General features: G+C 42.1%; 1 protein-coding gene and 1 long non-coding RNA gene across 3 annotated transcripts; one reads left to right on the top strand and one right to left on the bottom strand.

Moving 5' to 3' along the window:
* The first annotated feature begins 7,535 nt into the window (after positions 1–7,535).
* LOC107122357 lies at positions 7,536–13,748 on the top strand. Its single transcript, XR_001482910.1, has 3 exons — positions 7,536–7,602; positions 10,974–11,084; positions 13,558–13,748. It is a non-coding gene; the product is annotated as an uncharacterized LOC107122357 (long non-coding RNA).
* A 6,717-nt stretch (positions 13,749–20,465) lies between these two features.
* ZC2HC1A (zinc finger, C2HC-type containing 1A) lies at positions 20,466–52,933 on the bottom strand. 2 transcript variants are annotated; one of them, XM_015425433.1, is made up of 10 exons: positions 52,881–52,933; positions 37,609–37,685; positions 36,989–37,105; positions 36,565–36,600; positions 34,471–34,612; positions 31,839–31,987; positions 29,755–29,830; positions 28,874–28,982; positions 22,639–22,749; positions 20,466–21,104 (listed from the first exon to the last, which is right to left on the bottom strand). In XM_015425433.1, the coding sequence occupies exons 1-10, from the start codon at positions 52,894–52,896 to the stop codon at positions 20,930–20,932; spliced, it is 1,008 nt and encodes a 335-aa protein (XP_015280919.1). In that variant the 5' UTR covers positions 52,897–52,933; the 3' UTR covers positions 20,466–20,929. The 2 variants fall into 2 exon arrangements, with proteins under 2 accessions (XP_015280919.1, XP_015280920.1); XM_015425434.1 differs by lacking the exon at positions 36,565–36,600 and having other exon boundaries at positions 20,468–21,104.
* Positions 52,934–71,661: the final 18,728 nt, after the last annotated feature.

Here is a 71,661-nt window from a genome sequence, read left to right as displayed (position 1 = left end):
TACGAGGCGGCCAGGGGGTTCTTTCCCGAGGACCCGGTATACGCACGGAACTACGGCCGGGGGGACAAATGGATCCCAGCCCGAGTCATTCGGGTAAAGGGCCCTCGTTTGTACGAGGTCTCCAGCGAGGATGGCCAAATCTTCCACCGGCACATTGATCAGCTGCGCCGCCGCACGCTACAACTGGACCCCGAGGATCCGGACGAGGACCAGGAGCCGGCAATACCGGCCTCACTTCCGGAACCAGACCCACAGCCACCATTCCGGCAGGAACCCGAGGCCCCTCGCCATGAGGAACCAGCCCTTCCTTCCACAGCAGACCCCTCGCAGGGCCCAGTCCACTCGACTCCAAGGGCCCCCGAGACCGAACCAATCGCCACCCCGGAACCTCGCCGCTCGATTCGCCCCAGGAAGCTACCAGCGCATCTGAAGGACTTCGTCTGTGGGTGCATTGCGAACCAAGGGGGGAGGGGTGTAATGTATTCAGCCTGACATGCCCGGACTTGCCCGGGCTGGCCAGGCACAATTCCTATGTTAGCTTCAGTCGAAAGACAAAGGATCCGGAGGATCCTAGCCGGCCCAATCAAAAGGGCTAGCTTCCCAGCCGGGAGACCAATGGTCGCCTGGTTACTGTAAATAGCCTATCGGGAGTAGGGGGTGTGTTTAGGTATGCTTGGTGGCGGGTTTTCTGAACATATATAAACCGGCCTGCGAGCCGGTCAGTTGTCTTTGTCCTGAACTAAATAAAGGTATGCTTAGCTGAAATCACTCTCCGTCTGCATATTTTCTATAGTTCAAACCTCCTTCATAAACAGCCTGTTTGTGAGTGTATTTAATTTCTTTTATATCTATGAGTCAGTAACACAAATCCGTATTCCATTGTATCCCATTAGAAAACTTATGCTAATTTAGGCCCTAAACAAACATTATATTCTACATGTGTACATTTATGGTATGCTTGTACCTTTAACTGTTACTGCCATTGAATACAGTATCTGAGAAGCAGAACTCGCCCATTACTACCAAGTATGTTCTATTTTCTTTTCTGCTTCCAGGCAGCCAGTGCAAGGGTTGGGGGGGGTACAATATCATGGGTGACAAAGGGTAGCTCTAGGAACTGGCAGAAACTCTATGGTAAAACCATAGGCTGACCCAGCTGAGCTTTGAGGAGGAGCAGGAAATAGAGCTGCTAGAGGGGTGAGTGTTTTTTATTTACTTTCAGCTGAGGTGATTTAGCTGAGAGGGTACTGTGGGGGGGATTGTGTTTGGGAGAGTGTGGGTGAGTTGTGAGTTGTTGCAGAGTCCTGGCTGCTTGAGATAGGGTGTGAAAGGGTCATTGTTTGACTGTAATTGAGTGCCTGGGTGAATTTGAATAGCTGCTGCCACACTCACTGCTGGGGGAAGCTTCTATTTAGGCAGCACTTTGCCAGAGGCATGAGCCTGTGGCTCTTAGCCTAGGGACTCTTAGGGACTCTGTTAGAAGCCCAGGAAGAGCCAGAAAGCCAGGGCCCTAGTCTCCTTGGGTTCCCAGTAAGGTAAGTAGACTTCTACAAGGAGAACCACATAAATATTTATGTTATTTTTATTTATTATTACATTTATATCCCGCCCTCCCTGCAAGCAGGCTCAGGGTGGCAAACAATGTTTGGCATAGTACGCCAAAATCATAAACAGTTAAAAAAAATTGAACATAAAAAACAGTTAAAACAATTAAATAATTAAACAATTTAAAATTTAAAGTGCTCACAGTATTAAATCACAATGGCGTGCCATGTAAAGGTGCACCTAAGGATCTCAATCTCTGGACTCCACAAGATGGTAAATACGATGTCAGTTGGCTGGCCTTACACCACAGATGTTAATTGTGGGCACTGATGGTAGTGGTGGCGGCTCCTAATTAAAAGCATGGTGGAAGAACTCCATCTTACAGGCCCTGCGGAACTGCACAAGATCCCGCAGGGTCCTGATCTCCTCTGGGAGCTCATTCCACCAGTGAGGAGCCGCCACTGAAAAGGCCCTAACCCTGGTCGCAGCAATCCTGACATCCCTGGGGCTGGAAAAAGAAAAAAGATACTATGTTCTAAGATGGCCAGTTCCAGTTTTAGCAAGATAGTGCCACAGGGAAAATGTATAAGAAGAAAGAAGATTACAGTATGGGAAGAGGAATTGACTGTGTTACACCTACTGAGGGAAATTTAATTGTTAATTTGCTTTAATTGGAGAAGGGGAAAAAATTGTAAAATGAGATGCCACTGTTCTTTGAAATTTGTATTAAGTTAATTAGCGATTCTCCTGGACTGCTCTTTATATAGTCAGACTTGGTGGTTGGCTAACACAATCGATGATGATGAGGATTGACCACTCTCAATGTGAAAGAAAAGCAACTTTTTATTGTTAAGCTAACATCTTTATAAGCAGTATGTAACCTCCAATCCTTGGGCTTTTAGTGGGTTTTCTTTTCTTTCTCCTATAGTTTGTACATTCCCTTCCCAATTTCGTTGTAGTTTTCTAGAAATGCAAATAAAAAAATCCCTTACGGGGGGCCAAAAAAAAAAGTGGCAGTGCAGTTTTTAAACTGAATATTTGGGGAAAGCCAACAGGAGATGAAAAGTCTCTGGTTCAGGATGGCTCATCTCAAAGAGATGAAGGGGTAGCTGTTTCTTTTCTACAAGGAAATAGATTAGAATTGTCCACTGAGACTGTGGCTATCGATATGGACTGCCTGGCAAGGTCTGGAGGCAGCAAGAGGAAGGTTGTGGGCTTAACATGCATGGGAAACTATAGGTGTTTATGCACAAATGCTAGAAGTGTCCAAGATAAAATTGGGGAATTGGAATGCTTGGTGTTGGGGGGATGTCAAGACCCAGTCCTTCTGTCTCAGTGCTACCACCCACTCTCAGGGCTACCACACAGACACCAGGGTATATCTCTTTAAGCCAGGGTCATTCTAAACAGCATAGTAGAAGCAATAAAAAAATAGAGGTTCGTGGTTTTTAAACTCTAATTGGTAGCGTAGGTGTGGTACATGGGTTAGTGACTCAGTCCGAATTATAAAAACAGGTTAAGTTTATTACAAAAGCAATAAAACAATAAAATACATTGGTAAGGGGAAAAGGGAGTGTACAAGGACAAAACAAAGAAACAAAACCTAACTCACTATCTATGTTACTAGACCTGAGCTGATAGCTCTAAGCAGCAGTAGTTCAAGGAGCAGAGCTGGTGCCAAGGAATTAGCCGTTCCTCCCCAACGGCCCTCAAGTCAAGGTCGCTGTCCATCTTACCCGATGCTCTGCCTGGAAGGGTGTATGGAATCCTCCTGCAAAACTCCTGGCTTCCCACTCCTGAATTGTTCTGAGCAGATGCAGCATTCTTGCCTTGAAAGCTTTCTTTCTGGTTTCTGGCAACCAACTTGTGGCAACAAGCCACGAGTAGCCTAACCTTTGCTGTGCCTGGCTCCCAGCTAAATAGTCATTCAGCTGTCAAACTAATTGATAAACCAACCAGTGGTCTACACATGGTGATCTACATCAGAAGTTGTCAAAGATCTCTTAGTCAAGCTAAGGTTTTGACAGCTAACAGCTGCATGAAGTTACAGCAGCTGGTAATTAGTAGCAGGTGGTCTGTATCTGGCTAACCTGCCATCCTAACAACATCCTGATAATACTTAAACTATCTAACTTACTGATTCATGCAATTATTTACATCTCTTAAAGGCCTATCTGTGTCGTAATAGGTGATTTAACTACCCACACATTGATTGGGTCAATATGTGTTCAAGTCGGGAAAAAGAGATTGAGTTTCTAGACACTCTTAATGATTGTGCTATGGAACAGATGGTCACAGAACCTACCAGGGGAGAGGCAATCCTGGATTTGTTCCTAAGTAATGGCCAAGACCTGGTGAGAGATGTAAAAGTGATTGCACCACTTGGGAATAGTGACCATAATGTTATTCAGTTTAACATGTGTATAAATAGGGAGTTGCCCAAAAAGACTGACACAACCACTTTTAACTTTAAAAGGGGTAAGTTCTCTGATATGAGGGGACATGTGAGGAAGAAACTGAAAGGAAAAGTAGAAATGGTCGAAACCATTGGAGAAGCTTGGAGACTGTTTAAAACTGCAAACCTAGAAGCTCAGAAAAATATATACCGCAGGTTAGGAAAGGCACAAATAGGTATAGAAAAAAGCCTGCATGGTTAACAAACAAAGTAATGGAAGCTGTAAAAGGTAAGAAGAATTCCTTTAAGTGGTGGAAAGCTAGTCTCAGTGATGTTGATAAAAGGGAACACAGGATGTGGCAAATAAAATGTAAGTCTGTGATCAGGCAGGCAAAAAAGGAATATGAGGAGCATATAGCAAAAAACGTAAAGACCAACAATAAAACTTTCTTCAAATACATTAGAAGCAGGAAACCAGCCAGGGAGGCAGTGGGGCCCTTGGATGATGAAGGGGTTAAAGGAGTACAGAAGGATGATAGGGAAATGGCTGAGAAGCTGAATACATTTTTTGCCTCTGTCTTCACTGTGGAAGATGAGAAGTGCTTGCCCACTCCAGAACCGGGTGTTGAAAGACTTAAGTCAGATTGAGGTGATGAGAGAGGAGGTCCTACGACTGATAGACAACTTAAAAACTGATAAATCACCAGGCCCGGATGGCATACATCCGAGAGTTCTGAAAGAACTCAAATGTGAACTTGTGGATCTCCTTACAAAAATATGTAACCTTTCATTAAAATCTGCCATTCCTGAGGTTGGTTAGGCTGAAATATGTGACTGGTCCAAAATCATGCAGTCAGCTTCCACTACAAGATGGGGATCTGAACCTAGGTCTTGCAGACCCTACTTTGAAGCTCTAACTGCTGCACCTCACTGGCTTTCATAGGGTGGCTGATGAATGGTAGCAAGCAGCTGAGGCTAGGTGAGTCATGCAGATCAGGGGAGACCTGGCAACCCTAGACTACTGCCAGGCCTAGAGTTGCCAACCTCCAAATGGGACCTGGAGACCCCCCAGAATTACAACTGGACTCTAGACAGCAGAGGTTTGTCTCCCTGCAGAAAATGGCTGCTTTGGAGGGTGGACTGGCATTATGCCCAACTGAGGCCTCTCCCTTCCCAAGCCCAGTCCTCCTTAGAGTCCACCAGAAAATCTCTAGAAATCCCCCAGCCTGGCACTGGCAACTCTTGTGAGGCCTGGCCCCAAGGCTCCCTCCCTCCCTGCCTGAAAGGCCAAAATAGGCCTGGAAAGGGCCCTTCCCCCACCCTTTTACTGACAGAGCCAGTTAGGAAACACCCCCCCCGAACATTCTAATCTCTCACTGTTGATGCCTGAAGCAGATCCCTGCAGAGGCCATTTCAAAAGGTTTTTAGGGGAATTCAGCAATCCCTGAAGGGATTTTTTTAGTTTTTTGATTTTTCTACAAACCCAGGAACTCTACTGACTATGTAGGAAAAGCTGTTGGGGGGAGAGTGAGCCCCCTGTTGGTGGAAATAAGTATCCACACAGAAAAAAACCTCTGGCTAATAGAATAAGGATATGGAGCAGAAGTCCATCAGTGGCTATTAGCCACAAGATATAGCTAGGAACTCTTAGGCTGGGGCAAGTGATGCACTGTCTTCTTGGTGCTTGTGGGGCAACAGTGGGAGGGCTTCTAGTGTCCTGGCCCCACTGCTGGACCTTCTGATGGCACCCTGCCACAATGTGACAGAGTGTTGGACGGGATGGGCCATTGGCCTGATCCAACATTGGCTTCTTTTGTTTTCTCTTATGTTCTTGTCCAGTGATTCCTTCCAGTGAGTACATCTGGTAGGCACAGGAGGCTGCATTTAAACAAAAAATTCTTCCACTGCAACTCCAAGAGGGACCTTGGGCAGCAGGGCAGTCCTACTGCTTCCCTCCCAAGGGCAGCTCATAGCATGGTGGAGGGGATGTGGGGAGGACTGGGCTGAAGGACAGGTGTAAAGATTTCTAAATATTGACAACCCTTAATTATCAAATATGTAAGAAATATATATATAATAAAATATATTAATGAGATTAATTTTGCAGTTCCGATTAGCTATTCCAGTGCTAAATCAGCTTCATTGGCTCCTGATGTACTTTTCCAGGTCTCATCCAAAGCATTTACAATAATCTAACTCGATTAAAGCCTTTCCCAACATAAAGACTTGGGGCCAAAGTTAACATGACGGTGTCCTCATGGCTATGAGGACACTATCACCATTTTAAAGTGAGATTAAAATGGCTAAGGGCCTGGTCTTGATCAGGGCTGCAGTGCAGCATTCTTGCTCCCCTCCTCCTGTGCCTTTTCAAGCGGCCCACAGCCTTTTTGGCACCTGACCGGGGGGGGGGGCAGGACAAAGGTACCAAGCTGTTGGACCAATCAGCATCAGGCCTGATCCACATTTTAAAATCAATCCTCATGGCAGCTCTTTTGCTGGTATCAGAAGTTTGGTGGGTGGCCATGTATGACAAGGTGTTCATGTCTGGAGGCCATGTGGTATGCCCGGCCACATTACTTTTAAGGTTTTCAGAAAGCTTTTCAGAAAGTTATGCCTATCTTCTTCCTACAGGTGTTTGTGTTAAATTAACTCCTCTCTCCAGCTTTATTTCTACAGGCAAAACTCTAGAGTAAATACAATTTACAGGACTAGAGTACAGACTAAGAAAACAATGAAAAATGGAAAGATTGCGAGCCTCCTTGAGCATCTGATATCCACTCCATGCTGGGAGATTCAACTGGGTGTATATGTGAAAAAGATGCTGTCCTTTGCATTGTGTCACACTTTCTCCATAGTCTCTCTGACTCACAGAAGGGACAATGGCTTTTCAGGTCTTCTTCTGTGTATAAAAGGCGTTAACAAGTCTGAGCCTGAGGTTCTGGAAGCAAGAGCTGCCAGAACCTGCTCAGCCAATAGAGAGGCGCTAGCTGTGTTACTGTGTTTTCACTCCTGGCTGTAAAACTATACCTATCCAGCAGGATAATGGGCGATTTCTCACTAGAGCTGCCTTGCAGCACAGCGCCGTTTGCCCCAACACAAACATGTCAATTTCACACCCGAGGCTGCGGGGCTGCATTTGACTCGGGGCTTCGCCCGATTTTCTCCGCAGTTTCAGGATCCTCAAAAACCAGTATCACGAAACTGCGGAGGAAATCGGGCGAAGCCCCAAGTCAAAATGCAGCCCCGGAGCTTCGGGTGTGAAATTGACATGTTTGTGTCGGGGCAAACGGCGCTGTGCTGCGAGGCAGCTCTAGTGAGAAATCGCCCAATGTTTTTTCCAGCTTGGATGTTGCCAACAATGCTGGTCAGTCTTCATAAATGTCATGTCCCATGTGCCATCAGTCATGATGTGAACATACTAGGCCCTGAGCCAGCCTTTCTGGGAGGGCGGGGTAAAAATCTAATAAATAAATAAATAATAATAATAATTGAATGCTCATAAATTAATGTGTGTATTACATGTGAAAGAGAAATGCACAAACATTTGAGTTAAACTGTCTTGTTCAGTACGCTATCATTTATTATAGGTAAATGCATCTGAACGCCTTGATGGTGAATGTAGGCAGAGTAACAGTGAAGAATTAATCTGCAATGCTACCCAGGTAGTGTGCTTATTCTGTTTTGTATATATTGTTTCTGTGGAGAGAACAGTACCTGGCTGGATGTCATGTTAGTGGGATATGGTCTTCCTTCACTTTCCCTTTGTTGTGTTCTTCCAGCATCTCCAAAGTGTGTGTGTGAATGGGCCAGTTCTCAGCCCAGAACAGCCGGGTATTTGGCCTAAGATATTGGTTTAGAAATGGGATGAGGGAAGAATTGGGGTGGGGAATGTTGCTTGTATATGAAGCTGAGCTGAGTTAGTGTGTGAAGCTGAGTCAGCCCCATATGTCTCAATATTTGCATGATCTATACATGGATTACCAGTGGTAGCTTGTGAGCCAGATGTCAGTCAGAGCAACTTTATCTGGATGCGCAGCTGACCATGCTAAATTTTCATAAAGGTGTGATGAAAATTTTCCCAGTTTAGTAGTAAAGAAGTTGAGTGAGATGGATCTATCTAGCATGTTAACATCTCTGAATTTCTTATGAAAATGCCCTGGAGACTTATGCTCTCTAGCCTTGTTACAGTAATTTCACTAACTGTCTGTAAGTGCCTGACTTCCTGAAAAGTTCAGGTTTTGTAATGAAATATGGTCCGGCTTCCACAGCATTGTCTTGAAAATGGGGTAGCCCCTAAACATATAGAAAGGCATGTTCTGATATTGTGGATAGACATGTGATGTGAACAAACTGAATCTTTTTGTTTGTTTACTTATTCTTCAATCTGTATGTATGGAATTGACACTTTTTTTATACACTGACACAACCCAGCTGTTAAAAGTGTTCTGTATGGTTACAATATTGAGACCAGTGCCAGCTACCGCAAGATTAGCAGATAGTTCCAGTTCTCTGATAACAATCAGGGCTGAAGAACAGACTCCTGTCCCAGCCCTCACCAACCCTCAGGGTTGGCTGGGGGAGACGGCCTCCCTTTCCTGGTGTCGATCAGTGCCAGCAGCATTTACGGATTATCCATGTTATCAGTTCAAAGTGTGTTGTAGCTTGCAGGATGTTCTGATTTAAAAGCAAGTATATGATAGTGTCTACTCTTAACAATGGAAGGAGAAAACGTCCGCAAAGGGATGGAATAGCTGTGCTTCTGCCTTCCCTTTTTATAAAAGGGTTGTATGACATATAGTACAGGGCAGTAGTGGGGAGCCCTTGGCTTGTACAGTAGGGACTCACAAAAATGCCAAACATGTGAAGATCATTGTCATGTTTACCTGTACAAGTTCAGTGGATGTCAACATCTGGTTGGTAAATCTGACAAGGTGTTTCTCTGTATTTACCTTCCAGATATTTGGTTTCATAGATCCAGTATCAGTGTAGTGGTTAGAATGCTGGACTAGGACCTTGACCTGTGTTCAAATCACCTATCAACCATAGAGTGATTTCAGCAGTCACTCCCTCTCAGCCAAGCCTACCACTCAGTGAGATTATGAGGAAAAATGAAGGGAGGGGAGAACCACGCATGCTGCTAAAAATTCTTTTAGAGAAGGGAGGGATAAGAATATTGACAGATAATTTCCATGCAAGGCCCTTCTGTGCAAACTGAGTGGTGATGTTAGGACAGTGCCATGGAGGTAACTTATGTTCCTTGCTATTGGACTTGTGAACATTGCTCAACAGGAACATGTCAATTATAAACAGCATTTCAGACTATGACCAAGATGAATGTTCACTAGGACATTTCTGGGGCAAAAGACGGCTTTGGGGGCAAAATGCTCACCAAATATTTCCAAATTTTGTAAATGCAGCATGACTGTTTAAATGTAAGGTCTGCAAAGAAACTGCTAGAACCCCACTGCCCACTAAGTTAATAGCACTGCTGTTGCCAAGATAGTTGTGAGAGAAGCTGCTGTTGATCCCCTTTTGAGGACTCTGGGAAGACTGCCAAATGGGTATACAATTCTCAGTGTGTAAAGTTTTTTGGGGGGCTGAAATGTGTACCTCAAATTCAGCTCAGCTCTGTTCCAGAGAATGTGTGTGCATATTACATCTATTCAGTAATAACAAATTGTAGTTTGTGTAAAGAGAAGATGTGATACTAGAAGTTCTTTGAGAGTATATTTCTTAGTCCCATCCCATTTATACTCAGTTAATTTTTAGGTTATAAACTGTGTCAGGCTTCTCACAGTTATCGAGAAATTGTTAGTCATATAATATTTTAACATATTATACTCAAGTAGCCATATTATACTCAAGAGCCTCCCTACTGCATTGCCATGACTACCTAAGACTGCATATGAACATGCGCATAGGTGAGGAGGTCTACCTGCTGTATTATTTAATTTTTTTATAGTAGTAAAGTTATTGAAGGCATAGGCTGTGAAATGGAAAAGATTCAGCAATATTTCAGGTTTTCACATTAGGAAGTAAAGTACAGTGGACTGGGGATCATGAGTCATGACTTCAGATTAGTAATGCCTGTCTCCTTTCTTGCAAATACTGAATTTTCAAAAGTGGATGGAGAAATGATGACTGAATGCCCTTTGTTGCCTTTATGGTGACCGCTCTGAAGGATCATTCTGGAAGACTGTCATTGTAACTATATATCTTATTCCTAAGTGTGCCCCCTATCTGTGAATACTTATATTTGTGGATTGGGGCTACACTTGCGCTAACCAGATGTTTCTGCAAACTTGAAGATACCTTAGGTTTGCAGAAAAACCTGATATTAAAAAAACCAAAACATTGGGGGCTTAAATTCTCCCCCAAATAAAAGAGTGTTGTCTGCACGAGCAGACAATGCACTTACTTTCACAGTCCTGGTGGTGGCAGCTGCTGAGGCAGTAGCAGAAACGGGGAGCTGCCACTGGGCCTGTCCTGTCCCACCTGGAGCTGTGGCAGGAGAACCACCAAAAGTGAAGGGGGGAAGCCTTGGCAGGCTCACTCAGAGCAGCTCCAGGTGAGCTACTGAGAGCAGAGGAGAGGGGAGTCTCAGCTGGCTCATGTGGAACAGCTCTGGGAGAGCTGCAGAGGAGGAAAGGGGAAGGAAGATTCAGTGGCTGCCTGGAGAAGCTTTGGGACATATATGTCTTGGTGACTCACTCAGAGCTTCAGTGTACAGCCAGATGAAGTGTCCCACTCCTTCCCTTGCAGCGGGGGAAGGGGGGGGTCTCAGCTAGCTAGCCTGGAGCAGCTCTGAACAAGCCGCAGAGAGCAGCGGGAGAGGGTGAGGGAAGGCAGCAGGGCTGGCGCAGCGACAAGAAACCCAGGGGCTGCAGTGGGCCCAGTGGCGACTACAGGGGAGCCCAAGGACCACACTGGGGCCAGTAAGAAATTGTGTGTGTGAGATGGGATGCCCCCCTGCAAGTCTCGCATCCCCCACTTGTAAATTCTAACTTTGTTCCAACTCATTGTTTCTTCACAGAAAATATATAAAATGGCATGCAAGCTCAATAGACTATCCAACTGTACCATGAATGCTGATTTAAAGAACAACTTGACCAGTGTTTATAACCACACATTCAACTTGCTAAAGGTATTCTCAGGGTTTTTTAAAATGGGGTGTCCCTCGTAATATGCCATATATGTCTGGTCTATGCAGTAACAAATATGTAAAGTGATGATCATTGAAGGACAAGTCATGAGGTTACTGATGTTTAGCCATAGCAGTACTGTTTTAATGGGAAAAGAGTTATTAATTTTATAGCATATTTTAGATATTTGTGATTTTTGTCGTATTTTTGGAAGATCCATGGAAAATAATTTATACTGAGACTTTTTCTGGATGCTGAAGTTACTCCTGTTTTTCTTGGGAGTTGATCCACAAGCAAGAAATTGTTTTGGGTAGTGTTCTTCCACGCATTGCCATCCCTTTGAATTTTTTACAGTTGTAGAGTCAGTTTAGTTTCTTCCACACGTGGCTTAAAGAATGCAGATTTTCAAGGGAGGGTGCTGTTGTCATGAATGCCATTATCATGGTGTCACAGCATTCTCCCTTTTAGGCCCTAAAATATTGATATACCACTGTAGTGTTATGGTGATCGTTTAAGTAGGTTCTCTTAATTCCCAGCTTGCTTTAAAAAAAATGTCCATGTCCTTACCTTGCGGAGATATGCTTTTTGTCTTATATCTCCATGAGGGAGGGGACTAGACCGCTACCCTCCATGTAAATCTTTTTAAAGATTATATAGCAGAGAATTATAGTTATATTCCTTTCTATATTTCAATAGTTACATCATCTGTAATAAGCTTACATTTTAAAATATTATTTCTTTTCACTCAAATTTAGTATTATAGTTACTGTTCCTGACGCATAAAATACCATGATCTTTTGAAATCCATTTTCAGTGTGCAGATGTTACATTGAGCATTTGAAATTTGTTTACTGTCAACACTCAGATCTCAGCAATGGCAGTTATATGTCTAATTGAAAACTTGGCCCAAAGTGTGAATCAAAAACCCAGGCATTTTATTAATAAAAAAGGAACAGCCAAGGGGAGGGTGAGGAATGAACCAGGAGACGGAAGTGTAGTAGGTTGTGCTGTGGTAAGGAGGAAGAAAGGAGCTGCAGTGGCTCAAGTGGTTAAGACGCTGAACTGTTCAGCAGTTCGAGACCGGAGTGCCGCATGACGGAGTGAGCTCCCATCCCTGGTTCCAGCTCCTGCCAACCTAGCAGTTCGAAAGCAAGAAATTGCAAGTAGATAAATAGGTACCACTTCGGTGAGAAGGTAACAGTGTTCTGTGCACCTTGGCATTTAGTCATGCCGGCCACATGACCACAGAAATGTCTTCGGACAGCGCTGGCTCTTCAGCTTTGAAACGGAGATGAGCACCGCAACCCCAGAGTCGGATTTGACTGGCTTTCGAGCAAGGGAAACCTTTACCTTTACCTGAGGAAGAAAGCAATGAGGGGAGGAGGAGGAGGTTGTGGCAAGTAGATGGGACTTTGGCCCCCCTGCAAAATTCCTCATGCTTCAGTCTAAGTTTATGAATGTGCAAAAATGCTGAGAAACTCATGAAATGCAATATCCAGCACTTACTGGTATTTATGCCGATGGAGCAAGAAACAAATATCTAGATTTGAACATTCACAAATTCAGCTGGGATTGTCAGAATTCCCACATTTATGTGAACTGTCACCAGAATTTGGACAGTCAGTTAACATACCTGGGAAGAAGTTCTCAGTAAAAGTAATGAATAGTTACAATTTTACCCCTTTGTTTTTTCTTGAATTGTTCTTTCTTGACATACCAAAAACATTTTTTAAAAACTCTTTATACTGCTTGCGTAAAGAAATAAAGGAAAATGTATAGGCAGTATTCTATCCACGATGTCTTCATTCTGGTGCCCTGGGCACAATACAAAGGGAAGACAAAACAAAAGTAGCAATAACAAACTGCTTCATTGTTTTTCCATTCTATACCTGAAGGGGTAAGATTCATGAATTATTTCGTGCAGTTTTTTAAAGTAGCCATGGCTGTATTATGATTCTGATGAAACAGGTATACATTTTTCTGGTCTTATTTTCTTAACACTAATTACAAATAACCCCTCCACCACCACTCTGCATATTTCTATGTCCATCTAGTACAATGTCTTTGTTCAGACTATGGCTTAAACTATAGTTAGTGCAATTGTCTAAACATGAGATAACCCCACTAACTGTGCTTAGTTGACGACATCAAGCCAGGAACTGAAACCTTGGTATGATATCCTGACTCTTTCTCTAGTGCTGCCCTTACCTGAGTACAAGTCATGATACCAGACAACTCTCTGCAGCTGAGCACAAAAGGAAATAAAGCCAGCATTTTGCAAGACAAGCCATGATATGAATGACAGTTTTTGAAATTAGGATTTGACTGTCGGACTAAACATTGTTAATAGATCACAATTTCATGTAATCTCTGAATCTTTCAAGTGTCTAAGTATGGCCCTGACACTGCTCACTGAAGCACTAATACTATGCACAATTCACTGTTTAAAAACCAACTGTCTTATGTTTAATATAGGACTGCGTCAAGGAAGAAAAAAGACATCAGAGGACAGACACTTGCCAAAAATCAAATTCTACAGCCTTATGTCGCATAAAGAAAACCATCTGCAAGTTTAAGTTATGCTGGATGCAGTATATAAACTCTTAAGTGAAACTTGATGAACTATAAAAATGGTTTTGTGGACTATTTCCCCAATAACTTTGCACTGCCTGTACATCTCTCTGCTTACTCAAATATTCTTCACCAAAATCCTCATAAGACACTGTTGTACAGTGTTCCTGGGGGAAAATCAGTTGGAAATATGTAAGAAATCCTCAGTGTCTTGAGGGAATGCTCAACACTTGCAGATGCAAATGAATGCAATTGAAAACTGTTATCTTTTTGTTTCCTTAAGAGTTTTATTTGGCCTTTGATACATTTATATATACGGTATTACATACCTAAAATTCAAAGAACAGCGAAGCACTTTAAAACTACCAAGAAAGCAACTTGCCAAGTAGCTTCAGGTATCTGAACAAGTGAGCAGTGACCCACGAAAGCTTGTGCCATGCCACAAATTTTGTTAGTCTTTAAGGTGCTACTGGACTCTTGCTGTTTTCTACTGCTAATGTCAACTGCCCATCTTGCTCTATTGCCAGGTCTGTGTGTCTTTATCAATATATACGTCATGGCTGTAAAGAGTTCTACTAATGATGGACATAATTGATTTTATAGCTGATGCAGAAGACAGGTTAGCAGAGGGGAAATGTTTATTTATAAAAGACAGGATGATGATTATCTAGTTTAGGGAATGTGAACATGGAGGCAGCTGAGGTAGCTTGTGGCAAGATGCAGTAAGGACTTTGAAGACAGGCATCTGTTTTTGTGTGTGCAAGTCAAGAAAGTTCTACCAGGAATGATCAAGGGTTGCTCAAATTAGGGGCTGACTTCTCTGATGCAATTCATTTAATACAGTAACTTAACATTTTAAGGCATTTTTATAAAATAATATATTGGTATTTTACTGCTATGAAGTTTGTATTTAAGTGAACAAATGCTTTTATAATTGTCTGTAACTCAATTTTTTACACAATCCTTATTCCTTTAGTGTAAATACACTCATAATTATACATCCTACATAATGTTTTTGGAAGCATTTTAGTTCTTCTGTATTTTAATATTTGCAACTGAAGGAAAAGAATACCAATTCTATGAAGATGTTATACCATCTTATCGCCAGAGATTAAGGAAAGCTGTTGTCCATTTACCATGTTAAGAAAATTCTACTATTAACATTTATAGTTCTAATTATTATATTAGTGTAATTAGGATTCAGTACTAGTTTGCTGGCACTTACCTAGTCCAAGCACTACTCAGGAATTCAATAAATGCAACAACCAATTATAATCGTTCTGGACCATAAACTGCAGGGACCAATTACATACCACTAAGTCAAAAAAATGGAGCTGTATACCATAATTGCTTTATTTTAACAAAACCTAGATAACACAGTAAGCATTTACAGATCGCTTTTGCAGGAAATGACCAAACATTTACAAAAGTAAACACCATTGGAACAAGCTCACACAACTAGTAGAAGTTAGACTCTTACTAATTAAAAGGAAAATGCAAGGATCTGATACATTAAAGAGAGAGGTCAGGCAGATGCAATAAAGAAGTTGTATTCTTAAACAGGCATAATATATTAAAACATCTGTGGAAATATAAAACAAAAAATAAGTGGGGTCTTTGGTGATTAGTAAGACTTTATATGCATCTTCTAATAACTAACATCCAAGCAAAGCAGAGTCCACCCAAAATCTTGATGGATCCAGTAAGATCTGTAGGGTACTCAGAATTTCCCGGTATGAACTACAAAGTATGAGTCCATTCTATACAATGCCAAACATGCAGCAGTCTACCAAAGATAAATAGCTGTATTTCCACCACTAATTTTGAATGGAAGACGGCCACACACATTAGCCTGACACAAAGCAAAAATCTGGGATCAAAAGGATGAAAGGAAACCCACCACATGCCACACTATCATTAGGCACTGTGAGCTGCAGTTTTCATAACATGAAGATTAATCTCTGACTAGAACTAACATGAAGCAGCCCTGAATGAAATCTTATTTATGTTGAGCTCATGCACTCTGAACATCTTTGTTTAAATGAGATTCAATAACTTGGCAATCACAGTGTTCATATATTCAAGAGGGGAAATTAGATAATAGCTTGTAATGAAGGTGGATATCAAAACACCAACATTTGTTTGTAAACAAATTCTTACTGGCCAATCAAAAATACTCATATAAAATTTACAGTTGAGATTTGGGGGGGGGGAATGTGGAGTGAAAGAAAAATTCTGAGAAGCTTAATTTCTTTTGAATATCATGAGAAATACCAGTGCACTTTGCAGCCTTCTCACCAGGGCGCACACCGCTGGAAGAATGTCTGCATGTCCTGCAGGTGGCTTCAGAAACAATGCCAACTCATGGACCGCGAGGACCATGGGGATGACAAAAGCCAAGCCCGCCGTGTCAGATGAGAGCAATTCTGTGAAGGTCTTTAAGGGCTTAAGAACCTCCACAGCCTGAGAGATGGTCAACCACTCCTCGCACTTGAGCCGGCTCTCTTCCTGAATGACCCCACTCTCAGAGATCAGGGCAGTCAGGGCTCTCTCCTGCTCCACCAAGCGTTTAAGCATGACGCAGGTGGAGTTCCAGCGAGTGGAGACGTCACCTAGCAGGCCGTGCTCCGGCAGGCCTGCCAGTGCCTGCTTCTCGCGCAGTAGATAGAGGTCCTTCGTACTGCGTGAGAAGTGACTCGTGATGAACCGGCATTTCTCGAGGATATGCCGGAACTCATGAGTCGCAGTGTCCAGATTGGGATCCTTTGCAGAACCCAACCCCAGAGCATCCTTAACCACGAGGTTGGTAAGGTGTGCTGCACAGGAAATGCGCTTCAGGCCCAGTTGCTCTGCCGCTGCCCTAAAGTTTGAGCCACCATCGGTCACCAGGAAGCCCTTGGTGACACCCCTGCCTACCCACTCATCGAACCGACTATTGATGGCGACCCAAATGTTGTCTGCCATGTGCGACCCATTGAGTCTCCCGATGTGAAGCAGAGCCTTGCCTGTCACTAGGTTGCCCTCCCCCACCCAAAACCTCGCTCGGTTGCCACCAGTGCGCAGTAACTGAGATGTACGAGTTATGCACCTTACAGGAGGTCCATATGTCGGACGTGAAGTGCACATATCTCCCAGAAGCGTGGGAAAAGTGTGCCTTCATGTGGTCCTTGGCAGCCCTGAACAATGAGGGCATCATAGTCCTGCTCATCGTGGTGCGAACAGGGGTACACGTGTACCAGGGAAAGGCATGCTGGAGCACCCTGCGGAAACCGATGTCTTCAACTATTTTTATTTATTTATTTATAAATTCAATTTATAGCCCACCCTCCTCACAGCGCAGGCTCAGGGCAGCTTACAATCTGGCATCAGCCAACATATAGAACACATTTAAAACCATAAAAAACTATGGAGTAGGGGCACCAGTCTATGGCAATCATCTCAGCAAGAAGGCGAGTGACCTTTCTGCTGGCCTGTTGCTTCCCACCCCTAGGCACTCTAGTGCCGACGTCGCCAAACATCTCCGTCAGAGATGTTTGGCGTCCCTGCCCCGTCCCTACCTCAGAACACGCAAGGGGAGCACTGGAGGTGGTCGGACGACTCACCTCCTGGCTGGCTGGTGGTGGCCGCCTGGGCACCCCAGCAGCAGCCTGTCTCTCCTCCTGAAGAAGTACTGCCTGGTGGTGCTTTTTCAGATGGTTCGAAGCCCAGAGGTCGAGACATGGGCGATGTCCTTCCCTCGACTTACCTGGGCCCTGCGCAAAACGGGGATTCTCTGAGACGACCTGGAAGTGGTTTCAGACTCCAGAGGTGAAGGAACATACACACTGACCAGTGGCCATCGGCTTCCCCAGAGCCTTCTCCTGTGAGGGGCTCAGGCGAGACACATCGGGTCCTGAGGGGGTAGGAAGAGGAAAACTGAGGAGGGGGAAGGAGTTGAGATGGCAGGTGCTTGGGGCGCACCACCTCCATCTCTTCCTCCAGGCCCAGCCTCCTCTCCTCCCCCCACAGGAGGCCTGCTGAGGCCTTGAGGCACCAGAGGAGTGGGCAGGTCACCCAGCTCCTCCTCCAGTTCCTCTAGAGCCCTCTTAGTCCTTGGAGTGAGCCCTGAGAACAGAGTGTTCCCAAAGCTCAACCCCATGGACTGCCCTTGCTGCCCCTCCTCCTGCCGCTGAGTCCCAATGGCTGGAGGAGGAACTGCCTGAGCAGCAGACCCCTGCCCAGTGCCAGCACCTACAGGCACCTCTGAGCTACAGGCAGATAATAATGCATTGCAGTGATTGGCTGTCTAGTTCCCTCTCCCCCCCCTCCTGAAAACAGGAGCAAAAGGTGGGAAAGAGGGGGAAACGGCGGGAAAACGGGGGTTCCCTGCCGCCCTTTAAAGTTTAAAGCCGCCGAATGCCGTTTTTCGGCAATGCTGAAAAAGCCAAACCTCCCCCCAAATTTTTTCAAGTTTTTTTCCCGGATATCCGAAAAGGCTTGAAATGGCCATTTTGGGATCCCGAAAGCCAAAAAAACCGCAAAAATATTTTTTGCGGTTCGGGATTCCGAAATGCACACCCCTACCCAGGAATCTACATCCAAAGTTTCTCTTCATGTGTATGACTGAGATCCCAAGAGCACCACGTTTAGGCAGGAAGTGCTTCTGTGTGTAAAGGGAAGTGACTGCTACCAGCTGCAGCTCTTCCCAGTGAGATCAAGTGCTACAAAAATATCAACATGCTAACCTGCACAATCAACATGCTAACCTGCACAAATGGCCATTCATTATCATTGAGAACCTATCACCAGAAAGCAGTTGCCTGCCTGTGCAAGTGTGTAGCCATTTGGATTCCAGCCTACCTCATAATAAATTACACAGCTGTGAGCTTCCATTACAAAATGCAACAGAAGCGTAGGAGGGGGGTGGATTCTGTATCACAGAAACTGCATCCATAACAGAACCTGATTATTGCTGTTCAAAGACAGTGAACACGATGATTAAAGGATGCAAAGATTTTCATCTTAAGACCTCAGATTCTAAATTAATTTATACAACAATCTTTCTTAATAAGCCTTTGCACAGCACAATACGAGCACTATGAATGTGCCACTGATAAAACCCTACATGAAATATCATTCCCACCCTCTTTCTCAAAATCAGAAATATAAGAATGTATCATTATGAACAGTATGCAAAGAACTGCGTCATTACAATTAAATCTGGGAGAATGTCATAGTTTATAAAATACTGGATGTTTTCTTCAGAGAGACTAGTGAAACTAACGGTACAGCATTCTGGGTGCAATGTCTCAGCAGGACAGAAATAAAAATTTCCAATATTTTTTATCTACAGGTTTCAAGGGCTTCCAGTACAGCATGTAGTATCTCGGTAGCAGCCCTTCATTTCGACAGAAAGTATTTTGAATTCTACCTTGTTTGACAACTGCTATAAAACAGTGAAATTTAGAGTATTTCTAGACTACATTTTCTATATTGCAAATAGTGTTTGCTCAGAAGTGAATGCTGATTAATATATACATAGCTAACACAGCCATTGTTTTTTATTAATAAAATCCATTGTTACATACAGAACCCACAAATGTTCTCATAAAACTTTTACAATGAAGACCTAAAATATAGCAGGGAGGATGGCATGAAAGAGAATTGCAGGATAATGCAAGCAATACAGAATGGTGAAAACTGAACAAAGTTCTGTACATTTTGGTCTCACTCTCAGAACTGGTTAAGTGCTATCTAGCTATTGTAACATATTGCAGCTAAAACTTACTTGCTAAATACTATAGTAAACATTTTCTAGAATTGAAATGGGCGTCATCCTCACAATTGAGGTACAACTTTTAGAAAAACCTAGGAAATCCACAATTTCATATCAATGAGCTGGTCAATTCTAGGGACCTGCAATTTACCAGCAATCACCTCTCTAGAAAGCAGGGGAGATAAGAATTACCTTGATCTACTAAATGCATACGAAGTATATTTCATACTAAATGCATACGAAGTATATTTCAGTTGTTAGCAACAGTGTATTTGTTACGGGTTGGAAAATGAAAATAAAATTTTAATATATTAATAATAATCCAAGAACAGACACAAATGACCCTCTCAGTGATCAAATAATTGCTACAATTGACAATGGATAGGAGGTAATAGAAACAAGTTATCAAAATCATTTTGGGAAAGGCACTTTTAAGTAAGATTTCATACCTTCAGTTTTTGAAAGAATACTGATGAAGGTTACAGACTTCAGTGGGCCACTCTGTTCATTTTGATTTGACCTTAGAAGATACTAATGCAAAAACAGAAGATGCTGTAACCAAGACGTGTTATGTTTTGAAACTCACTTGCTCCATAACCAGTGTAAAAAAGTGTGATTTCTGCTATTGTATCTTACAATTTATGCCAAATGACTGCAGGACTATCTATATGGGCAAGAATGTTTTTTAGAAATTCGTTCAGGACACAGTGGACAAATAATTCAGCCTATGTTTATGTTTTGTTTTCTGTGGAGAAAGGGAACAACAGTGCTTTACAACAGTAGGATAGGGAAAGGGTAATAATGAACAAAATGCACATGTTCCATTCATTTAATTGAGGTTCTTATGGGCAGCAGTGGGTTGCTGGATTGGTCCCACAGATGCCCGAAGGAAGGTGAATTACTCTGCAAAACCAGAGATGAATCTAAAGGAAGAAATGGTTCATTTATTAAAGGTGAATTAAGGATATGTGAATAACAGGAAGGAAAAATATTTCAATTATACACAAAAGAAGCATCTACTCATAGATTATAAAGATTTTTGCATGCAGACATAGGAAAAATGTCAAGAAGTCAGGAGAACGAATGTTAAAAGATTCAGGATGAACTGCTCCACCAAGTAATGTGCTGACTTAATATTTTAGCATAAGGAATTCTTTATTCAGCATTTTCTTTACATAAAATTATTCAGGATTAGTACTCCATGGGTGAGTGAGAAGAAAATTATTTATGGGTATAATACATAACAGGATTACAAAAACCCTACTATTTCTTGAGTTAATATTTTGCTCCATTAAAGAAATTTCTACCAGTGTCCCAAGAATATCTCCTTGAATGGCACAATTTTAGGTACTTATCATTTATATACAGTATATTTATATATAAATTACTCTGCAACAAAAAAGACAAGCTCTTGGAACATGACTATGGTGCTTGAGCGTGAGTTCTGATGGGAAGATACAGGTTTCTGTGCAGCCATAGCAATGAAAGAGCTGGTTCTCTTTTTTCTAATTTAGATCATGTTCACATAACCATTCGCCGAACTCCACATTCGCAGCAGAATTTTGCAGATTCAACTGGGTATTTTGCTCCACATTCATAACAGAATTTTGGTAACTGTGCAGGTGAATTTCCCTCACTGCTTTTAGAGCTTCCTCCATTGACAGACGATGAACAGTCTCCACTCTCGTATCCAGTCCTTCATCAAGTATTAAAAATTTAAAATAAAACATATTAAAAGTTTATTTAAAGTAGTGTGCACAGTCATACACATATTGGGGCGTATAAGTTGAATAGACTAAAATGGGTTTTCTATGTATTCTTATCTGTTCTACCAGAAGTGAACATGGTTGGAACCAAATTAGCAGACACTGTCTCCATATCAAACAGGATAACATTTAACAGTATGCTTGACTTTGGCAAATCTCCTGAGAAGTAGGTTGTAAAGGAAAATGCAGGAGAATGGGCCATTGTGATGATTACAAAAGCAAAGCCATAAAATAATAGCTGATCTCCTAATTAAAGTCGGATTCTCATTTCATCAGATGGCAGACATAGGCATCTGGTAAAAAAGACAAACAAATGCTGCTTCTACATCAAGTTGGCAGGGTAGGAAAAGGATCCTCCTTTCTCTTCCCGCTTTCCCCCCTCCTTCTCCTCTATCTAGTGAAGCTGCCCTGTCATGCAGTACACACATAACACATATGTACCTGATACTATGATTAATGATGGTTGTAACAAAATGTATACAGCCTAACAACTCTGAAGAAAACAGGAATAGGGAAATAAGGCAGGTAAACTGAGATGTTAACTCAGTTAAATTAATATTTTGTGGAGGAAAAAGTTGGATAATTGTATACTTTTATATTGTGAGCCCTTCCACTCAGCACTTATATGCTCTTACCCAGCTACATTAAGTCCCTGACTTACAAATGCCTGTTATGAACAATCCAACCTGTACTTACAAATGCAGCAGAAACCAGGAAGTTAACTTAGAAGGGGGCATCCAGCTTTCCCCTGTGCCAGCCCAGATATAGTGCAGCTAATGAGGAGGGACATGGAAGCACCTCCTGTCCATTTTCTGTGTGGGCTCCCATCAGGTGAGGGAACAGGGTCTTTTCCCAGGACCGCCTGCACCTCCTGATCTGCACCTGCCCTTTTTAAATCCCCCCCCCCCGTTAGCAGCTTTTGAAACAATCCCAAAACTGAAAAACTTTTGATATTGGGCATGAGTTAAAGAAATCTGTACCCCCTTTTCCCAAAGTGTGATCTTTGGTATGCATTTTCAGTCTTACCTAACTAAGCCTACTTTCTGTAAGCAAGGCACCACCTCATTCAAAGAAAATATTTTTAAAAAAATTATTCTACTCTTGTCTATCTTGTATAATTACCACATACTATTACAACAGTATTTCCCCCCTAGGTTTCCCATTATGAGCATACAGTATTTTAGTTGCATTACAAGTTAAATAGGCTTCTTGGAGCTAACATGGGAACCTAATCACCATCTACTGTGTATCTCTGTGGGAAATATGTTCCATGTTCCAAACATCCGATTTCCAAACAGACTTTTCAAACACAACTTGTTTGAAGCAGGGGACTTACTGAACTCTGCTAAATAATGCAGAAATTTGTCAACCCCCCTATCATTCACACAGTTCTAAGGATTCACATTTCCATAAAACAGCAATTTCTTCCTTCCTTTCTGCTGGATTATAAGAATTGCTACCCACCTGTTAGAGTAGCTTTCAGTACCATAGCCTTTTCTTTTGTTTGCCATCATGCCCATGCCAGCATTTCGCACTACACCAGGAGGCACTCCTGTCCATGATTTCATGGAGCCTCTACAAAATAGTATTAATTCAGTACATTAGAAGGAATTCAAAGGAAACAATCCAAAAATTGGGTTCCAATCCAGTGTCTACACACAGATGCTACAGTGTGTGTGCAGTCCTGGTGCTAAGGGCAGGTCTCTGCATTCAACAAGCTACCAGGAAAGAACTCCTGTGTGCAGAATACTACAAGGGGCAGGGGATGGTAGCAGGAGACTGGATCATCTGGTCTATCAAAATCTTTTCTAGCTTTCTTCAAATAAATACATTCCTCACAAATTGCTACCGGTATATAATCACAGAGTTGGAAGGTACCTCCAGGGTCATGTAGTCCAACCCCCTGCACAATGCAGGAAATTCACAAATACCTCTCCCTCCACACCTCCAGTGACCACTGTTCCATGTCCAGAAGATGCCAAAAAAAACCCTCCAGGATCTCCAGCCAAACTGGCCTGGAGAAAAATTGCTTCCTGACCCCAAAGTGGGAACCAGCATTTCCCTGGGCATGTAAGAAAGGGCTACAAGAACTAAGTACTGAGGCAACCCTTCCTGCCCTCCCTCGCATGATCTGCCTCAGTTCACATAATCGGCATTGCTGTCAGATCCATCTAGCCGCTGTTTGAAAACCTCCAAAGAAGGAGAGCCCACCACCACCTCTCGAGAAGGCCTGTTCCACTGAGGAACCGCTTGGTCAGGAAGTTCTTCCTAACGTTTAGCTGAAAACTCTTCTGATTTAATTTCAGCCCACTGGTTCTGGTCTGACCTTCTGGGGCAACAGAAAACAACTCAGTACCTTCCTCTATATGACAGTCCTTGAAGTACTTGAAGATGGTTATCATATCACCCCTCAGTTGTCTCCTTTCCAGGCTAAACATACCCAACTTCTTCAACTTTTTCTCATAGGACTTGGTCTCCAGACCGCTCACCTCACCATAAGCTACACCTGCCAGTTTGGTGTAGTGGTTAAGTGTGCGGACTCTAATCTGGGAGAACCGGGTTTGATTCCCCACTCCTCCACTTGCACCTGCTGATGTGACCCTGGGTCAGTCACAAGCTCTGGCACAGCTGTTCCTGAAACAGCAGTTTGTGTCAGAGTTCTCTCAGCCCCACCCACCTCACAGGGTGTCTGTTGTGGGGAGGGGAAGGGAAAGGAGTTTGTAAGGCGCTCTGAGACTCCAAGTGAAGGGCGGGGTATAAATCCAATCTCTTTTCTTCTTCTTCTACAGTGTCTGGTGCTGTTTAATAAGAATCACATGCCACTCTCAACAAAGATGCTCACCTGTTGTTGTTGTTTTCAAATAAAGCATTATAGCTTGGATAGACTGGTAATTAGAATACACAGAAGAAGAGTTTATGCCCTGCTTTTCACTACCTGAAGGAGTCTCAGAATGAGTCTCAAAACAGCTTACAATCCCATTCCCTTCCTCTCCCCACAACAGACACCCTGTGAGGTAGGTGAGGCTGAGAGAGCTCTGAGAGAACTGTAACTGACCAAAGGTCACCCAGCTGGCTTCATGTGGAGGAGTGGGGAATCAAACCCAGTTCTCCAGATTAGAGTCTGGTGCTCTTAACCACTACACCAAACTGGCGCTCATAAACATACTCCTGAACTGCAGCCTTCTCTGAAACAGGAAGTAGTAGACACATCTTTAACTACATGAGCAAACCTTTTAGCAGCCTCTCTGACAACATACCCCAAACAACGTTTCATTCATATTTTCAAACAGCAGCTCTGTTCCCGATATGTGAACTCTTCAGCTCCCAACCATTCCATAATATATCACAATACTGATGGTAAAGGTCAGGAATTTGTTCTGTGAGCACCTTGTTTTGGCACAGGAGTAAGTATCACATTGTGATTATACAGGGCATACAAACCACTGCAGTATCACTTACTTTGGCTCAGATACAGAGTTCTAGAGGAGCTCAGATGTGCATGAATACTGCCAAGTAGGGGTGTGTAAAAAAAAAATCCCCCCCCTGATTCAGGTGTATTGGACCCCAAATATTCCCGAATATCAGTATCAGTATTCTATTGGTATCTGGGGTAAATATAATGGGAAATTTCATTCACTGAGTCATGCCATGGTGGCAGCATGACTCTGTGAGTGAACTCAGAAGAGATTTAAAGACACTGCAGCCTCTTTAAATGCTTTCTAGCCATGCCCGAATAAAAGCCGAATAATATCAGTATTTATTTGGATGTGGCTATTTGGGCAGCCAAATCAGATTGTTTCATCTGTATTCGGCTGAATAAATACCTGAAAAATACTGATAAAGTATTATTGGGTATGTATTTGGCTCAGTATATACCGAGCACACACTCGTACTGCCAAGTATTACAGGGTTTCTTTATTCATTTGAATGAAAATCAGTCTGAATATATTACTACCCTCTCTAGCAGAGCTTGGTCACTACGGAAGCAATCATAGAAGAACCTGAAACTACGGTCTCTGTTCTATGTACTCGGTGCTCTTGTGTGCATGTGACAATCAGGTTGTACTTTGGAATTTAGTGTTTCAGTCAGATAACTAAATAGAAATCTATAATCTCCCTCTTTTCCTTACAGAGATAATACTGGTCCTCTTCTTATACTAGTTGAAAAATTTCCAAGATTTCTGCTTAAAACGTTTCTAGGCTCAGTAGCTTCACAGAAACACTCCTATTTTACATCTGTTTCCCTTTCCCCATATAAAATGAGAAAATGACCTTTTATCTGCCCCCAAATTCAAAATACACAAGCACCATATATATATTACGGGAGCAATAAAATGCTTTTTCATCACACAGACCACAACTGTATAGTCCCCCCCCCCGAATTTTCTTTTTAAAAATAAGCTTTTTAAAGCCACTGCATCTAGCTAATTGGTTTCTATGTAGAGTTAAACATTGCCATCTAGAGGGCAAACTGAAAAATATCCTAACTTAAAAACAACAGTATTTCCCAAATTAGTTTTGATTACCCATACCAAGATTTTCTAGATGACATCTAGCAATAACAGAATATGTTTTATTTTTATCCAAATACCAACTGGAACCAGACCTGTTTAGCTTCAAGAAGGATGCTACATTATACCTTCTAACTAAATCAATAGCTATTAGACTTGTGAGGAAGTATGGGATGATGTAACAGAAATGTGATAAAAATATAGCCCCATATAGATAAATTCACTATCTGTTCTGAATCAATTCACTGGAAATTACACAGAATGTTTCATTTGTACATTAGTTGCTGTAGATTTTCTGCGTTGTGTGGCCATGGTCTTGGCACTGTAGAACCTGACATTTTGCAAGTAGCTATGACTGGCAACCTCAGAGGTATAACACCTTGACACAGAGAGTACTCTGAGGATGCCAGTCACAGCTACTGGCGAAACGTCAGGTTCTACAATGCCAAGACCACAGCCACACAACCCGGAAAATCTACAGCAACTAATGAACTCCGGCCATGAAAGCCTTCGACAACATTTCATTTGTACAACTTTTATGAAATACCATCCTAATGGATAATAGCATTAACAGATTCTAAGAGTTGATAACAATAACCCCAAATAATGGTTGAGATTCCTGGGTTTAGGCCATTGTCGTCAACGTTTTTTCTTTACAACTCCTAGTGAAACATTTATGCTAATTAATGTCCCAATGAAAGACACAGAGAAGAACAGAAGCTTAAAACCTTTATTGAATAAAACTCAGTGAGGGATATGCAAAACGCAGCAAGCCTATAAGATTAATAGTTGTCTAACAAAAATTGCAAGACAACATGTAAACTGAATATGCTATGAACGTATGACTGAAAACCCCTTCAAGAGAAAAATCAGAAAGCTTATCTATAACTTATTTTTCAACAGGTCATATATGCATTCAGACTGAAGTGCTTTGCATCTACACAGAGTTTTGATCTCAAAACTCCTAGAGGTTGGGAGCATAACATGTGATCCAGTGGAGTTCTGGCTGTTGCCCAGCTAGGGTGTTCTGTCCACTTAACAGAAGTTTAATGGAATGTTATTTACCTCCATGCCACCATGAAAAACGTCCCCTGCCCATCTGCACTCATTGATCCACTATTAAAAGGACAGGATATATTTTCTCCTTGTTGTTGGCTACCTTAGGCAACCACCACAGTAACTAATGAAATTAAAGGAATCAAAAACCAAACTTTTTGTAAAAGGGGGGAAAACACCCCTGAACTAGTCCCCTAGGTAAATTGGGTCAAGATATATAAGGTATTGGCAACTACATCTATATCCCCAAATTTCTGAATCTCCTTTGAAATTCACAGAGAGCCAGTATAGTTGCCAACAACCTGGAGAAAAAGTGTTCAGAATCTTTAACAGAGACCTAATGTGTGCAAATGGGCAAGTGAACTTTTTCACAGAATGTGGGTAAGTAACACAACTTGGTACATAACATCTTATTAAGCCTCTATTAAGCTGAGTTTGTCTCCAGGCAACCCTAAGCGCACCTGTGGTGTAGTGGTTAGTCTTGGACTAGAGTGTTTGGGAGACCACGGGCTCAAACCCCTTACCATGGGAACTCACTGGGGTTTTGAGCCAGTCCTTCTCTCTCAGCACATCCTACCTGACAGGAGCTGATGTGAGAATAAAGCAAAGAAAAAAAATGTTGCCTTGAGTTTCTTGGAAGAAAGGAAGGAGAAAAAGTACTGCTATTAAAAACATCCTTCTCCAGGGCAACAGTGGATATTTTAGTGCTATGGAAAAAAAATCAGCTCAAAAGGGAAGCCCCATTTATCACTCCAGTGAGTCCAGTGATAAATCTTTTCACAAGTGGTTCCTGGAAAAGGTCTGATAAAATTGTAAATATTTCTATCAGATCTTCAAGATAAATAATCTTCACCTTACTGTTCAGCGGTTTTGGATCATTACAGAAAGATAACTGGAGGCCATTTTTATGACCCCATTAAAGGGACTGGAGTCTAAAAGCAGATTATACTTTGCTCACTACTCACATAAAAAGACCCAGAACGCAATAAAATGTTTGACTGATCCTAATCAATGCTCTTAAACCACTCTAGACCCAGTATTCATCTAGAGAGGTCCCTACAATCTGTAGGATAATGGGTTAAATGTTTGGGTTTCTATATCCATAAAATCCTGGTTCAATTTGGGATTAAAATCACAGGGAAAACCGGGGGGGGGGGATGTAAAGTGGCCAGATCAAACTCTTTTTTCCTAGAGGACAGAAGCCTTCAAAATTAATCCTATAAAACTAACTCACATAATCCAGATTAGAGCAAGGCACAAACAGAGACTGACAGTATTCAAGAAGCCGTGGCTCACAAGACATGATTACAGTGCCTGAAGAACAGATGGTATCAAATGCCTCAAGCAACCGAATGCTTCCAAATAGGTATGAAATCATTCCACCCTATCATGCAATACAAGGCATCCATAGTTAAAAAGCATGATGAATGCTGCCTATGATATACAAGAAATGCTGTCTTAGAAGTGTTACGAATTCCACGTGAGAATTAAAGAACCATTTGTAACAGTACAGCATTTAAAGTTTGCTTAAGATGTCCATATTGGCCATTCATGAAAATGCCATTTTATGATAAGTGGCAACCCTGACAACAGAACACCTTCCTCTCAGCCTCGCCTAAACCTTGCCCTTCCCAGCTGTGTGATAACTGGATCGAATACTTACGTGGGCATATGCACTGCGCACCTTTTATTGTAATGCTTTTATAACAATGCTTCTCTTAACCACTGTCAAGATGGCAAAGGAAACTCTATTCATTCAGGAGAAGTGACAGAAATGTTTTAAGACAGACCTAGGCACAGGTCCATCAATACTTGAATCAAATAATACTCTCACTAGATAGAGCTACTGGGCTGGATTCAGACTAAATTGGCTATTTCCACCAATTCTCCCTTCTCACTGCAGAACCCACTCAGGATCACCTATGCCCCCAGGGGCTGCATTCTGTGGAGCTCCATGGAATGAAAGAGACAGTGGGTTCCATTACACTGATGGAAGATTTAGTTAGGATGTGTTTAGCCTACTGTAGTTACAGAAGCTGTTATTTTATTTCATACTGTCAAAATGCGACAAATGAAGCATATTTGTTAATTATCCAATAACTCACTGTACACAGAATTAATTGTGCACTTACCCTGTTTGTGGGCTTGTTGTCTTCAGTGAGTTTTTATGAGCTGGAGATGAACTCTGCATTTTGCTTCCCACAGGTCCACTCGTAGACAACATTTTATTTGCAGGTGTACCTTTTGATGCAAGCATGAAAACATTTTTTTCTGTTTCTAGAACATTTAATATTTTTCCCAAGTCAGGCACAAGAGAATGCCCATGAAGTGACCTTGGAACTCCCTTGAAATAGTCTCTTGGGCCCAGGATCACCTAGAAGGACTTGTGGCTCAGTGGGAATTTAAACCCAGGTTGCCCCTCACCAAAGTCCCATACTCTAGCCATGCTAGCTCTTATTCTGGAAACATTCGTTTACTGGAATCTTAAATTTAGTAGCTTCGCAAGGCAGGAATTAACGCATTTAAGGTAGACTTGTAAAATTTTTAAAGTCCACCTATTCACATCCACCCCCCTTTCTGCTCTCTCCTACTCTACCACTGTGGTTTGCTGGTACAAAAAAGCATCCCAGGACCACCCCTGCTTCATTCTATATCCTTTTATATGACCAAAACCTACGTGTAGGTTGCACATAGGGAGCCTGAGAGGCAGTTTGTATAGATGCAATAACCAATCTTTTTTCTACTCTGATATTCACTTTACAAAGACCAATACGTAAAAAGAACATAGTTAGAGCTTCTGCCTCCTGGTGAATCTCACATGCACCCCACTCACAATGGATCCTATTTGAATTTGTTGAAACTTGCAATTTTTACAGAAGTGACACCAAAACCTAAAATTACCAGAATGTCATGAGTGTTTTAACAGTGGGTCTTTAACACTACCCTGTGTTACTATTCATGCATTCCTCATAAGTAACATCAAATCACATCTGTGATAATTTTTCAGTATTACTTGGCTGTGGCAAACGTGATGAGGCTGGCGATGTTGTCCCTGTGGAAGGCATCTTCTTTACAGATGGTGACTTGTACTAAAATAAACAGAAAAACAAATCAAATAACTCTTTAAAATGCTTAGATTCAAGTCAGGAAGGACACTGGAAGATGCATGTTTTTGAATTCTTCTGAATCCCCCCCCCCTTCTAGATAGCAGCCAAGAAAGAGAAACAGATTGGGACTGCAAAGTGTGAGAGATTAAATCTTTCTCCATGAGCTGTTTTCAAAGTCTCAAATGCCACCTCACCAACTGCTGCCCCCCCCCAAGTGTAAAGTGTAACAAGCAGCAAATTGAGACAGGGAAAATGAAGCCAAGGAAAAAATTAAAAACCCTTCTCCTCTCCTCCTGTTCTGGACTCCCAATCCAAATCAAGGTCTCCCACAGCTATTTAAGAATGAAAGGTGTGCTTGAAATCCAATCATGCATCTTCCCGTGTTTTGTCTAATCCAATCCTCAGACTGACTAATTTAGACTAATTTAGTTTGTATGCGCTTATTTGCATTCCAATCTCACTTCCTGAAACAATAAACAATCTCCACCATTCCACAAAATGTATACAAAAGTACCACTGGTCTCTCACCCTCTGGAAAAAGCCTAGTTTTTCACTTTCACTATCATATCGCATTCCAAACTGGGCCACAGATTATATGATAACTGTATCCACAAAATGGAATAAGGGACAGATGGTGGTGGTGAGATTTCTCCACAAACCTGAAGATTGTCCCAGATTTACAGAAAACTAAAATCTATAAGAAAACAACAACAACAACAACAACAGGGGATTAAAACTCCCCAAAAGAACAGAAGCAGCGCCTGAAGCTTTAAGGAAAGAATGCCCACTGAGCTTTCAATGATCATGTTGGGATTTGCTAGGCAACCACAACAATAAATTATCCTATGATAAAAAAGGACTTGGGCCCGGGGCAGCTAAAGGTAGGTTGGCTAGTGGGTAGGAAGGAAGCAAGAAAAGGAGAAGTGGCTGCTGGGGGAAGGAAAGAAGAAATAGTGGGGGAGGGGATACAAGGGAAAATGAGATGCCGCTCTGCAAGTCCTTGCAGTTGCCTGCTTGTAGAAAAAGTATTAGCCAGCAATTCCCATGCTGATTCAGTTAGGCTTGCCCCATCCTTCAGGAGCACTGATACCTTCTTATACATATATTCCGTATTTGTAAACAAAATCCCAACCTTCACACAGATTAATTTTTTTTAATTGCAGAAATGCTTGAGAGATGGGAAGCAGTGCTGGAAATTCTGACATCATATGGGCAAGCAGATAAAAGCTATGTTTCTGATAAAACTGATGTCTGATGTTGGACAGAAAAATATTCATATGACAACAATGTATTAATTTGTTGATTCACTTATACCCCACTTTTCTCCCCACTGGGGACCCGAAGTGGTATACAACGTTCTCCAAAGAATTTTTGCATGGCAGTGCCACTGTACCGCCATAAAGATACTAAACCCCCCCATCCTTCTAATCTTAATTTTGAAATAAATACTGCAAAACACCATAATTAACCACTGTGTTTCTGTGAAAAAATACCTTATAATACATAATGTGTGAACAAGTAAATATGGGATTGGTCTTGGATACAAAGAACATGGGATGTTATTCCTGCTAACCAAAGATTTATTTACTGTCTCAGTCCCCTCATATGTAGAATGGAAAAAACAGGAAGATTACAGCATTTTACATATTAAAAGTGATATAGGAAATAACAATGCTCCAAGACATGCAGTAGTCTTCTTCAACTGAATTTCATTAGTATTTCATTATTTGTTTGCCTGTTTTTAAACTTCTCCAATGAACATGGTCAATATTAATAAAACAGATCACAGAAAACTTCGACTCCTGTTTTCCTTTCAGAGCTTGTACATAACAATGCAATCAGAACCCATAAAATTGTTATTTGTCTGTGTCCTTCTGCATTCTTTTTGCTTTTTTAAAGTTTCAGCTTCAAGATGATTTTTGACTTCAAAACCTCTTATTGACAAATGAACAGGAAAAAACCTTCAGTTCAGAATGGGGGCATAATTTACCTGGGATCTAGTAGGAAGCTTCCCTTTAGCATCAGTAACCACTTTTCCTTTATTAGAAATGCGTGCTGCCTGTTCTTTGCAGAAATTTATGTGCCGATCAGCTGCACCTTCATTAAATCTTCTCTGGCAATATGGGCACTGGATGTAATCTAAATTCAACAGCAATCCATGAGCCACAAAAAATAACACGGATTCATTTATTGATGTTATTTTAAACGCTGACTTTTGGTCTAGACTAGATCCATAGAACAGTTTACAATTGAAAACACATACAAACAATATATATACTAAAACCCATAACAACAATAACATACCTATGTGTCAGTGGTGAAGGGTGAAGGGAGTGCCAAAGCTATCAGCTTACTTTACGATGGCTAAGGAACCTGGAAAAGTGCTTCTGATGATGGTATCACACTGGGGTAAACTGGCCTCCAGACTATTTAGAGGTTTAAAGGTAAGAGTCAACACTTTGAATGTCATCAGCCAATGAAATTATTTGGGCAACATAACATTAGCAGTGGCCAGATCACAGTTCCTCATGATGGGGCACAATTGGCAACTCAGCCAAAGCTAGGAAAAGGTGGTAGGTAGCATCTTGTGCTGCAATGCGGGATCCAAGAGTACCCTCTACTCTTCCAAGGGGAGTGTGACTCCCAGAATATGCCACCCATCTGATCCTAGAGGGTGGCTTAACTGTCAACTATTCCTCCTTGTCTGAATTGAGACGACGATTATTGGGTGTAAGTGCCATTAAGATGCTTATGATTTATGGCAACCCTATGAATTAACGGCCTTCAAAACGTCCTGTCTTTAACAGCCATTCTCAGTTTTGCAAACTGGGGACTGTGGCTTCCTTTATTGAGTCAATCCATCTCACACTGGGTCTTCCTCTTTTCCTGCTGCCTTCAACTTTGCCCAGCATTATTGTCTTTTCCATTAAAACTTGTCTTCTCATAATGTGACCAAAATACAATAGCTTCAGTTTAGTCACTTTAGCTTCTAGGGGGAGTTCAGGCTTATTACTAACCCTCAACAAAACCAATACTATTTACAAAACATATTAAACCACACAGCTACATTAAAAAGAAAACAGAAAGCAAGAAAGGAGTGTCATCAGCATCCTAAAAGAAGCTTACCTCCTCACAACTAGCAGTCCCTCTAACCCCAAACTAGGCAGATGAACTTATCCAACCACTACAGTCATCTTCCAAGGCCCTGCTTCAGGTGCCCCTGCCTTCCGATATTAGGTAGTGACAACCCAGGAGAGGGCCTTCTCAGTCATCACACCAAAACCCACTCTCTCACCAGAAAGACTCACCTGCCCCATTCTGTTGCCATCTTCCACCAGCATGTGAAAACTTTTTTTTGCTTTGTTTGGTGTTCTCTCAGGGATCCCTCCTTCCTGCCCCAAGTTTTGTTGTTTTATGTATGCGTATTTTACCTTAGTTTTAAGTGTTTTAATGATGTGTTTTAGTGGTGGTTGTGCTTTTGTGTATGCATATTTTTAAGGCCTTGATCAGGTCAGAAAGGAAGATTATAAATTTTATACAATAAATAAATAACTCAGTCATGATTTCTGGTACTACAAGGAGAAAAGAAGCCAAGAAGAATCAGTTTCAGTCCCCCAATCATTCTACAAAGGACACCCCTTGACAACAACAAAAAAGGCAAGTCCAGTCCAAAAACCATTCTAGAAATTATACTAAAGTGGATTTAGAATATCTGTACCATCCGTGATTACCTGATCCCAGGGACCCTCAATCACCTTAGCCAAAAATGGAAAGTTGAAGACTAGTCTATAAATGTGTACTGCTAAGAGCCTTTTTCAGTAAAGGTCTTATAACTGCTTCTTTCAACGGGAAGTACACAACCTATTCCTGATTCAGTCATTACTGCCCAAAATGATAGTATTGGTAATTTCCCCAAGCTTTTCTTTTTAAAAATGAAAGCCAATTCTCAGGGTACTGAATTCTGGATCTAACACTATATTCTACACTTCCCTTACAGTTCTACTAATCGAAGACATATTCTAGTAATACACACTGACCACTCCAAATGGCATCAGTTGCTAAATGAAATATTTTAGAATTTTTTATAAAGTGCAAAGAAAGCACAAAATGCCCTACTTATCTTGGACTGCATGTTATTAAAGTTATACTCAGACCAGACTTGTGAGACTTCAGAGGGAAAAAAGGATATGTCAGGATATTATCCAAAGTAATTTTGTTTTGCTAGCTAAATTTTCCATTTCTTCAAAATGGTGGTGATACCATCGGGAAATAGGAATTGCCCTTGGAAGTTCCGCCACAAATTGCGTGGCATGGACAATGTGGGATTGGCCTGAACTATCTACTGGATAGTGTCACTCCAATGGGGAGGATTTGAAGATGCCATCAAAACCACTCAAGACCATCTTGTTTACAAAAAAGCACTTTATTATTGTTATTGTTGTTATTATCCATGATTTTACTGTTTTATGTGGTTTTATGTATGGGCGCATGCCCCTTGTAAGCCGCCCTGAGCCCGCTTGCGGGGAGGGCGGGGTAAAAATGTCCAAATAAATAAATAAATAAAATTACTTACGCTTTTCTCTTTCTCACCAAGCACATCTTCAGCAACTCATATTACTTACCTGGATCGTATGATGGTGGTGGCGGTGGTGGTAGCTTGCCACCTTCTTTAAGAACCTGATCAACTCCTTTGGCTGCTCGTATAGCTGCTATGAGTTCCTCATGTTTTCGTCTCCAATTTGATGGCTTCTTTGGTGGCTCTGGCTAAGGAGCCAATAAGGAAAAACACACACATTTGTGTTTTGATAAAAATGCAATTCTCAGCTCTGTAACCAATATTACATTAGAACCATTAAATATAAAATCCTGTTGGCACTGTGAGGCTTGTTCTCCTTCAGAAAGAGGATAATACCTACACAAAACATATACTCAATATGGATGTTCGAACACCTGTTGGTAGCAGTAGGGCAGCTTATTTACCTTCAGCTGCTTGCAATCTATTTCAGTGTCTCTGCAGCAATCAGAATCTGACTGCCAGCTGATGAGAGATCAGCCAGAAGATGGCTTTAGATCTCCAGCTGGAGAAGTTTCACTCCGTGCCCAACAAAGTACTGGGGAAGGGGCGGAAATCAAAAGTAGATTTTCAGCTGATTGCAGGGATCCACTGGAAGTTGGACTCTTCTGCTCTCCCAGACTGGAATGTTTGATGTATCCCAGCCTTGATGAGATGCAGCAAGGCAGGGTAGGGGATCAGAAGCCCAGCGGATGCCCTTTGTCTTCTCCCCACCCCAAACTCTCAGCTGCACCTAAAGTGGAGTATTTGGGTGGGGGGAAAAAGGACTGTTCTTTTCTCTCTAACCAGAAAAACACAGCTTGAGCTAAGGAGTGATGTGATCCTGATCTATGCAGTTCAAGCTGGCAATTTGTGAAAGGGGGGGGGGGAGAAGCAATCCATGCCCTCACCCCTATTTAGAATTAGGACTGAGAACAGGACCAGGTCCCCATCGCCCAAGCTTATACCTTGGGATGCAGAGAATAAGAAGCAGATCACTCTTGTTTACCTGTAGACCAAGCTGTCAGCCCATTTTGTCAGTTAAAGAAGAAAAACAAACACTTCTTTGCTCTCCACCCCAAACTGATGCATAGGCTGCAGACAATATGAGCAATCTGTTCATATTCTCTGCAGCCAGGACAACAGCTGCTGCCACCCCCACCCCCCATGAAACTGCTTGGGCTACAGAGAACAAGAGCAGTACTCTCCTTTTCTTTGCTGCCCAAGCTGAAAGTTTGGGAAGGAAGAGAAATGAACCTGATTGCTCCTGTTCTCCATATCCTGAGCATGTCCCTGTGTTCCAGCCTTGTTGGAATAGACAGAGAAGCTCGGGTGGAGGGGAGGAGAACAGAAAGAAAAAATCAGCTGGTACCAGCTGAAAATAGGCTTTTGATCTCTACCTCCACACTTCTCACTAGATCCCTGCAAGGCCTGGGGGGTCAGGAAGATGTTTGGGAGGCAGTTTCTGTTGGGCAGCTATTTGAGTTGTTCATCTGGAGTTGAACAGGTTGGGTGAACAGCTCAGCAGGGTTTGGGACAGCTGAGCAGGCTCACCACAAAATTTACAGCATTCCTAATATTTAGCTCCTAGGCAGGGGAAGCTGTGAGAGCAGCTGTGACAGAAACACAGAAGCAATGCTGCTAATATTTCAACAGACACTACTGATTTTCAAACACAAGATTTTCATGCCTAAGGTAAAAGTGGTTCAGAGAAGTTCAACTGTTCTCAAGTACCATATGCCAGATTAATCACTGCATTCTCCCTGTCTACCTGCCTTATCATCTTCTTGTTGTTTGGACAGGAGATACCATTCTTTGGGAACTTTCATTCATAATTTGATGCATAGTCAGGTGTTATTTAGTAACAGCTAGATAATCCATCATACTAAATCAACCCTTGTGGGTGTAAAAGTAAATAGGTTTCTGACCAATAGTGATCTAAACATAAACCATTTCCTGTGCAATCTGAAAACTGGGTTCAGTTTACGCAAAGTTCTTTTGTGTTTTGTAAACCTTTTCTTGCACAAAGACAAGTAACCTTCTGAGTAGCAACATTGCTTAGAATCAAACAGAAGCTTATTTTTTTCTCTTTGCTGTATTTCAGAAGTTTCTTTGCCACAGAATCTGGGTTCAACAGTAAGTATCAAATATATGAAATACTCACAGTAACGCATGGCCCTGCAATAGATCTTGGCTGCAGCTATTTAAGGAAAAAAGGCCCTTCAGTATGTGCTTCTGAAGAGTCTCATGTAGTATAAAAAGCACTACTTAAATTCAGATATAACATAATAATCCTAAAGGTTTAATACTGAAAAAGAAGTAAAGGTCATGGAAATAAAGAAGTAAAGGTCATGGAAATCAGTGGGAATTACTTTTGAATAAATATGCTTAACATCGGGCTGGCTAATTTTTTACTCATGTATGTCTCATATTTCAAAAACAACATCTTTTTTTCAGTCAGTAAACGGGTTCAAGATATATTTCATAACTGACTATATGAATAAACTTTCACCAAAGCCATAACATGCATGTAACTACATTATCCATGCCTGTCAAATATTGTCATATTCCAGCATTCCTATACCTACCCGTGGTTTTAGAGGTTTTACTGTGGAAATATCAGTTCCCTCTGCTCTCTGTCTGCTGGAGTCAAATGTTTTTCTTTTCCTAGTAGCAGTTTTTTGGCAAATTGGAACATGTTTTTTCTATTAATGGGAAAAAAAAGAAATGCAAGTCCGGATTAAGAATGAGACCCCCCCCTCCCCCACGGTTAAATATCTTCCCTTCGTATTGGGTTTATGCCATCTTGATTTTATATAACTGATAATATTGTTATTGTATTGTATGTATTTTAATGTATTTTATTGACGACTGAATTATTTGATATTGGACATTTTAATTGTATATTTATAAACAGATGTTACCTGCTTTGAGCTGGTCTTTGGGAGAGCAAGCTACAAATTAATTAAATAATAAAAATGATAAAGGAAAATCTGGCAGAATAAATCTGATATATTTGTTCATATAACTTATCACCCCAATTTATTCCGAATAAGCAAGTCTTACAAAATTCATAATAAATAAAAGCATCAACATTTGAATGTATGACTCTGCAGAGTGCAAGAAATTAGAAACAACTTGGTATTAACAATTTCCACTTTTAAAAACATGCTCCCTCTTGCTTGAAGTCAACCAATTTTCTACTCACTAGTGCATTTGGGAAAAAAGTCCTCCCACAGATCTTGCATGGTAACAAATCTTCAGTTTGCACTGTACTTCCATTACCTTAAAAGAAACACAGACTCAAAATTATCCCACATATTATGTCAAAACAATTTTATCATTCAACACTTAACCAGATACATTAGTCTACATTCTTGTTCAATATACCCATAAATGAGTATAACAAACTCTTGTAAGTAGCAATTAATGAAGTGACTTATAGAGAGAGCATGACTATCTTCCTGTAGTCACTTATGAGAAATCTGTGGAACTACAATCCTTGGGAATCTTCGTACTGGTTGGGTTCCTGCCCCTGATTCCCGCACTGAGATTCTATGGCTCTACATAGGTTTCTAACAAAGATAATAAGAAAATAACTGCACTGTTTTGTAAACATTGTTTGGAGTTGAAGGATAAAATTTCCTACATCTTGGGACAGAAAAGAACAACAATGGCCATTTCAAGAAGCAATCTCCCAGTGTACCCAAAATATTAGTCTCGAATACATCCAGAATTACTACATCTGTTTTCAAAACTTACAATTCTAATCCTGATTCATAGGTTAATTTTGGAGTACAAAGCTTTCAATGACATTTTTATCTAGACCAAAACCATATTATATGATCATCTATTCCTATGTTCAAGAGAACAGATTTATCTTCTCAGTATTCAGATCTTTTTAATATCCTTAGGAAATTAAGTGCTTAGGAAATTAACTATATAGCCAACACAAAACTTTGTCTGCAAGTGAATGTCCAAATATTGCATTCATATACATTAACTGACACTTTACACAATTCACATTTTCCCAAGGTACATCTCAAGCAAGGTAAGGTGGTATATTTTGGGAGCCTATGCCTCCCAGCAATGTGTGGGGTCCATTTGGTGCATGGGAAGAGAATGCTCAAGTCTTCCCCTACTCATAAGACAACCTGGGGGGTGCCTTATTTGTCCCTGTGCTCCATGTGTACTTTCAGCCTCTCTTCCGCTGTTGAAGTTCAGGTCTGCCAGAGGTCTGCCAGAGGGCTCCTGGGCATATGGTCCACTTGTCTTCCTGCTGCAGATAACTACAGGGGCCACCATGGCAAGGGGTTTGGTCTCAGCAGATTCATCTGGGTAGTGGCTGGGTCACACCAATAAGCTTCAGTAAAAATTGGCAAGCTCCATTCCCCTATGTGCCAAACAATAAAGTTTGTTCTGTACTTGGGATGGAGGGGAAGTATCATATGGTGGGCCACCAGACCAAACAAACGGCAAGAAAGTAGCTCATCAAGCTCTATTCAAATTTAAGTTGCTGGCAAAAGGTATATAATGAAGTATTAAAGCAACATCACTGAATGGTTCTGTTCCATGCCCTTTCAAATCTATTAAGATTTATTAAAATTAAATTAAATTTCTACCCCGTCCTCCCAGCAGAGGCCGGCTCGGAAGGAACGTAGGAGGAACGTGGAACAGAGCCTCACCAGATGACCTAAGGCATTGAAAGACAGAAGGTAAACTTCAGCCTACCAACGAAACACCTAGTGTTGCTAGGAATCTTGCAAGTATTGCTCAACTGGATAGATTTAAATGAGACCAGCAACATGTAAGAGAACAGACTCATGATGAAATATGAGGCCACAGGTAGTTTAAGTTTACAAAATGGTGAAGTATAAGAATTCTAAGAAAACAAAAAACCCCAGACAGACCCACCCAAGATAGAAATCAGCCAAGTCCTGGTGAATGAGAACAGGCTCATATAGGAAAGTGTCAGGAAGAAATTCTAACTCAAGAAAGGAAGCCTCCTCAGATGAAGCCACTACTAGCACAGTGTGAAACAAAGAAAATTAACCTGAAAAAGAATTTTATGGGGAAAAAATCTGTTATATTAAACACAAGTAAAAGGTTAAATGAGGCCACGAGATAATGCTAAGTAGTCTGTACCCACCCTTCAAAATAACTAAGCAGACATCTTGGATTTTTACCCCTGAAAGACATACTTCCTAGTATCCTACTGTATGATCAATGGAACTGCTTAGTTTGCCTACCTAGTTGGTTAATTTTGATGCTTCATAGTATTAACACTGAAGAAATAAGAAACATGATTTCTTCAAAAGCCTAATGAATCCTAATGACTCTCAGCTGATCTAGAGGCACTTGTTATGTGCTCATGGAAAAATGGTAATAGATAGTATTGTAGAATACACAACAATTGGTGCCCATTGTTGGAACCACAGCAGAACTATATTTCCTTTCAGTGTTCCTATCCTTCCACTATTGCTCTTTGCAGATGCCCAGCTGACTGCAATTGTATTTGCCCAAAACAAATAATCTTGTTGGAAACAGAATAGTTTTTTATTCCCCTCTGTATTTCAGTTGAACAATGGGGGGGTGTCTTGTTCTTCTTCCAAATAATTGGGCAGGAGGTTGGGTGTGGGTGGAGAGACAGTCCTGTTCTTCTTCCAATACTTTCCCCATTACTGATAAAAGATGCATGCTCTTGAACAGAAAATCTGAACAATTACTTTTGCCAGCAGATATCTTTACTTTCTAATTCAAGGATATAGCAGGAAAATTCTAAACTCCAGCTATCTGAAACAATAGTCTTAGAAAATAGTCTAGTTTCACTTTAGGTCAGTGCATACCCTAAAGCAATGCTTTAGTTCTCTTTATAGTTTCTATAATAATATCAACAATACTTCCCTCTAGCTTAAGTGTCTTCAGTAGAAACTAAGTTATTTGGGCTCCCCCCCCCCCCCCGAGATCTAAGGAGGCTTACAACAGTACAAAAATTACTAATAACAGAAAAATGTACGATGTAAATAAGCAAAAATAAATAGCTATATCTTGGGTCAGCCCGGGATTCAGTGGGCCTGCTCGTCCAAGGCCATGAGCTGGGGCTAAGAGCCATGGGCTTGTGCCTCTGGCCAGGCCTGACCTGTATACCTGAAGCAAGCCAAAGAACATTTTAAACTATTATACCAGGCAGCAGTCCCTTTCAGTATGCCTTCCTTGGTCACCAACTGATTACACAGTAGAATCTTACTCTACAACTGGCATCACAGAAGTACTCGTCCAGTACGCTCACAATTAATGGCCTATCTTCCACTATCCCTTAAATTGTTTTCAACTACAGTAACTACAGTTTAACACAGGCCTGAGAAAATCTAGTCCAAATCTAGGAGTCACTTCCAAACCTCAGGACCCAGTAGAAGAGAAGCGATTGGATTTACACCCTGCCCTTCACTACCCAAAGGAGTCTCAGAGTGGCTTACAATCTCCTTTCCCTTCCCCTCCCCACAACAGACACCCTGTGAGGTAGGTGGGGTTGAGGGAGCTCTTTTGAGAACCACTCATGAGAGAACTTGTAACTGACCAAGGTCACACCAGCAGCTGCATGTAGATGTACAGTACAAATATGAACTCCTTACTCAAAATATACTGATACATATATTAGATGTATATTCGACAAGGCAAAATAGCAATAGCGGAAACAGTAGCACAAGGTAATGCTGGAACAGGCAGGCTGAGGCTACCCTGGGTTGGAGAGCTGCCTGGTCTTACTTCTCTGTTCTTCTACTCATCTCCTCTTTGGCAGTTGGGAAAGCTGATCATGTTGCTTTCTCCAAAGTCCCAACTAACCATGACTACGACAGCACTACTTTCCCCACATTCTTCTCTGACCTCCTGACACTTGGTCCTGAGCTGCAGCAAAAAACATCACCTTCCCCCCTCAAAGTTGGAGCTTAGCCAACTGTACTTGGAAACAAAGATGTTTTTGAGCATCAAAAGAGTATAGCTGTTTCAGAGGGTAGCTGTGCTGGTCTACAGCGGAACAGCTAGATTCAAGACCAGTAGCAGAGACCAACAAGATGCACATCTGACGAAGTGAGCTTGGACCCTTGCAAGCTTATATCCTACATCTTGTTGGTCTCTAAGATGCTACGGTGTTCCATGGTTTAACATGGAAAAGAAAACATAACAGAAACAGGAGACGAGACCAACAGAAAAACATTGTTCAAGCTTGTAATCTCACCAGTCAGAGAAAAGAAATGAACAAATCAGGGGGCAGACAAGGAGAAAGATTCTTTTCTGGTGCTATTTTTAGTACCAAATAAGAGTGTAGACCTTATTATTCATCCCAAACTTGTACACTCAACACCTAATGTCATGTGCCTTGCACCCTCTCTCTCACACAGCAAAAATCTAGCAATTGTGTTTGCCTGGTCTGAATGCTTTTTGCAACCAAACAGAAAGCAGCAACACCGGAAAAGTCTTTATCATTTACTAGTCAATTAAAAATATTGCTTTTACCCTCCCCTTTAGTTAAACCAGTCAGATATACTAGAAAAATCTGGTACTTCATTAAAGTGAAATATTTTTTTTAAATGCTCTCAAAAGCATTTTTTTTTTTGCTAGACTCATTAGGGTTGCCAGGTCCCTCCTGGCAACTGACAGTGGATGGGGAGGACTTACCAGGAGAAAGAGGAAGGCCCAGGCCACATCATCAGCATCGCACAGTTAGTGACATCATCACACTACAACATCACTGCAGCACTATGGTACCTGGGCAACAACTTTATACTAAAATTGGCCTCTACCACAGAGTTTTTGCCCAAATACCAGACTATGTTCTGGATGTTGCTGGCATGATGATGTAAATTCCTGTGCAATGCCAGTGACATGGCCTTTCTCCTGGTAAGTCCCCCCTGCCAGCCAGCTGATCAGCAGTGGGGGGTGGAGCCTGGCAGCAGAGAACCCCTGCTTTCATGGGGGGGGGGGGGCTGGCAACACCCCCATGTTCCTCACAGTAAACTAAGCTTTACATTTACCTCTTAAAACATGTTAATAACATGCAGAGTATCATGTCTCTAGGGAGTAAAGTAAAATGAGCCAAGACATTAGAACAGCAACTTTGGCAGTTGGGAAAGCTGATCATGTTGCTTTCTCCAAAGTCCCAACTAACCATGACTACAACAGCACTACTTTCCCCACATTCTTCTCTGACCTCCTGACACTTGGTCCTGAGCTGCAGCAAAAAACATCACCTTCCCCCCTCAAAGTTGGAGCTTAGCCAACTGTACTTGGAAACAAAGATGTTTTTGAGCATCAAAAGAGTATAGCTGTTTCAGAGGGTAGCTGTGCTGGTCTACAGCGGAACAGCTAGATTCAAGACCAGTAGCAGAGACCAACAAGATGCACATCTGACGAAGTGAGCTTGGACCCTTGCAAGCTTATATCCTACATCTTGTTGGTCTCTAAGATGCTACGGTGTTCCATGGTTTAACATGGAAAAGAAAACATAACAGAAACAGGAGACGAGACCAACAGAAAAGCATTGTTCAAGCTTGTAATCTCACCAGTCAGAGAAAAGAAATGAACAAATCAGGGGGCAGACAAGGAGAAAGATTCTTTTCTGGTGCTATTTTTAGTACCAAATAAGAGTGTAGACCTTATTATTCATCCCAAACTTGTACACTCAACACCTAATGTCATGTACCTTGCACCCTCTCTCTCACACAGCAAAAATCTAGCAATTGTGTTTGCCTGGTCTGAATGCTTTTTGCAACCAAACAGAAAGCAGCAACACCGGAAAAGTCTTTATCATTTACTAGTCAATTAAAAATATTGCTTTTACCCTCCCTTAAGTTAAACCAGTCAGATATACTAAAAAAAATCTGGTACTTTATTAAAGTGAAATATTTTTTAAAAAATGCTCTCAAAAGCATTTTTTTTTCCTCCCTAACATTTCTTTGTAGTTTTTGTAGCACTTGCAAACTAAAAAAATATCCCTTCGGGGATTTAAAAAAAAAAAGAGAGAAAGAGGAAGGCCCAGGCCACATCATCAGCATTGCAGAGTTAGTGACATCATCACACTACAACATCATTGCAGCACTATGGTACCTGGGCAACAACTTTGTACTAAAATTGGCCTCTAGCACAGAGTTTTTGCCCAAATACCAGACTATGTTCTGGATGTTGCTGCCATGATGATGTCAATTCCTGCGCAATGCCAGTGACATGACCTTTCTCCAGGTAAGTCCCCCCTGCCAGCCAGCTGATCAGCAGTGGGGGGTGGAGCCTGGCAGCAGAGAACCCCTGCTTTCATGGGGGCTGGCAACACCCCCATGTTCCTCACAGTAAACTCAGCTTTACATTTACCTCTTAAAACATGTTAATAACATGCAGAGTATCATGTCTCTAGGGAGTAAAGTAAAATGAGCCAAGACATTAGAACAGCAATAATCAGAAGCAAAACTCCTTAAGGGATTGCTGCCACAAGCTTTATTCCAATTACCTATGTTTCAACAGGATTTAAATAACCCTTCCGGTTATCCTACCATCTTTTTAAGATGAGCATTTCAAATTATTTTTGGCCACTAAAAACTAGCATGTTTTTAAAGTCAAACCAGGAGTCATGGGTGTACTTGTTCCAATGACTAATAATTTATATTTAACCAGCAGTATAATGCCAACACAGATAGATGGTTAAATGGAAGTGATGTCATTCTCAGATGGCTCTACCACCAACTGTGCAAGGTGTGCAGGGGAAATGTTATCCTTGTCTACTCCTCCAAGAGCTGAAACAATAGTAACAATTGCCTTTGTAACATTCAATTACTGCAGGGTAATATTCTGGAGTTCAATATGAAGTAGAATGTCTGAATTCCATCTCCGTTCTAGGAAGGTTGTAACTTCCTATTCTAAGTGCAACATTAAACCTCGAGCAAGGGAAACCTTTACCTTTACTAATATGTTTTATATAGCTCAAAACTTAATTTTCTTATTTAGTCCTTTAAATAACTATTCTGAACTGGAGACAAACATGGAAGAGATGCAAGAAATTCACTTCAGTAATCAGAGTAATGGCAGAACTAAGCACCCATCCAATTCACCTGAGAAAATTCTGTATTAAATGTCATCTGTATTAGATTTTGATACCTACAATGTACTTTTGTTCTAGAAACTGAATTAAAACTGAAATCCAGGATGTTCATAGTAACCTCATATGGATATGTCAGAGGACCTAGCCTGTGAAATACAATCTTCCCTGCTTCCACCAGTTCTACGTATAGCTCTCTGATCACATCTGAAAAGGTCACAGCCACGGCTAAGTGGTAGAGCATACACTATGCTTGCCTTAAATCACAAGATTAATCCCAGATATTTCCAAAGACTCCAAGATGGACTGAGAAAGCCTCTTGCTGAAATCCTGGACAGCTGTGTCAATACTAGGCTACACTGAATATTTCAATCAATACAAACCAGCTTCTCACTTCCTTACCTGGTTGCCCAATATCCCTCCTAATTTACTCCAGCCATTTTGTCCAGCATTCCACGACCTCCCTTTGATGGTTTATTTTAGGTGGATGCTTAAGGAGTATGTTTCTCTTTAAGTCTGCACAGCATATATTCAGCATAGATTCTCTGTCACTGAGGATCTAACTAGATGAGATGCTGAGAAATATTTTTAATAGAAAGAGCAGTCATACAAGACCCCAATTTGAATGCAGAACAGGGATAACTCCTTAACCATCAGAAATGATCACCCATTGAAACTTCCGGTCCCTATTATTAGCCTTGAAAGGATTTTTTTTTCTTTCTAAGGGTAACCACAGAAGAGAAGGAGCTTGGTTTCTATTGGCAAAATCATGCAGGGCTTAGAGAGTTACTCCACACTTCCTCAATCCAAATAAGGGTGCCGTGTGACTTTTAAAAAATCCAGGAAGGTCCAGTCATGGTCCTAATTTACTCCAGCCATTTTGTCCAGCTTTCCACGACCTCCCTTTGTCCCACCTTTTCCTGTGTTATATGCTTGCAAGTGGATGGTTTATTTTTGGTAGATGCTTAAGGAGTATGTTTCTCTTTAAGTCTGCACAGCATATATTCAGCATCGATTCTCTGTCACTGAGGATCTAACTAGATGAGATGCTGAGAAATATTTTTAATAGAAAGAGCAGTCATACAAGACCCTACTTTGAATGCAGAACAGGGGTAACTCCTTAACCATCAGAAATGATCACCCATTGAAACTTCCGGTCCCTATTATTAGCCTTGAAAGGAATTTTCTTTCTTTCTAAGGGTAACCACAGAAGAGAAGGAGCTTGGTTTCTATTGGCAAAATCATGCAGGGCTTAGAGAGTTACTCTAATCCAGGAAGGTCCAGTCATGAAACTCTCTGCATCTAGCTTGGACTCAAGAGTAAATCATTCCTGATAGAGCACTGAAGTCCCCAATTCAGAGTGCACCTTTGTGAATTCATCAAATATGTGTTCCAAGGATGGAGTTCAGTGGAGGGAGGCAGAGAAGAATACAGAAGTATCATTATTTACATTACTATACAAATAATGTACATACCATACTGCCATCAATGTACATACTGTTTTATGAAATAATGTTAGTAGAAGAGACAGATCCCTGCCTCAAGGAGCTTTAATCTAAACTACCATGGTGAGAGAAACAGCTGCATTTCTCAAGGAATTTATTGAATACTGTAAGTGGTAAGCTGTTCCAGCAACACACAGAATCTGTAGTCTTCTGCTGTACTCGTATTTAGGCTCTGGATGAACTGCATATTTCAACTCAAACACCAAATGAATGCCTTCCTGTGGAGAGAGACAGGATACAGGTTAATTATGCTGGCCACTGGCTTATAGTTGGAATATGGCAAAGTGCAGAGCCAACGTTTGTGTGTGAATATTTCAACCAGTATACTATTCTCTTCACCACAATGCTCAGCCCATGTACCACTCCCCTTCCCCACACAGCACATATACGCTCACTTGGTGTGCTCTCCAAATAGATCAGCTTCTGGGAGATGGCTGGAGGTATGTCTCTTGTAATATTTCTTGGCATCTAGTTCATCTGCTCAATGTCAGTTGGCTGAAAATCTGATAAAAAGATCAACACAAATGTAAGTGCCTGATGGTTACTGATCCTTATTAGGGAACAGTAATAATGAAATGCATGGCTTCCCCCTTCCCTTACCTTTACAGGATTTTCCCTTGTGCCACTTTTACATATGCAGAGTGGAAATCCCCAGTGGTATGCATCCAGAAGTGTTAGACAGCAATCTTCTATAAAAATCTGAGAATGAAAATATGCAGCTGCCTTTCTTTTCCATTGTTGTATGAATTCTCTTTTCAGTTTGATTCTTTTTGCACTGTAGATACTGCTTTTGTGTATATGCATCTGTGCACTGTTGTACAATGCACAATCCTATGTTTGTGTGAGCTCAGACTGTGCTTTGACTACATTTAGTACTGTGATTACTGCTCATTCTTCTGAACCACTGCTGTACTCTTTAATGTAGATCAGGAATCCCATACTAAAGGATGATGGTTGTGGTTTGATGGGTGCTATTATTGTCTTCAAAGAGGTGTGTTCCATTTGCTCAGTGTGTATTATAATTCCTAGTATTGTAACTTTCTGTCTTTTTGGACTCTCACTCCCTTTCCCTAAGCTGCTTAGTGAGATGGAACCCTGAATGGATATGCTGATTGGGTGGAAGCAGTCATATTGTTGGTTCTTATCTATATGGTTATGCAGTCCACATTTCCAATAAAATTTGGCATCTATTTGTGTAGGGATGATTAACATTAATATTGCATAAATGTGGCCTTATATCATTGTGAAATCCCTGTCAAGCTAAGCAATGCCTTACATAACAGACCTACTGCACCATTAATGTTACCATTGCAAGACTTCGACAAATTTCTGCATTTGGGAGGTGTATTTTATTTCTCTATTCAGTTCTTACTCTCTTATTAAGTGTTCATCTATTTTATTGTGTTAGCAATATAAAGTGCATAATTTACACAAGCTGTAACTTAGCATATAAAATGAACTATTTGTACAGTTACAAAATTCAAATGTTATTCTACCTTAATTTTCCACAATAACTGCAAATACTGAAGAGAGAAATAAAATTCATTCATTCATTCATTCAAATGTATAAATACCTTAATTTTCTACAATAACTGCAAATACTGAAGAGAGAGCAAGAGCTGAAAACTGCTGTACCATTAGCACCTGTATCTTTCTCTGTGCTATGAGAGGCAGTTAAAAAAAACAAAATAGAAAACAAATACTTTTTGTAGTAAACAAAAGCAAATGTGTTAGTTAGACACAGTTTCATACAGTCATAACAGGACTAGTAGCATATTTGGACAGCAAGTTAAACTTGGTAACACTGTTATTCGATAGTGTCCTATCACCATACACATTTCTGCAGTGGTTTTTAGCTTATGGGTCATGAATCCTTATCTGCTGCATCACGAACCATTAAAGAGTTGCCATATTTTTCCTGGGATTTGGAAGGATCTCCTGCTAGGCATATATGTACAGAAAGCAAGGACACCACACTGCCTTCTCCTCTTTGCATGCCTGAGAGAAGCAGCATGACAAAGCAAAAACACTCAGCAGTGGAGAATTTCATTTTAGCACACACAGGTTCAGAGACTCCCTCTCCCCCACATTGCACAGCCTGGCCTGACCCCCACACTCTGTGCCAGCCAGTTCTCTGATGTTCTGCACACACTTGTAGAGTGGGGCCCACTTCTATTCGTGTTTGCAGGTCAGTGGGTCTTACAGGGCTGCCTGACGATTAAAGGCAAATCATGGGCTTGGAAATGTTGAAGATTACTGCACTGCAGGCAGCTGATACACGTATCTGAAATAATAAAGGGACAACTTTATTTATTTTACAGCAACATAAGGACTTGCAACATCCAAGGGCAAAACTCAGACCATCACAGTGCAGGCAACTGATGGGATATAGAAGAGTCAAGCCTTCCCTGTATCCCTGTATTCTGGGCAAGGCCCTCCAGCTTCAAGCCCTGAGCAGTCAAGTTGTATATCACCCAAGGCTCCTCGTTGCCAAGCTGATGCTTGAGAGAAGTGTGTCTGGTCCCTTCTCTCTAGCTGCAAGGTCTTTGGGTTAAAGATAATAGCACCCCTCAAGAAGTTCCTGTTCCAACTTCAGGAAGACACCATATTGCCCCTTCAGCTTATTACTGATGCATCTCGGGGTGCTCACCTAAGCTTTATTAATACCAATCAACTGCCATACACGAATCTGAAACCTTGGGCTGCTGGCCCACATAGTGCCTGGACAGGTCTATTCCGACAATCTTCAGAGCAAAGCAGTTGACACCCACCACGATAGCTTGTAGCCAGTTGTGCCAGAGAGCAAAAAAAATTTTCCTGCATGGACCCCAAACAGGCAACCAGGTTGAGCTCACTCTGAAACGTTGGTACGTGCGGGGGAGGGTACCCTGTTGGAGAGGGGCAGCAAAAGGCCAATGGCAGTAAACAACCCTTAGCAAAATTAGAAGAAAAACAAGTTTTTCTTCTGAATTCTTCAAGTATTTTTCCCGAGCCTTCACATCTCTCAGTATAGGTTCCAAAATTGTTGATTTTACAGTTTCACTAATATAAAAGGTCAAGCTGAGCAACATCCTAAGAAAATACTACATAGGCAAAATGATTTTTTTTTTACAGTTGACTCCTAAAACAGAGTTCTACTGTACTGCTGCCTTGGTTCAGAAAATGATGCAGCTTTAACACATACACTCAGGAATTCCACTGATTTGTACCATACTTATTTTGAAGATTTCTGGGGCATTTCCCTCCTTTTCATATAAGCAGTCTATTCTAGATCCTAGATCACAGCCACAGTGAATGGACCCACATTGTCTATTCAAGTGAGCAGAGACATTATTTGCCTAGGCACCAAGCAACCCTTACAGCAACAAAGTAGTACAAACAACAGTTGAACAAATTAATCTTTTAAGATCAATATAAAATAAGGCTTTACAGTGGCATGGCTACTAACTCTTTTTGAAGGAGGGATCATCAGTATTTCCCACTTGTAAAATAATTGTGTGTGTGTGTGAATTAGAAATAATTTGAAACCTGCAGCTGGGCTAGGCTGTATGTGTTATGATCCTTAAGTTCTTGCTTTGTGCATGTAACACAGCTGAAGTCTGAATGATGTTAGGCTGTTCTGCATTGACCTGATATCAAAGTTCTGCTTGATGGCAAGTGATTTGCAAACACATGGGCTGAATTCCTGAGTGCATGGGGTTCAAATATTGCACTCATAATTCATAGGTTTTCTATCACAGCGTTTATTATAGAATCACAGAGTTGGAAGGGGCCATATAGACCATCTAGTCCAACCCCCTGCCCAATGCAGGACCAGCCTAAAGTATCTCTGACAAATATTCATCCAGCCTCTTCTTGAAAGCTGTCAGTGAAGGGGAGCTAACCACCTCCCTAGGCAGCTGATTCCATCTTTGAACCACTCTGACCATGAAAAAGTTTTTCCTAATATCCAGCCAATACCTTTCTGCATGTAATTTAAACCCATTGCTTCGGGTCCTATCCTCTGCTGCCAACTGGAACAGCTCCTTGCCCTACTCCAAATGACAGCCCTTCAAATTATTATGAAACACATATTCTAATTCATAGTCTATAATTTTTATTAAGGTTGGGTTCAACTCAGACTTTGAAATAATAGTTTAGCTTTTGTTCCAGTTTAGGGAGAAAGATATATAGCAGTGGTGGCGAACCTATGGCACGGGTGCCAGAGGTGACACTCAGAGCCCTCTCTGTAGGCACGTGTGCCATCACCCTAGGCAGGCCCAGACCATCATTGAAGTGTCGAATTCTCTGCCAAATAATTTTAAGTAAATGAAAGCATTTGGGATTGCTTTCCTTACTTTGTTTGGATCATCTTAAATTAATGTATGAGTTGTTTTTTCTAAAGTAAAACCTCAGTATTCAGGTTAAATTGCCGTGCTGGCACTTTGAGATAAATAAGTGGGTTTTGGGTCACAGTTTGGGCACTCAGTCCCTAAAAGGTTTGCCATCACTGATATATAGCTTTGACTTCCTGCATAAGCTGGTATCAAAATAACCATGAATAAATTTTTGGAATAGCTGCAAACAAACTTGAAAGAGAATACCACATTCTGCATATTACCCTCTGTATAGATGGGGCATAATCTGACTATACAAAGTTCAAAGAAAAAAATCACGTTTTTCCATGAAGCATTCAAAGTAAAAATACATTTATAGTACAGTCTTATGCAGATTTACTCCAGTCTAAGCTCACTGATTTCAATAGCCTTAAACTGGAGTTACTCTACAAGTACTCCAGTCTAAGCCCACTGAATTCAATGGCCTTAAACTGGAGTAACTCTACAAGAACTGCACTGATAGTCACTGAAAAGTACTCAAGAGGCTTTATACCAGATGACCCATCAAAATCAGTTCTACCTTTGTTCAAGACTAAACTTGTCTTGAGATTTATAGCAGTCTAAGCGTCTTGGGTCTTACCTTGCCTGTTGAGTATAAACACAAAACTTCTATAAGACTTTTGAGGAATCTATTAGTCTGAAATTATTCAAACAGGCAATAGGATGGAGATCATTAGCATTGTAAAAATCTAAATGTCATAACATTTTCTTCATGTAACACCAAGAACCACACAAAGGAAGTAAAAAATACAAGTCAAAATTGAGGGGCAGGATGTATATTTGCTAATTGCCAACAAGGACAATGTTTTTGCAGTGTACTAGCTCAATATACTACTAACAGAAGGCTTCAAAACCAGACTGGCAGACATACTGTTGCTATTGAAAGTCAAATACTTCAACCTGGATTAATTTTTTGAAGTCTGATTATTATAAAGTATCTTTAAAAATATTTTTAAAACTTTACTAGAATCTTATTATTTACATTATTGCCATTATACAGATTGGCAACTGAAGACTAATTCTTCATGTTCAACCCTTCACAAGAGCACCTGTAACTTAATAGTTGGACTACAAGATATAACGTAGGCAGCATGCCACTGAGACACAGCCTACTTAATAGTTGTTAACTATCAGTCATTACTTTTCTTGCTTTTGTTCCTAGGCAAATATTAATACTATTTTATAAAAATCATGTACATTTTTATTTTCACGACAGATCTAAATGAGCAGAATCCAGGAACTCTTGTCTTTGTAGACATGTATACAAATTATTTTCATATAGTTTTAAACAAGAAGTTACTTGCAGAAGCACTTCTGTAATTTAAAGGACACTGACTCCAATCCTTCAGTGTACACTAACTTCAATAAGGGGTTTAAGCAGCTCTCCAACAACTCCAGTAATTCTAAAAGTACACAAGAGTAATTTTATCCCCCTCCCCACAGGTCGTGGTTTAGCTTTTGTAATTTCAAAGTTTTATTATAGTACATATACATAGTGTATAAGAATGCAGAAATACTGACAATAAAATAGGGTAAACTATTAAGCACACGTTAATTTTATATATAGAACTAAGAACAAGAAACCAAAGAACTCTAAATCTGAGCAGCCAAGGTTAGCCATAAAAGGTCATTGGTCTGGAATGAAAGAATGCTGCCATGCCAAGGCAAGCCTGGCCAAACCCCACTCCATCACGGAGGAGGATATCTTAAGCCAGCCATGGTTTCATTCCAAGTCTAAAAGGTTTCAGCCTTTTCCCACAAATGACACTGAAGTCGTTTTTCCTTTGCTTGCTTGCTTTCCTTTGCATTTTCCACTTCTGTAATTGAAATATAAAACCTACACTGGCTAGAACAGTTGCTTTAAAAATGGTTCTCTCATCCTTTCCCATCCAGTAGGCACATAGCGATGCATTCCAGACATAATAAATAAATAATCCTAGCATCACTCGTGAAAACACCCTTAAAATCTAATCAGGTTTAGGAAACTGAATTTTAAAAAACGTTCTGCATCTAGCTTCAGTGACACATGTCCAGCAAAACTAAAGGGCCTGTGGTTGGACTATCTGCCCCATTTCACTCATGTAACACGCACACACCGCACCCCTCAACAGTCTGAGGCGCAGCCAGCCTCTTGGCTACGGATTCTGTTAATAGGGAGTGACAGGGAGGAGGGTATGTGATGCTGAACCCGCAAAAGCAGCACACGCCGACACCGCCCCCGAACAAAGGGAGAGGGATGGAGAGTAGCATTTTTGTAAGGGCTGTGTGTGAGGCAACCCGCTTCCTACACCCAGTCCTTTCCTACAGGGAAAAATACAACCTCTCAACCTCGTCGCGACTCCCCCACTTTTTCTCGTGCTCACCGCCCCTCAGTCTCCCCCTCCCTCACGCCTCCAATCTAGAAACAAAGGCTCGGCCGACCCGCCTTGTCTCCCGAGCTAAGCTGCGTCTATCCGACGCCTTTCTTCCATAGCGGGCCCGCCGCCTGCCAGCCTCCCTCCCTCCGCACCCTTACCGTCCAGCCCCTCCATGGCTTGCAAAGGCGACCCTCAGGCTCCTACTCCCGGCCGCCCAGGCAAGTGTGAACGCTGCTATAGCAACATGGCCACCTCCCCAACACTAACATCCTCCGCGCCCATTGGCTTCTTAACGCGAGGAGGGGTGGGGAGCTGGGCGGCGCGGCGCGCAGTGCGGAGGGGCTGGGCCGGCTCTGGCGGCGTTCTGCAACCAGGGGTCGCTTCGCTTATGACTCTGCCCGGCTTGTGAAGTGTGTGTGCGGTCAAGCCCCTTCGTGCCCCTGCGGCTTCGTTACGCCTTCTAGCCCGTATTTCTCAGTCCGTTCGGTCGCCCTTCCCTGTTTTTCAAGAAGCTGGCATTGCCAACTTTTTTTTTTTTTTAACCTCTGGCGAAGTTTAACAGCCGCATGAGAAGCAGAAATTCAAGATGGTTTTCCTGGCCTGCATATGCACTGGTGTGGAAAGCTTCACCTGTTGAATGAATATCGCACACATGAAGTTCGTGGCACAGGACTAGTCCCAGAAACAAACCAAATGGTCCTCTCCTCAATAGGGTTTCTTGCAATATTTACCTGATAGGCTGAGGGCATTGTCTCATTCCCCACTATTTCCTGTTTCCTTTCCTTGAAAGCCCCCCCCCGCGCCTCTCCGCTCCTCCTTTCTTGCATCTTTTCCTTTCCACCCACCATCCAACCAGTGTTCCCTCTAAGCTGAGTTAGTGTGAACTAGCTCACAGTTTTTTAGCCTCTGGCTCACACATTTTTGTCTTAGCTCAGGAAGGATGGCTCCAGAACAAACTAATTTATGCAGCAGCCAAATCTCCTGCTCACAACTTTAATGCCAATAGCTCACAAAGTAGAATTTTTGCTCACAGGGCTCCATAGCTTAGAGGGAACTTTGCATCCAACCTACATTTATCAACCCTCCTGATTCAGCTTTTCCTCCTCCCCTCCCCCTGGCAGCCTCTGCCAGGGAAACCTATAGGCCAGTTGCATGATGCCAACTAATGGTTCCTCTTTTCTAACTAATGTTTTGTATGTATTTTAACTTTTTTAAAAACTCTTTTAAATATTGCTGTAATGATGTATGTTTGAGAGGGAAAATTGATTTTAATAATATAATGTAATCTTATTATGTATGTTTTAAATTGTTAGCTGTCTTGGCAGCCCTTGTAAGAGCAGAAAGGCAGTATGTATTTTTATTTATTTCATTTATACCCTGCTTTTCTCCCCAATGGGGACCCAAGGTGGCTTACTTCATTCTCCTCTCTTCCGCTTAGTCTTCGCAATGACCCTGTGAGTTAGGTTAGGCCGAGAGTGTGACTGACTCAAGGTCACCCAGTGAGCTTACATGGCACAACTGGGGATTTGAACTTGGGTCTCTCAGATACTAGTCCTGCACTCTTCACTACACCACACTGACCCAGCTATATCTGCCATGGCTTTTGTGCCGCGGTCTTGATCATGCAAGTGATCTGATAGCAAGTCATTTGGTGGTTGCTGCCAGGCTTGGCTCTGATGAGTCTTCCCTCAAAGGCCATAATGTCCCTGGAAAGAGCCCTGGCCCCTGTCTCTACCTATTACTGACAGGAACCAAGGCAATACTGTTGTGGTTGCCTAGTAACCCCACCCCCATGACTGCAGAGGGCATTCATTTCTTAACGTTGCAGATGCTGCTGTTATTTCAGAGAGGGGTTAACCCCTCAATGTTTGTGTATGTGTATATATAGGTTTCAGTGTTTTTTTTCTGGTTTGTAGAAAAATCTGTTTTACCGGTTCATGGCTCCAATCTCTGGCTTGAATTATCCACAGATTTGGCCATGTTTTCCATGTGGACACATGAACACATGAAATTGCCATATATTGAATCAAACCGCTGGTTTATCAATGTCAGTAGAGTTTTCTCAGATTGGCAGCAGCTCTCCAGAGATGCAGGCGAGGTCTTTCACATCATCTACTACCTTTCACATCATCTACTGCTGACTGGAGATTCTAGGGATTGAACCTGGGACCTTCTGCATGCAAAGCAGATTCCCTACCACTAATCAACAGCCCCTCCCCAAGGGTCTAGCCTTGTCAGAAAAGACGAGACAGATGAATCACAAAAGTTTGCATGAAAAAAGAGCTTGAAATATATGGGAGCGTTTTTTGAAACTAAAACCAGACTCTACAAAATCTCTAGTTCTCATTGTGGATTCACAGTTTCTCGATTGAAATTCCTGAAGACAAGTGATACCATTACTAGTGTAGGTGCACAGTAACAAAAAGAGGTGGAATTGCACATTTTGTGATAAAGTCTTTAACCTGGGTGATGCATTACTGACATTTGATAATACAGTTTTCATGGTTCTGTCACTTTTCACATGCTGTATGGATGGTATTGCTCACACACCTAATTTCCATTTAGAGAAGATGATTTGTTGTGCCAGGATCTTGACTTCAAGCTTCTTTGGAAGTTTCAGTCAGTGTCAATATCTACGTGTTCTATGATTTCTTTGAAATAAATCTGGAGTGGTAGGCAGGGAGTTATACCAAAACATAAACATTAATAAATTTAATATCAAAATAGCCAAAGACTAATTAATTTTTAATTAAAAATTACTTTATAGCTAATGATACAGCTTACAATTAATGAAAGAGGGTAAAATATTAAAAAGAGCACTGTTTTTAAAATAATTACAAGAAAGGCTCAAGAATTTTATTAAATTATTTTACAACAATGCTACATATTTAATTTAGAGGAAAACCATTGTAGTTCACTGTTTGATCACTGTAGATAAATTATGACCTGGTTAGTGCTCTTTTCACTGATGTAAAAATATGCATGTGTGTCCTATAGAACCAGAGTTATTCCATAATTTCAAACTGTCCAAGATAGTTTCAAAATAAGCCAACATTCTGGATGTTAAGAATATTGAGAATGCCTGTCTTAATCTGCGCTTCATAGGGAATTCTGTGATTATAACCTTTTATGCTTTTATCACCAGGGTTGCTTCCACACAGTCACAACTCTCTGTAGCTCACTGATGCTTATATGAACTGATCATCCACATTGTTATTTTTTGTATTTCCTTTGCCTCACAGGGGCTAAAAATCAGTAATTGCTAGATCACTGTAACATTATAATGTCACTAGGAATAAGGCTTGTTGTAGAAATAAATACAATGAGCTGTAGACAGAGGCTCTGGGCAGATGCCCTGGCCTTGGGCACTCAGCATCAATTTGCTATGGTCACCTCAGCAGTATCAAATGACACAGACCTCACCATTTTCTCCAGGGAAACTGATCTCTGCCATCTGATGAGCAGCTGTAATTCTGAGTGATCTCCAGCCCTCACCTGGAGATTGGCAGAAGTGGTTCCCCAGGAGGAAATGGCTGGTTTGGAAGGTGGAGTCTATGGCATTATAGCTGTTGAGGTCTCACCCCTCCTCAAACTTCACGCTCTCCAGGCTCCACCCCTCAAATCTCCAAGAATTTTCCAACCTGGAGTTGGAAACCCTATCTCCTTCCCAGCCAATTATCATCCTACCTTTATCTGGCCCTCTGACTTCAGCTTTCCATCTCCCCCCCTCCATTTGCAGCCTCTACCCTGTTCTGAAGCCCTGACTGCTACATTACACTGGCTGTCATGGGGGGGGGGCATTTCAGCAGAGTATAAGGACACAGAGTCCACCATTTTCTCCAGGGGAACTGATCTCTGCCATCTGAAGAGCAGTTGTAATTCTGAGTGATCTCTAGCCCTTACCTGGAGATTGGCAACAATGGTTTCCCAGGAGGAAAAGTACCGTCTTTCTCTGCAGTGGGGACCAAAGCAGCTTACATCATTCGCCTCTCTCCCTTTTGATCTGCACAACAACCCTGTGAGGTAGGTTAGGCTGAAAGTCTGTGACTGGTCTTAAATCACCCACTCAGCTTCCACAGCAAGAACCTGGGTCTGGCAGACCCTGCTCTGAAGTGCTAACTGCTGTGCCACACCAGCTGTGGTATTGCCTGGTATCACAACTGAATTTCCCAACCTGGAGCTGGCAACCCTAGTCAGGATTGACCCTAATGAGTTCCCCACAAAGGCCTGGAAAGGGCTTCATTCCTTTGTCTTTTTACTGACAGAACCAAGCTTGGTTGCCTAACAACAGCCACCCACAGGAGCCAAGCAGGAGAAGTGTCATCATCAGAAGAGACAGCCATTTTGGCAGTTATTTTGACAGGGAATAGTGGCTGAGATGGTAGTGGGTGGGGAAGAGAAGCAGACCCAACAACCAGCAAATGGCATGGCAGGCGATTACTCTTGAGTGGCGGTTGATGGGCCAGTGGCTGATGGAGCACACAGCACAGCTAATGGGAGAGCTGGAAATGGCCAACGCATTTGGAGAATTATATATATAAGATAATGATCTATGGATGCAATCTATTGATTCCTTTGACTAGTTAGCTGAGAAAGAGCTACAGACTTACATTTAAAAAAATGAAAGTTGAGAATTCAGAGGAAGTAGTAGATTTTGTTCACAAATCATTAAGATGCTATAGCAATCTAGAAATTACTGATCTTTTAAAGACCCCAAAATAGCCCACTGATGGCATGATGGGAAAAATGGCAGCCGCAAGTGGGAAATGGTAACAGTGTGGTCAGTATTTTTTGATAATATGCACCTTCCCATCTAGACTGCTTGATAATATGCTGGGATTGTCCTCATCCTAGAAAGATCAAATAAAGTACAATTAACATAATTTGTACATTCAGTTATAATGAGGGTTTCAGATGATGTCATCATGTTCTCTAGTTCTTTTCTCACTATAGTCCTGTTTTTTCTAGGAGCTAATTTGCTTTAGTGCAGAGTGGAAATGTGGTCCGTATGGTAGGAGAATCTTTGCATTAGTAGTTCGCTGTGTTCTCAAAATGATGTGGTTTGGTGGTGTGACATGGTTCCAGCTGTCAGCCTTCAAAGTGCTTCACCGTCACTTTAAAAAAATGATACTGGTGTTATTGTGCCATTTCTACTGCTTCCATTAGGCATTATTCCTGATGTTACAGTGCCAGCCATAGTCCCCTAGATACAGAGACTGGATTAGTGCTTCCTCTCCCCCCCCCCATCTTTTAAGGGGAAAGGATCCTTTGAGTTGTACATCCATGCTTAAAAGCCTGTGCATGGACCATCTGGTTCACCTATTATCCTACATGAATACAGGGGATAAGCACCCATGCGTCCATACTGCAGGCAATCCTTGCCAAGTGAATGCATGAATGCTTTTTATTCTAGGCATCTGAATTTGTGGCTTTCTGCTTGAAAATACTGGCTTGTATTGTAGACACTTTATTCTTACAGCTAAATTGCTCCCCAAAGGGTTTTATGTAAGCATACACAATTTTGTATGTAATACTTACTTTTACATGTTAAAATCCAATGTTAGAACTCCCCCTACTGGTGTGGAAAGATGAATTCATGCATCAACCTTTTCCTTTGTACTAATTCTTCTCAGAAAAAAAGCACATTTTAATATGGTATAAGTCATTCGAAATCAAAGCAGTTTTCAAGTCCTCTTGATTTCATTAGGTGGGTTAAAGCACTTACTTGTATCATCTCCCACTAAAGATAACAGAACTTGAAAGTGCTTGGCTTTGTGTGGAAAATACCATTAGCATTTCAAGCTATGAAATTAATTATCTTTTAATTTTTAAATGTCATTATGTTGTGTATATAAAGTCCTTATTGCCAGTGTTTTCTAACTGATGCTGCCAGGTCTTGAGATTCAAAGTCATTTGTGCTATCTGCCCAGCACCAGAAGGACTGGGGAGAAGGTTGTGAAGTAGCCCCTTCGACACCAGTGGAAGAGCTGCTTGGGCCAGCAGAAGATTCTTTCTGCTAGAGGAGGAAAAGTGCTGCTGTTAGCAGAATAGATCTTTTGAATCCAGCCAGACATATTGATAACATATAACAATTACTTATATCACACTAACAACATCCCCCTTCCCAATGTATCAAGACTCTGTGATCAAGTCAGGGTGAAATAGAAGTAAAGGTTTTTAAAAGTATGGACGTGGACATGCCTCTTACATGTAAGCAAGTGAAGATACAAAATACAAGTTGTGTGCTCTCTCTCTCTCTCACACACACACACACACACAACATTTTTGAAACCAGTTTTCTTATAAGTGAAATTGAGGTGAGTTTTCTCATACACTCACATATTAAAATGAATTAGTCCATCCAAATTATAATTTTATCTAACCAAAACAAATCTTTGTTTTTTTCACAATACAGGTAATTTTATATGTAAATAAAAATATATAATTTTGTCTGTAAATGCTCTGCATATTGGTGTCCTTTCTACCTTCCAACCTTCTGTTCTAGCTAATACATAAAGAAGACATCCAAATTTTTAAAGGAAGAGATTCAATGTAATTTAACAGAAATAGTTCTGGAAAAGGCACAACTACATATTCAAGACTGTCAACATAATTGTCACCATGTGCCAATAACTCATTGCCCAAGTACAGGTCTACCACATGTGGAAGTAATCTTCCTATATTTCTCCATAGTACCAACACTTACTAGGAATGGACTTATAAATTGCAAGTCTGACTGGAGAAAGATGCCATTGATGCAACATCTTGATCACATTTTCGTACAAACCATGCCTGAATGAGAAAGACAGACCAGGTGAAAAGGGAAACCGTGTTTAGAGCCTAAAACCTTCTGCCATTTATGATTGTCCTGTATCCCAGACAATATTACACAGCAGTTTATAAAAGTTAGAAAGTGAATATTTACATTTTGCTACAAAGAGAAGCTCAAGAGGTTAATTCCCTTTCTAACTCTTATTTACATAGCCTATTTAGGTGAGTTTTCTATCACAACTTGAACTTAAAATTTAGGTAATGGGGCGATAGAACATTTTCTGTGTGTGCTAAATAAGGGCACTAGTTTGTGTCTCTGGTGTAAAGGTTGTTCGATTCATACATCTATCCTCTGTCTGATGTTGCAGTGAATAACATCTAGGTGAGGAATTAAGAAAGTGTAAGCACTTTGGTTCAGCTAGAGAGAAAGATAACAAGCCTTGTTGGGCAGAAGCCTTCAGAAAACAAAACACTGTGAAGACTTACGAGTTGAGAATAAAGTTTTAAGATATTTACCCATAACAAGCTCAGCTAGTCATCAAATATCCAATACCTCTTATATTATATTTTTCTACTCACCTTCCTCCAAGGAGCTCTTTCCCCATTTTATCCTCATAACAGTCCTGAGAGAGGCACTGGTCCAAGGTTGCTCAGTGAACTTCATAGCGATGTGATCTCCCATGCCCTACTCTGACTAATTGATCCTGTAGACCCAGCAACCACAAAATTTGTTTCTGCCTCTGAAGAAAGCACAAACAATAAAATAGCTGACAGTGTGAAAGAGCAGAAAGCACAAAACAAGAAATGGCAGCATCTGTCATGTGGTCTCATAGTTCTAGTAAAGGTAAAGGTAAAGGTTCCCTTGCTCGAAAGCCAGTCGAATCCGACTCTAGGGTTGCGGTGCTCATCTCCGTTTCAAAGCCGAAGAGCCAGCGCTGTCCTAAGACATTTCCGTGGTCATGTGGCCGGCATGACTAAACACCAAGGCGCACAGAACGCTGTTACCTTCCCACTGAAGTGGTCCCTATTTATCTACTTGCAATTTCTTGCTTTCGAACTGCTAGGTTGGCAGGAGCTGGAACTAGAGACAGGAGCTCACCCTGTCTTGCGGCACCCGGGTCTTGAACCGCTGAACTACTGACCTTCCACAGCCTGCAGTTCAGCGTCTTAACCACTTGAGCCACCGCAGCTCTCTCATAGTTCTAGAAGCCTGGAAAAGGTGACCAAATATCCCTTGGAACCCGGACTTCCAGATGCAAATATCCCCCACTCATTTCTAAGGTGAAACATTATTTCCTTTCCACTGACTTCAATTGGTCTTAAATCAGATTTGGGTGGATAACAGTGTAATCCTAAACAAGTTATGCTTTATTTTTATTTACTTTATTTTATTTCTTTCAATTTATATTCTGCCCTCCCCACAAGCGGGCTCAGGGCAAGAGATGGGAGCTCACTCCGTCATGCGGCACACTCGGGTCTTGAACTGCTGAACTACCGACCTGCCACAGCCTGCAGTTCAGCATCTTAACCACTTGAGCCACCGCAGCGCCTGAATCCAACATTACAGAATAATTAAAAACAGTTTAAAACAGCATAGATTAAAACAGGTCCCACTATTTATCTCTATATATAGTTTCCAGGCTGGCGCCATTGGGTTTCTGAGATCTTCTTAATCTGGGCCACGTAGAGGTGGTAAGCTTCAACTTCAGCAGGGGAGGCCAGTTTTTATTGGATGCCTGCTGCCTCAGCTGAAGGCCTGGTGGAACAGCTCCATTTTACAGGCCCTGCAGGATAGTAGCAAGTCCTGCAGGGCCCTAATCTCAGATGGGAGCATATTCCACCAGGCTGGGGCCAGGGCAGAAAAAGCCCTGGCCCAGGCTAAACGGACATCCCTTGGGTCGGGGACACCCAGCAGATCTTGACCTTCTAAACCCATTGACTTCAGTGCAATCTACACTTTCCTGGGAGTAAGCTCCATTGAGTAGATCTGAGTAGGGTTCCAAGTAGACCTGCTGCAACTGAGGGTTGGGATCTTCATGACAGTAAATCTGTATATGCAGCTATAGCACAGAAAGCCTAAATGACTAGCAATAAAAACATATCAGTGACTGGCAAAAGTATGTGTGTGTGCAAATAACTTGTGTTGGTTCTGATGGGTAAGGGAAGGAAGTAAACATTTCTATAGCAAAGGAGATTACACTGTCAGAAAGGGATTAAGCTAGCATTTCACTTTGTGAATCATCAAGGTCATACTCTGCGTCATCTGCCTCTGTATGGCACATTCCTATTCTTCAAAGGTACAGATTCACTTTGTAGGTCTCCAGATCATACAGTAAAGGGAAAATAGTCCTGCTGGGTATGGATAGCACAAAAAGCTTTCAAGACCCAATTGTTGCCTTACTGTCACAGTCTGCAAAACATCAGCATGACAACATACTTCCCATTTCTAAATGAGGGCAATTTATCATGTACTCTTTGGGTTAAAATAGACACATGTTTATACTTTCAAAAATCAACATAAAAACATAGTTCAGGATCATCTGACATAGTGCCAGTATCTGGTGGCATAATTGGGGAAAAGAATCCTCCTGCATTTTGTATATTTTGAATTTTAAATGCTAAAGACTGGATCTATTGTGTTGCAGGTATTTTGTGACCATGTTTGCTCAGATTTAAGATGTGAATCATTGGGCAAGTGGTGAGTTCTGATCCTGTAGTTCAATAGTTACCTAATTGTTTCACCAAAGTACACATAGACGTATTCAAAACATTTCATGTATATAATTCCAATACTTACAATAACAGTCCTTCCACAGCCTGCACCTTCTGGCACAACTAAGGACCACTGCAAACTTTAAATCACACAAAAATGTGTCTGTTGGGATATTTGCTCATAAAAGGCCCCAGTCACACAGGAGGTTTTGCCTCGCAAGAGGGTCAGATCGGGGGCGCATCAAATGGGCACGAGCACACCGCAACATCTGGGAAGTGGAGCGCACTCGTCCCGTTCCGTCCTTTCCGGGTGAAAACGCGCATTTAAAAAAAACCTAGAAAAGAGTATTACCAACCTGAAACTCCGCAGCAAGGGCGGCCGTGGGATCGCTGGCGTGCCCGTCTCCCGCAGCATTCGAGGCTCCTGGCCAAACTGCGCATGCGTGCACATGCGCAGCCGGCTGCCTTGCTCTCCGTTCCGTGGCTCCCCCCCCCCCCCCACCCCGTGCGACCGCCCGAGAGATTGCGCATGCGTGCACATGCGCAGCCGGCTGCCTTGCTCTCCGTTCCGTGGCTCCCTCCCCCCCGGCATCTGATCATGCCGGGGAGCAACTGCACGGCGGCTCAGGGGATCTGTCTGATTCCGCCGCCGCACATCTATTTTGATGCGGCTCAGAAAAGCTGTGCTTTGGCCGTGCCTTCCCCCCTTCCCGTGTGACCGGGGCCAAAGTCTGATCCAGTAAATAAATCTCCCAAGAAGTATATTGCAAAAAAGGTAAACTTGCATTTATTCAGGTAGATCCAGTTCACATTCAGGTTGTAATCAAAATAAGAGAAAGTAGCCTAATCTAAAGTGTACTTTCCCTATCACAAATGGCCAGCTTTTCCAGCATTGTGTGTGTGGGAGAATGAGGACATCATATCTACAGGAGAGACCTACAGAGATATGTGTCTCCAGGAAGGCCATAGAGAGAGAGTGAGAGGACAAAGGGAAAGGAGGGGTAAGAGGGCAGCTCCCAGGCTAAGACAAAGAGAGGTATCCTATTCAAGGAGATAACACCTATACACCCTTAGAGTGATGTAGCACCCCACAATTTCCAGGCATGCTAGGTCACTCACTCCAACAGTGTCATTCCTCAGGCTTAAAATAAATACTGTAATGTTTGGAGAGGAAACACATGTCTGTAACCAACTCTGAAGTGGATATGCACTAAGGAGCAGTGATAATCATGATTGATGCATTGCAGTACATCTACCAGTTGCTGAATATAGAGATCTTCGAAGCCTTCTGAGATACATGAGTTGATTGTGTGAAAGGGCTCTGAGTAGTGAATATACTGCATCTAGAAACATACCACCATGGAATTTGCAATAGTGTGAGAATTTAACAATCTGCATGCCAAGATCTTGGTTCAGAATTAGATATATGACAGTGTATAGAAGTATTAATGCTGTTTTACAGGCTTATGTAACTCACTTCCTTTGGAGTTTTTAAAATGGCCATTTAATTGTATATGAAATGGAATTTTACCATTAGTGAAAATGTATAGGTATCTTACAATCTGTATGTTTCCTGCCCCTTCCCAAAGTGACCTAACTAAATACATAAATAAATATTTTGTGATTCTGCAGTGGTGCAATGGTCAATAAGCATATTTATTTGTTGCTCTACCCCATCTATTCAAGATTTTGGTTAGGGTTGGGGGGGCATGAATTGCCTTGCAAGAATGGCCCACCCACTAGGCAGCATTAGGCTATTGCCTAGGGAGCCAGAGGGCTGGTAGGTGCCAGGAGCAGCCCCAGCCCCAGCATCATGCTGATTCCGTTTGCTGAGGTCCTTATTTTGCAGATTTCTCTAACTCTGGAAACACAACTGTCGAGCATATGATCAAAGTATCTATTCAGCAAGGGTCATGATCCAAAATTTCAACCCCTCCATCTGGTTGTCCACCTGGTTCAAGGCTCACTTGAACACTGATGCAGTAGGAGAAAGTGTGTGTCAGAATCTGGAAGTTATGGGCAATGCTCTAGGAGCCCTCACATTTTTTATCATAGAGGTTTTAGAGCGTTGCCCAGAAATGATGTCACTTCCAGGTTTGGAAATAATTCCTCCCCTCAACTTTCTTCCACCATATTGGACCAGGCGGCTCAGGGTATGCTTGGGCCAGCCAGTGTGTGTGTGTGCATGTAGGTGGTGGCATTATCATCACCCCTGCCACAACAACTTCTCTCATCTAAGCTAATCCTTCTGAAGGCGCCATCATGCAAATGGGTGAGATTGGCAACTGCCTGTTCATGTGCATTCTCTGCAGTGGCTCCCATCCTGTGGAACGGCTTGCCTGAGGAGGTCAGAAAGGTCCCCACCCTACTCTCGTTTCACAGAATGTAGAAGACAGAAATGTTCAGAAGGGCATAAAGGGATTACAGCTGTAGTATAATGGAAGAGCTCAGGAGGTATCTGTAACAAGGATAGGCTCATCGCTTGTTGCAATAGATTAATGGAAATATTACCATTAATACCACTTTCCTTTTACTGCATTGTATTATACCTTTATAACCCACTGTCTTCATTATGGCACATCATGCTTAGATATATTCCCCCTTTGTTTCATTGTTGGTTTTGTGTCTGCACTGTATTCCAATTCTGTGATCATACTCAATACTGCACTGTGCAGCAGGGTGGTTTCCCAGAAGACCTCCTCGCTATCTGAACTGTTTTTAACGTTTGTAATCTGCTTTGACTCCTGGCTGAATGAGGGCTGGAAGCGGGGCGGCTGGAAGCAGGGGGCGGGGCTTCGTCATGTGCCCCGCCCCCGTACCTCACCTGGGGGAACTGCGATCCCCCGCGGTCCCCTCCGAAATGACCTCTGGTATTACACCTTTATAACCCACTGTCTGCATTATGGCACATCATGCTTAGATATTTTTTCCCCTTTGTTTCATTGTTGGTTTTGTGTCTGCACTGTATTCCAATTCTGTGATCATACTCAATACTGCACTGTGCAGCAGGGTGGTTTCCCAGAAGACCTCCTCGCTATCTGAACTGTTTTTAACGTTTGTAATCTGCTTTGAGTCTCAGTGAGAAAGGTAGGCTATGAGTGTACATATAATAAAATCTTAGACACAATTGGAAAATTCTTTATAAATGGTGATGTTTTTAAAACATTGTGTAGTGAGTAAAATGATTAGAATATTAGAAAGCTTCTACAATATTTCCATTAATCCACACAGCCCAAAGGCAAAAGAGAACATCAGTATAACCTGCAAGCTTTGAAGCAGGCACTTTACACTGAAATATTTTTAGAGGTGGAGAATAATGTACCAAAATGCTAGCTAAATATTTTATGGAGACATGCAGAGCAAAGAAGGTGGGATGATTCTCCAGAGTGCTTTGAATGAAAGAATGTCCGCTACAGGCCAAGTGTTAAAAGAGATGGAGGTGTGGTTCAAATCGAAGAGTTAAAATCTGTTTCTAGGCTATACGACTTCAGACTGAGGGTAGGATTCGTGATGAATCCTCTTCTGCTGGAAAAAACCCACACACTTCCGTATGGAAAACTAGAACTAGAAACCTAGTTTTCTATGTACAAGGATTTTTTAGGAGCTTTAAATCAGGTGAGTGCCCACCTGCAGTCTGTAGTGGTATAGTCCAGTGGTTAACTCTTCTCATCTCTTGCCTTGAAAACCCCATGAGGTGGAACTTCATGGGGTTGCCATGATTTGGTCGCAACTCGATGGCATACTTCACCTTACAGATCTAGGCCAAGGACTCTACTCCAAATATATGGATGATCTGCCTTAGCACTTTTGTGTCAATGCTCAGTGAAGAAGACAAAATAGAATGCACCTTATATCAGGCCTGGCTCAAGGGTTTTCAGCGCACTAGGCCAGTAGCTAGCTGGGTAACTCCCCAAAACTGCAGCCTGGATGTACAGAGAACCTCCACTCCCAAAGTAACTCCCCAAAACTGCAGCCTGGATGCACTCAGAAACCTGTGGGAGAACATTCCAACCTCCTTAATATTCATTTAAATATTGCAGCACTTCAGCAAAAGAGATTCAAAGGGAGACTCCAGCAGAAGCTGCTGAGTTGGAATTAATGAGCAGGTTTAATGCTATCTGACTTGGACTCTATAGAGACGGTTAGCTCATTACTTGAAGTTATTATCCTTTCTTACAGATTTTGGAAGTAGTCCATAGCCATTCTGTGTAGTTTGTTATTTGATTGAGGCTTGCTTTTGAAGTAGTCCATAGCCATTCTGTGTAATTTGCAATTTGATTGAAGCTTGCTTGTGGTCCCCAGCCTGAGAGATATCTGGCTGTCCTCGACCATGGCCAGGGCTTTTAGCGCCCTATCCCCAACCTGGTGGAACTCTCTGCTGAGCAACATCCTTGCCCTGTGGGACTTGTGACAGTTCTGCAGGGCTTGTAAGGTAGAGATGTTCTGCCAGGTGCTTGGTTGAGGACAGCAACGGTGTCTACCTGGCTGGCACTCTCTCCCCACCTCCCCCCCCTGCAAGGCGGTAGCACAATTGGAATTTGACCCCATCTGTTTGAATTGTATTGCTATTATGAATTTTACTGAAATGTTTGTTAATTATCTGGTGAGCCCACAAGCAGGGCATGAATCAAACATAAGCTCATATCGTTACACCCAAGGTTCCCCACACATCTCTGGCTTGTGGCCTGGTCAGCACAGGCAGCAGGAGCCTTTCCTCACCTCCTGTAGGATGAAGACTGCCTCCTTCGTGGATGGGCTGGAGTCTATATTGATGCTGCCCAACCCCTTTTTGGCCTTGGGGCAGCTGGGAACCGTAGGCCAGCAGATGAGGAAGCCCCATTCAACCTAGTGAGTGATACCCCTGCAGGCCCCTCTCTGGAACTACAGCTCAAGTAAACCTTATGGGGGAAAATTTTAAACAAACAACCACAGATGGCAGCCATCTTTCAAACACAGGTAACTGCCATTTCGTTACACCTACCAACAGCCACTTAGGGGAAAGTTAGTCCCACACAGGAGGCAAGCAGGAGAAAGTTGTTTGCCAGTAATTCTGACAGGGCACAGTGGCTGAATGGGGAATGGGCGGGGAAGAGGAGGAAACCCAGCACCCGGCCAGTGGCATGTGAGTACTCTTGAGTGGCAGCTGACGGGCCAATGGCTGTGGGAGGTGCATTGCACAGCCAATGGGAGAGCTGCAAAGTGCCACTCCAAAACACAATTATGTATAAGGAGAGAAGTTATCCAGGAGAAATGATCATGTAAATAATTCACAAGATGCATATCTACTGTTGAATTTGTTTAGTTAGCAAAGTGACACTACACGTAAATTATCATGTATACTCTGTTTAATATAGTAATTTTGTCATAAGTGTGACATGCTGTAGTTACTTGTGGAGTACTTCAGTGTATGAGTCAAGATAAAGTAAGGGTTTTGTTATATACAGTAGAAAGGACAACCAGTGTCTGAAGGTAGGAATCATTCTTTCCCAGTGAATTAGAAGCTTTAAATTGTCAATTTCAGAAGAATACAAGAAGAACCTTACCACAGTCTCAGCTGCTCACACCTTCAGTGGTTTTGTGGCTCATTCTTTGATCTCCTTAAATTGCTGAGTCATGCCTGGGATGATAAACAGACCAGAAATCTTGGCTGGAACCCACCAAGTGAATCAGGGATGAAGGAAGATAGCATCAGGTCTTTTACAGTGTGCTCCCTCCTGATGACCAAGTAAGCATGGAATCCCTCTTTAAGAATGGATGTGTTTCTGCAGGACTATCCTCAGACAACCTCTCTTCTCCCTTCCCAGCTTTACACCAGGTTTGGAAATAGGTCCCAGGAAAGCCAGATTCCATCATTCCAGCACCAATGAGGTCATTATTTTGTCTCTTCCTCGGGAAAGGTGACTGTTAAGCATATGATCAATGTCTGTATTCTAGCAGGGCCAAAACATGGGGACATGATCCAAAATACCAGCCCCCAGTGTGCTGGGGTCTATTTGGCTGGCAGACTGATCATGTCAGTCTGCTAGCCTTTTTTTTCTCCCTTTCTTTTTTTCTCCCTTTCCTCTAAAGTCACTTGAAAGTCAGCCTTCATACAGAGCTCAGCAGGTAAAGGGAGGGAGAGAAGGGATGGATGATGCGCTCTCCTCATTGCAAGGGAAGAGGAAGACAATTTGGCACAAAAGTAAATGCAGCTAATAGCCTTCTGCGTGTGACTGGGATGGAAAATGGAAAGGGCAGAATTATGAAGTTGTGACAAAAGCCTGGAAATCTGGTGAGCCCACAAGCAGGGCATGAAGGCATGCACCTTATTCAGTAGTTTGATCCCAGTATCTCCCTCCAAATATGGATATTTAACTATTAGTCTATAGCCATTGACAAACCATGATTTTTTTCCAATCCCCTTAAAATCCCCATCTAAGCTAGTGGCTTTCACGACACGGCAGTGGAGTCTAGAAGTGACATACAGTTCTGTGGCCCAGTATACTCGGAAACCATTACACTAAATACACACCACACAGAAATTTCCTGATCATAGGAGCACTCATGATGGCATTCAGAAATTCCAATCAGTCATTCAGTCCTCCAGGGGAGGGTGTAGTTCAGTCAAACAGCACTGGTGAGGTATACAAGAAGACACATGCTCTAGCCCTGGCCAGAGTATTACCTTGGACCAGGGGAGGGAAGAGAAGGGCCAGACATATGGACCAGAGTGCTAGCCATTCCTTTTCAAAGGGTGAAGACTCAAACAGAAAGGTGGCTTGGATTCTGGAACCAATCTGGAAGACAGTGCCCAGGTCACCTCAAGAGGTTCCCATCAATTTTTAGGGGCAGCCCCATGAGGCCAGGGTGTCTTTCACAAATTGGAGTTGGCCCAGCTTTCCTTCTGAGCCTCAGAACTCAGCCTCCCAGAGTCCTCTCCTCAACTGCCACACCAAGTATTCCAGCAACTGCCATAGTAATTGAATGTGGCCCTTTAATTGCCAGCAGAAGTGAAGCTTGGAACACATGCCTACCTGTCGGACTACTTAAGATTTCAACTTTTTCTGGAATAGCACCTTAAACTTCCTGTATTTAGCCTAAACGATCTTGTCCATCCCTACCCAGAGTAGTTCATGCACACACCTGAGACAGTGCAGTGATATACCCGAGTAGGAGGAGACAGGGGCAATGCCCCCTCTAAGCTGTGGGGTCTTATGAGCAAAAATTCTGCTTTGTGAGCAACTGGCATTAAAGATGTGTACGAGCTATTTGGCTACTGCATAAATTAGTTTGCTCTGGAGCCATCCTTCCTGAGCCAAGACAAAAATGTGTGAGCCAGAGGCTAAAAAACTGTGAGCTAGCTCACACTAACTCAGCTTAGAAGGAACACTGGACAGGGGGCTTTTCCACATTCTCATTTTACACACTGGCAAGTTCCTGTTTCTTCGGGGGGGGGATTCTGTTGCACACGTGTTTTGCTCCCTTTAGTGGTTGATTTGATATCATGCAGGTTTATTTCCAGCATATCTCCCCTGCAGTTTTAAGCTGCAAGTTTTTTTATGCTGGACATAAATCTGTATGAAATTGAATCAACCACTAGAGGGAGCAAAACACACACACACACGAAGAAATAGAAACTCTCTAGTGAGTAAAATGAGAATGAGGAAAAGCTCAGGGATTGGTAAAACTGGCAGCACCCTAATTCAAGTAGTTTTCTGACCTTGAGCTTTAATTATGTCCTCCACTTCATCCAATCCAACCACATCTCCTTCAAGGTAGATAACTTGATTGTATTATGACAGCAACGCACATGGTATATCAAATGGAGGGGAGAGTCAGGAGGAGCTGTTGGGATTGCTCTCCTTCTGGACAGGCATAGATGAATGTGTGCCTATAAGCTCCGTACAGATTTGTCTGTGGCTTTATTAAGGAATTGGGAAACCTGGGAAACCAACCAACCAAACACATAAAGACAGCCTTGCCAATATACTGGTGTGTGTGTTCCAAACCAAACAAACCCATATTTCCCCATCATAGTTATATAATCTGACAAGGGATACAGCATTTACTGAACAAGACCAGTGATAAAGTGAGTCTCAACAAGCCTCACACAGGACTGGGGTTGCCGTTTTTGCAGGGCTCCTGAACCTCTGACATCCCGAGGCCTGTCACACTACAAGCAGGTGCAGTTTCCTTCCACCATGAATACCATGTTGGGTACTGCCATTTACTATGGAAATACACTGGAATCCTGCAAGGATAAAGGCTACAACCCTGAGAGAAAACGGTTGGCTTCTCATTGATCACAGCTGCTACTGCAAACCTTCTTGGAGGTCCACACAGCACAGAAGTGGCCTCTGTGAGTACTGACCCGTAGCCTATAGACAAGCAAAAACCTACTCAAGACAGTCACCAAATGGGCTTTATTCTTTCCCCTTGCACTCGGGTTGCCAACAGTTCAAAGTTGAAGTCCTGTCCCTTTAATAAATGCTTAGTGTGTAGAAACAAGCAGGTAAAGCTTTTCATGGCATCACCTGGTAGACAACATACCATTAAGCCTCTGTTAAAGGGACAGGACATTTTTTATTCAGGTTGATGGTGAGCCTATTTTGCACCATTTTCCGACCCTGAAATGGTCCCAAGAGGGAATGCTGTTTGGCCCCCTGGAGAAACCAGTGTATTCCCTGAGAGACATGTGTGTTTCCCTAGGAGGCAAAATAGTGCCCTTCTGGGACTGTTTCTACTCAGGGAAATGATGTGGAGTAGAAGGATGATGGCGTCTAATGTCCTGGCCGCACTGGTGGACCTCCTGATGGATCTGGTATTTCTGGCCACTGTGTGATACAGAGTGTTGGACTGGATGGGCCTTTGGCCTGATCCAACATTGGCATCTCTTATGTTCTTATGTTCTTATGATGATGCCCCTTCTTTACTTGTTTCACAGTCTCAGTCTTCCTTTTTTCCAGTTTATAATAATGCACACATTCCTTTCTGAACATCTCTCCTTATATATAATTGAATAAGAACATTCTATATTGAACATTCTAAATTTGGCCTCCTTAGTGTTAGGCCGGAAGAACTGCCACTCAGAACACACTGGCTGGGTTGACTGGCTGCTTTGTGCAGTCCCGCCCAGCGTTCCAAGGTCATTTGCATGTGGAAGCTGATTGGACTTCACTCCATTCCACACCTCAAACTCCCCCCCCCGCAAGGCAGTTGGAATTTTCAGTTGCATTTGCGGCGTCCCTTCCCCTCCCCCCCCAACGCCAGGGCCGGCGAGGCAGAAGCCTCCAGCCGCGGCGTCCCTTCCCCTCCCACTCCCCCACACCAGGGGCCGAGGCAGAGACCTCCGGCTGCGGCGTCCCTTCCCCTCCCACCACCACCCCAATGCCAGGGCCGGCGAGGCAGAGGCCTCCGGCCGCAGGGCCCGTTTCCCCTCCCACCCCCACCCACTTCAGGGCCGACATCCGGCCGCCG

The sequence above is a fragment of the Gekko japonicus genome, unplaced genomic scaffold (assembly GCF_001447785.1).
Source record: "Gekko japonicus isolate JY-2015 unplaced genomic scaffold, Gekko_japonicus_V1.1 scaffold301, whole genome shotgun sequence".
Taxonomy (NCBI): Eukaryota; Metazoa; Chordata; class Lepidosauria; order Squamata; family Gekkonidae; genus Gekko; species Gekko japonicus.
Note: the sequence above shows the minus strand (reverse complement) of the source record. Positions and strands in the feature narration are given on the sequence as shown.

Bases quoted from the DNA above. Each gene is read 5' to 3' on its own strand.
- ZC2HC1A (XM_015425433.1), bottom strand. The intron at 31,988-34,470 runs GTAAGTAATATG...TGTTGAATTTAG, and splicing joins ACCACCATCATACGATCCAG to ATTACATCCAGTGCCCATAT. The intron at 28,983-29,754 runs GTAATACTGAAA...TTGCATCAAAAG, and splicing joins ATCACGTTTGCCACAGCCAA to GTACACCTGCAAATAAAATG.